Source organism: Bos mutus, chromosome 25 (assembly GCF_027580195.1).
Source record: "Bos mutus isolate GX-2022 chromosome 25, NWIPB_WYAK_1.1, whole genome shotgun sequence".
NCBI classification, from domain to species: Eukaryota; Metazoa; Chordata; class Mammalia; order Artiodactyla; family Bovidae; genus Bos; species Bos mutus.
This window is the reverse complement of record NC_091641.1, coordinates 41,320,512-41,376,648: the sequence shown is the minus strand read 5'-3', so window position 1 is coordinate 41,376,648 and position 56,137 is coordinate 41,320,512. Positions and strand designations below refer to the sequence as shown.

General features: G+C 60.0%; 5 protein-coding genes across 6 annotated transcripts; 2 read left to right on the top strand and 3 right to left on the bottom strand.

The window, feature by feature from the left end:
- The first annotated feature begins 4,067 nt into the window (after positions 1-4,067).
- MSLN (mesothelin) lies at positions 4,068-7,680 on the top strand. The gene is made up of 10 exons (XM_005886830.3): positions 4,068-4,292; positions 4,798-4,841; positions 4,949-5,048; positions 5,632-5,810; positions 5,901-6,056; positions 6,235-6,377; positions 6,472-6,599; positions 6,915-7,009; positions 7,221-7,407; positions 7,483-7,680. The coding sequence occupies exons 1-10, from the start codon at positions 4,208-4,210 to the stop codon at positions 7,575-7,577; spliced, it is 1,212 nt and encodes a 403-aa protein (XP_005886892.2). The 5' UTR covers positions 4,068-4,207; the 3' UTR covers positions 7,578-7,680.
- A 136-nt stretch (positions 7,681-7,816) lies between these two features.
- LOC102278000 (mesothelin-like protein) lies at positions 7,817-9,424 on the bottom strand. Its single transcript, XM_070362551.1, has 3 exons — positions 9,249-9,424; positions 8,790-9,045; positions 7,817-8,367 (listed from the first exon to the last, which is right to left on the bottom strand). Exons 1-3 carry the CDS (start codon positions 9,291-9,293, stop codon positions 8,123-8,125), a joined length of 546 nt encoding a protein of 181 aa, XP_070218652.1. The 5' UTR covers positions 9,294-9,424; the 3' UTR covers positions 7,817-8,122.
- Positions 9,425-20,337: 10,913 nt separating this feature from the next.
- RPUSD1 (RNA pseudouridine synthase domain containing 1) lies at positions 20,338-23,110 on the bottom strand. The gene is made up of 6 exons (XM_005886829.2): positions 22,947-23,110; positions 22,221-22,407; positions 22,022-22,145; positions 21,788-21,890; positions 21,518-21,619; positions 20,338-21,085 (listed from the first exon to the last, which is right to left on the bottom strand). Exons 2-6 carry the CDS (start codon positions 22,400-22,402, stop codon positions 20,670-20,672), a joined length of 927 nt encoding a protein of 308 aa, XP_005886891.1. The 5' UTR covers positions 22,403-22,407; positions 22,947-23,110; the 3' UTR covers positions 20,338-20,669.
- Positions 23,111-23,319: 209 nt separating this feature from the next.
- Positions 23,320-31,458, top strand: CHTF18 (chromosome transmission fidelity factor 18). Of its 2 annotated transcripts, XM_005886828.3 has the most exons (22): positions 23,320-23,467; positions 23,684-23,878; positions 23,959-24,109; positions 24,248-24,416; positions 24,774-24,866; positions 24,951-25,003; positions 25,132-25,276; positions 25,574-25,783; positions 26,290-26,387; positions 26,661-26,784; positions 26,870-27,021; positions 27,178-27,271; positions 27,509-27,607; positions 27,729-27,859; positions 28,081-28,252; positions 28,958-29,182; positions 29,264-29,413; positions 29,503-29,633; positions 30,256-30,400; positions 30,503-30,616; positions 30,938-30,995; positions 31,069-31,458. In XM_005886828.3, exons 1-22 carry the CDS (start codon positions 23,377-23,379, stop codon positions 31,203-31,205), a joined length of 2,937 nt encoding a protein of 978 aa, XP_005886890.2. In that variant the 5' UTR covers positions 23,320-23,376; the 3' UTR covers positions 31,206-31,458. The 2 variants fall into 2 exon arrangements, with proteins under 2 accessions (XP_005886890.2, XP_070219193.1); XM_070363092.1 differs by lacking the exon at positions 29,503-29,633.
- GNG13 (G protein subunit gamma 13) lies at positions 31,425-33,336 on the bottom strand. Its single transcript, XM_005886827.2, has 3 exons — positions 33,273-33,336; positions 31,791-31,922; positions 31,425-31,611 (listed from the first exon to the last, which is right to left on the bottom strand). Exons 2-3 carry the CDS (start codon positions 31,886-31,888, stop codon positions 31,506-31,508), a joined length of 204 nt encoding a protein of 67 aa, XP_005886889.1. The 5' UTR covers positions 31,889-31,922; positions 33,273-33,336; the 3' UTR covers positions 31,425-31,505.
- Between the last annotated feature and the right edge of the window lie 22,801 nt (positions 33,337-56,137).

The following is a 56,137-nucleotide window of genomic DNA, read 5'->3' as shown; positions in this document are numbered from 1 at the left end:
ACCTCTGCATGCATGAGAACCCACTTTTTCCATGACCTCATTGTCTGATAATCCTAACACTGTCTTACTGTGGCCCCAGCAGATTCTTCTCCCTGAAGACGGGTCACAGTCTCCCGGCTCTCCCTGTGCCAGCAGCTTTGGATTTTATCCTGACCGTTGTGACTGTTTTTGTTGTGTAGACACTGCATTCTGTTATATTTCTACAAAGACTGTTGCTGCCTCTGTTTTGGCAGAGAATGAACTTGGTCAGGCTTGAATTGTGACCCCTGCCATTCAGAAGGTGGGCAGAGTTTTGGCCATTTCAGCTGTCTGCCTCGCACACACAGTGGTTCAAGGGTCACTGAGGGGCTAGGTGGGGCTCATACACAGAATCTGGGAGCCCTTCCTCTGTTGTCTCCTTTTCAGAGTTCTCTAGTTACTCTCTGCTCTCTGGCTCCTTCAACCAGAAAGATGAGGAATTTCTTCTGGTGTCTGAGCACTCCACCCCACAAAGCTATACCCACAAGGGAAATCTATGCTCCCTGATACCTTCCCGTGAATATCGATTCCCATTCAAAATCTGCCTCCTTCCCTTCACTCCCCAGAGCCCTCGGAATTGTTGTGTATTTAAAAAATAAATATATTGGTTTTTGGCTGTGCCATGCAGCATGCAGAATCTTTGTTCCCCAACCAGGGATTGAACCCAAACCCCCTGCAGTGGAAGCGCCCAGTCTAAACCCACTGAAGTCCTGGGAATTGGTTTTTAAATATTTTGTCCTGAAATTTTCAGTTGTTATCTATGAACATGACTTTTTTTTTTTTTAAGACACTTCTATCTGTGAGTTAGTTCATGTCCCTGGTGTCCATGGGATTTCCCAGGCAAGAACACTGCAGTGGGTTGCCATTTCCTCCCCTAATGTACCTGGCAGCCGTCCTGAATTCTGTATGAATTGGTATTGGCCTTGACTGCACAGAATAGAAAGCCCAGCCCATGGAGAGAGGTCAGAGACGGGGTAGCTGTACACACACAGATCAACAAACAGAAACATTTGCAGGTGTGTGTTGCAGACAGACTTGACTGAAGTATCGAGGGTGCAGGGCAGGGATTGAAGGAGCTGCCAGGGACTCCGGCTCCAGGGGTGCACACGGAGGCTTCAGGGCCAAGTCAGGATCTGCATGAGTGCCTACAAGTGCCCAAGTCAGGATGCAGACACTGGTGTCCAGCCAGCACAAAGATGCATGTTGTCCACCCCTGGGGCCACAGCAGCAGGAAGGTGCCTTCCACCTCCCTTCTGGAAGATGGCCAGTGTATGGGCTGGTGAGCTTCCAAGGCCCCCTCCCTGGCCACTTCACCACCATGCCACCCCCAGCCTGGAGCTCCCTCCTGGGAGTCATGTCCTGGCCGGGCAGCAATCACCCAGAACCTGCTGACTCAGGTCGAGACCCTCATAGCACCAGCTGGGGGCCACTCCCTGGCTTTACTGTGTGATTGTGGCATCTCTGTGGCACTGAGACTCAGTTTTACCACCTGAGAAATGGGAGAGTAAAATCTGATGAGGCGAGGCCTTGACTCCCCATACATGCCTGGTACCTGATGGTCAGCCAATGTGGAGCTCCCATGCCTGCCCACAGAGGAAAAGGCAGAGGCGGCTCCCCTGCCCCCACGCCCTCCCCAGATCTCCACCCGCACATTCCTGCAGCCTGAGTCCTACTCCTCCCAGCTGCTGGCCAGCCCCTCGTTTGTTTCCCTTGACAGACCAGGAGTCTGCATCCCAGTTGAGGAAACAGGCTCAGAACTGGCTGATCACCCCAGAACATCAGAGTCACCATGGGCAGGGTACCCCCCGCTGACCCTGGGGAAGTAACCAGGATCTTCAGCACCCAGCCCAGGCTCCAGGCTCTTGACTGAGCTCGGCCTCATCTGCGTGCGGTGGGATCATGAGGGAGGGCATGCAGGGGAGGTGACAGCGGGACACTTCTGTCAGCACCTCCAGCCAAACAGCTCTGCTGGGAGCAGGGATTGGGCGGAGGCTGGTACTGGGCCAACCTGGGAGGCTGGGGGAGACAGGGCAGCCCCCCTTTCCTGCCCCCACTGGTGCTTCACCCTTGTCGCCACTGCACCTGGGGAGCGGCAGGGACCACCTCCCCTGATCTCAGAGGGCTATGCCCGCAGGGTCAACTGCATCCTAGCCCCAGCTGCCCCTGACATGCTGTGTGACCCCGGGCAAGCCACAAGGCGTCTCTGTGCTTGAGGCGGATGAAATGATCCTGTATCCAAGCCTCTAAATGTGTATTCTATGCCCCTTCCCTCTCTCACTAGAGTGGCCTGGGGCTGGCAGGGAATGTGGTCTGACTTCATTTTCCACCAGCTGAGAGCCAGACCTTGGGGGCCGAGCTTGGGCTGGGGTGGGAGGGTCTGCGGGTGGTGAGACAGGTGAGAAGGGAGAGAGCTTCCACCAGCGTCCTGCAGCTGCACACCTGCTGGAGGCCATGAGCTCAGGACTCTTGGGCTGGGCTTTGGAGCCAGCCCGACACAGACATGGCCACGGCCACCGCTACCTCGTGCACCTCTCTGATGAGCTGGTGGTCCACTCAGACCCCAGACCCCACGTGCTGCCAGGCAGGCCCACCCCAGGTCCTGGGCAAGGGCCTAAATCACCTTCCCCAGCGAGTGCAGTGTCTATGCAGGCCCACATCCAGTGGGCACTCAGGGGAGTGTGCAGGTAGTTCGTGAGTGACAGGTAGCCAGGTGGACACCGGTCTTGAAGGACTCAAGGTTGGAGAGGGGACCACCCTGGGTACCAGAAAGGGAAGCGGTCTTGTGAAGGGAGATAGCGCCGTGAGTGGCCTGTGTCCTTGTTGCACTCGTATGCGTGGCCTGGGGGGCCCCAAACAGCCATGACCCCTGTAATCACACTTGGGCCACTCTGGGAGCTGCCACCCTGACAGCTGAGGTGCCTCAGTGGCCCCGACCTAACCTGCGTGGTGGTACGGGGTGCAAAGGTTACAGGTTCCAGGGCCCACAGTGGCTGGCAAAGGTTCTGAGGGCACCCCTACCTAGGGTGTGGGGTCCCTCATTGCCTGAGGCTGGGTTTGGGGGCTCAGGGGAGACAGTGGGGGGACACAGAGCTCCTGAAAGGCCTCACCCACCCCTGGGGCAAGGCCCCACTCAACTGCCTATTTTCTGGTCTGGGGGCCTGGTGGGGGTGGGGGGCCCCCTGGGCTTTTGCTGTTCCCCAGGACATTCCCTGCAGGCTGGGCTCGTTGCCCTGCTGAAAGGGGGTGCTGAGGCACAGAAGCGTGCCCCCATTTCTGGGCCGGGGTGGGCCCGACACAGGCCTAGGCAGGGGTTTGGGGGAGGGGGGTGTTCCATTCCACCTGGCCCTGATGGCCCCCCTCCAGGCCTCTCTGGGAGATGCGTGTGGACAGCAGTTTGGTCTGCTTCTGACCCCCACCTATTCTGGGACAATATTCTCCAGAGATCCACTCCCCACCCACCTCCTGCCCACACTGGTCCAGAGGCCCCAATCCCACTCCAGAGAGCACAGGAGGGTCCCCAGAATGTCCGGCTGCCCCGACCCACGGGGCTGACTGGCAGGAAGGGCTGTCACCTTCAGTTGTGTTTTGGCTGTATCACATGGCACGTGTGACCTCAGTTCCCCGACCAGGGGCTGAAGCTGGGCCACAGCAGTGAAAGCCTGGGGTCCTGACCCCTAGGCCCCGCGGAACTCCCTTTGGCACTTCCCAGGCCTCTGCTTTCGGGGGGAGCTCAGGAGGGAACCCGGTGGGCCCTGCCAGCCTGGTGCCCCAGCAGGCCCTGGGTTTGCACAAAGCCCAGGGGAGATGACCATGTTGTGGGGCAGGGTGGGGGTCCGCTCAGCTCCCCAGTGTTGAGTGGGGAACTGAGGTCAGCCAGAGCCAGCAGCGGCCCTGCCTCCTCACAGGAGACTACTGCCCTGCCCCCGCCCTGCCCTGCGGGGGCGAGAGGCCTGTGCCAGCTGGGGCCCTCACGGCTGGGGGCCGGGCTGACTCACCCTGACCCCGAAGGAGGGGCCGGCTTCCCAGATGGGCGGGGCCAGGGCCGGCTGGGGCCGGGGGCCTGCCGCACAGACGCCCTGGAGGCTTGTGCAGGTCTGAGCCCTCCAGCCCTGGTGCCCCTTTAGCACGGGCTTGGGGCCGTGTCGCAACAGGGGCACACAGTGTGGGGGACATCAGAGCGCCGCAGACCATGGCCTTGCAGACTGCTCCGCCCCGCCTGGGGTCCTGGGGGACCCCCGCCCATGGCAGCCTCCTGCTCCTGCTTCTCTGCCTTGGTGAGCACTGAGGGTGGGTAGCCGGATGCTGGACTGTGGAGAGCTGCAGGGGTCCGCAGGGGGCCGGGGCCTCAGGAAAGGCTCTGCTGGCTCTGCGGGTGCTCCCCCACTGTGGGCGGGGCCCCCCACCCTGTCCGGTGCCCCTGAATTCGGAGCCCCGTGTCCTGAATGTCAGCAGGTGCGAGTTGCAGGCAGGCGGCTGGCCTCATCTCTGCCCCGAGAGGGACTGTGTCTGGCAGCCCTGCTGGAACCGCTGCCCTGCGGGGCTGGAGGCCGAAGCAGGGTAGTGATGGGGGCACAGGCCAAACTGAGGGTGCCCACAGCACAGGCGTCTGCCTACGCTGAGCAGAGGGGCCCCAGGAGGAGGATGGGGAGGCCTGTGCTCCTTCGTGGGGTGTCGTGGGCTGTGACACCAGGGGCTGGCCGGGAGGGACCACTGTGGCCCCCTTCCTCCCAGGGTGGAGCCCCCGGCCACCCCTCAAGCCTGGTGTCCCCTTCCCTGCAGGTTGGGTTCTACCTTCCAGGGCCCAGGCTGCAGACGTGGGACTGGTAAGGACCCTCTGGGGAGTCAGAGGAACATTTTCTGGCCCTGGTTGGGCGGGTTCCTCGGACCCCAGGACACTCCCTGCTCAGTCCCAGCCCTGCTCTGTTCTCAGGCTCTCCTGAGCTCAAGTTTGCAGCGCACATCCCGGGACCTGTCCTGGCAGCAGCCTGAGCTGACCGTCCTCCTCCCGAGGGCCCGGCGGGGCACAGAGAGTGAGCATGCAGCCCAGCCCCATCGGTGTCAGGAGGCGGGGGTTGGGGGCTAGCACCGTGAGGTCTCCTCTACCTTACCTGCGGCCCTTCCTGGCCACTGAGCTCCTTCAATCATGATAACGCGGGAGAGTGAATAGAATCACGCCATTTGATGATGAGTAAATGGAGACCCAGGCTTCCCTGATAGCGCAGTTGGTAAAGAATCCACCTGCAACTCAGGAGACCCTGGTTCTATTCCTGAGTCAGGAAGATCCACTGGAGAAGGGATAGGCTACCCACTCCAGTATTCTTGGGCTTCCCTGGTGGCTCAGCTGGTAAAGAATCTGCCTGCGATGTGGAAGACTTGGGTTCGATCCCTGGGTTGGGAAGATTCCCTAGAGAAGGGAAAGGCTACCCACTCCAGTCTTCTGGCCTGGAGAATTCCACGGACTGATGAGTTGCACACATCTAAGCGACTTTCACTTTTCAAACCGAGGCCCAGAGAGTCGTGTGTTGCTCAGGGTCTCAGCGAAGGGAGACCCTGCGGGAGGAGGAGGCTGACGGGAGAAGCCCAGCACCCTTCACCCCCTGGCTGTCCCTGCAGAGAAGGCCTGCCCCCCGGGGCGGGAGGCCCAAGTGGTGGATGAGAACCTCTTCTTCTATGAGGAGTGGGAGCTGGAGGCCTGTGTGGACGGGGCCCTGCTGGCCACGCAGATGAGACAAGTGAACCTGATTCCCTTCACCTACCAGCAGCTGCACATTTTCAAGCGCAAACTGGATGAGGTAGTTCAGGGCTCAGCCCGCCTGCCACAGCTCGGCCATCCCCGCTGCCCCAGTCATGGCGGCGGCCCTCACAGTCCCTTCCCCTGGAAGTTCTACCCGCAGGGGTACCCCCAGTCCCTGATCGAGCGCCTGAGTTACTTCTTCCTTTACGTCACCCCTGAGGACATCCACAAGTGGAATGTGACTTCCCTGGACACCGTGAAATCTCTGCTCAAAGTCAGCCAAGGGCATGGTGTGGATGCCCAGGTGAGAGCTGTGGGGGTGGGAGGGGGCAGACATTGGCTGTGAGGCTGTGCAGGCCCAGTGAGGGGGGTGCTCAGTGTGAGATGGCACAGGCCTGGGGGTGGCACAGGGCATGAGGTAGTCAAGGCCCAGGGCATACATCTCTCCCTGCCCCAAGCCACTGAGTGGCTTTCTCCCACAGGTGGCTGCCCTGATTGCCCGCTATGTAGGGGGAGGAGGCCAGCTGGATAAGGCCGCCCTGGACACCCTGGCCACCTTCCGCCCTGCCTACCTGTGCTTCCTCCGCCCTGAGCAGCTGGACTCCGTACAGCTCAGCGTGCTTTGGTGAGTCCTGGGGTCTGTCGGGGGTGGTGGGAGTGCTGTGCTCCGAGCTCGCTGTGCTCCGAGCTCGCTGCCCGGCCCCATGCCACCTCCCCAGGATGACCACACCCCAGGACCTGGACGCGTGCAGCCCACCGCAGATGGCTGTCCTCTACCACAAGGCCCACATGGCCTTCCAGAACGTCAGCGGGTCTGAATACTTCACAAGGATCAAGCCCTTCCTGGGTGAGCCCGGGAAGATACAGGGGAAATGATGCCTGAGGCTCCCCCGTCTTTGGGCAGTCCACTGGCGGCGTGACCAGTGTTCACAGTCTGTCCCTCCAAGTGTGTGTTGGCTGAGACCCTGTGAGTTCTGGGCACCTCCAACCTCTCCTTCAACCCAGAGGGTCAGGTGGTCAGCAGGCAAATCAGGGGCCCAGGAATTCCTTAGGAAAAGGGACTCTTGGTAAAAGAAGTGGCTTCTGGTAGCCTGCGGTCAGAGGGTGGGACTGGGGGCTGCTGCACGGTCTCACACTTGGGGGCTCCTCTCCCCGAGGGCAGGTGGGGCCTCCACGGAAGACCTGCGGGTTTTTACTTCGCAGAACATCAGTATAGACGCGGCGGCATTCAAGAAACTGACAACAGAGGCGGTGCTGGTAGGACGGCGGGGAAAGGCGGGGCCTCCCGTGAGCGGGGCCTCTAGGGGCGGGGTCTTGGGAGGGGCGGCCATCAAAGCCCCTTCCAGGGCCTACAGAGGCTAAGGCGGGGTCCGTGGGTGGGATGTTGGGGTGGTTTGGGCGCAGGAGAAGCCCGAAGCCTCTGGGAAAAGGCAGGATGACTCTGACCGCCACCTGCGGGCTCTGGCAGTCGCTAACCGTGGCCGAGGTGCAGAAACTTCTGGGCCCAAACCTGGTAGGCCTGAAGGCTGAGACAGGGAACATGTTCCTGCGGGACTGGATATCCCGGCAGTCGCAGGAGGACCTGGACAGGCTGGGGCTGGGGCTCGTCGGCGGCGTCCCCAACGGCTACCTGGTCCTGGACCTCCGCGGACGAGGTGGGCTGGGGTGGCTGGCTGGGCGGTGTTGGGCAGAGTGAGGGGCAGGGGCTGAGGCGCCTCTTCTCTGTGCAGAGGCCTCCTCGGGAGGCCCCCACCGCCTCGGACAAGGGCCGGGACCCGTGCTCACTGTGACCGCAAGTCTGCTCCTGGTCTCGGTCCTGAGCTGAGCCTGCTGCTGTGGCCTGGCGACCAGCGCTGCATGGAGACCCCGCCGGGCTTGGACCCCAAGGGCTCTGGAGCTCAATAAAAGAACCCCACCCCCCTCTTGTAGAGGTGCCCCGTGGTGTTCTGAGGACTGAAGGGGAGCCCTGACGGCTGTGCCCCCTGCACAGGGCCACCTGGGTTGCAGCCCCTCCCACGCGCACTTGGAAGCGCACTTCCTGGCGCTGTTTCCACGCAGGATCTCCCCCGAGTCCAGGCCAATGGTCCAGGTGGCTTCTGGTGACACAGCTGCCCCGGGAGATGGCCAGTTGGAGTGCTGATCCCAGCTGAGAGGGGCTCTGTCCCTCCTCAGGCCCAGATCAAAGGGACACAGGCAGGAAGATCACCTTGTCCTTTATTCAAGTCAGTTGGCCAAGTCAGTCCATGGAAGAAGCCTGAGCACAGGAGCAGCATCTCCCTCACTGGCTGGGGCCGTGACCCCGGGCCCAGGCCCTCGCTCTAGCTCCAGGTCCTGGAGCTGGGCGTAGGCAGGGACTGGCCCTGCAGGCCCCTAGGATGGGGGATGTGGCCAGGTCCCCTGGGACCTGCATCTTGGTCTAGGCAGGCGTCCAGCTCCACGTGCCAACCCCTGTTCTCCTGCATGTGGAGCTGGGGCAGTGCGGTCCTCCACCAAGCTGCAGATGCCCTGCAGGTGGTCCCAGCTGGGCCTTGGGGTGCCTCCATACAGCAGCCACAGGAGGCCTGCAGGCAGGGCCACAGCCAGTGGCAGGTACCCTAGAGGGGCTGGTGGGCTGCCTGCAGATAGGACACAGAGGGAGCACCTTCAGCCCAGCTGGGAGCTCCCAGGCTGCCCTGCGTCCCAGGCTCAGGGCCCACAGTTCCCGCCGCCCCTGAAGGTGGGGAAGAGTGGTGAGGACCCCAGGTCGGGCCGCTCTTCTGGGCCCCAACCGGGACCTCAGAGCTCCCCTATCCTCCACTTTCTGCTGCTCAGCAGGTTTGGGGAGGTGACTGTGTCTTCACTAACTCAGCAGGCAATGCAGAGCTAAGTCAGAGTCACCCATGTGTCACCCAAGGAGGCACATGGGAAGCGTCACCAGCAGAGAATGAGATTGGGCGAAAGAGAAGCCAGTAGTGCGTGTCAGGTTGGGGGGGCGGGGAAGGGCCCACAAAGCAGAGGGGGGATGGCCCACCCCAGGGGGAGGGTGGGTGCAGGGTACCTGAGCTGGGGGCGGTGCTCCCAGGCCCTTCTGAGGTGGGGGCTTGATGGCGCGTCCAGAGGGTGGTGCTGGGCGTCCCAGTGGTCGAGTGGGCAGAGCTGGTGGGGCTGGTAGCGTCCGTGTCCAGGCCCAGCTCGCTCAGGGCTGACCGATTGAGGCTGCGGAGCCAGGAGCTGATGATGGGGTGGCTCCGAGCCTTCTGCAGGTCCCCCACGTTCGGACCCAGCAGCGTCGTCACGTTGCCCACGGTCAGGCTCTGCGGGAGGCAGTGAAGGGTGGAGGAGGGAAGGGGCGGGGTCAGCACTTGGCCGGGGGCGGGGGTGGTAAGACCCTGCGAAACACCTTGGAGAAGTGACCTGGGGCCCACACTGTCTGCACACCTGAGACTTTGGGGTGTTGGGGCCTGCAGACCGTAACCTAAGGCTCCCCGACTCCCCCTGACGGGCAGCCCCCACCCACCTGCAGCACTCGGGGGTTCAGGTTGGTGAAGGTGTCGATGTCCATGGAGACGTTAGCCTGGGCCAGGTGCCGCAGCTCCTCCACCGGGGCACCGCCTAGGGGCGGGGCAGCGGTGAGGGGCGGGGCCTCGAGGGGCGGGGCTCCGGGAGGAGGGCCCCACGCCCGCCCGGGTCTCACCGAGGTAGGGGCGCATGAAGCGGTAGTAGGTGTCCGAGGTGCTGGCGCTGGCGAAGGCCTCCCGGGCCTTGTCAAAGAGCACGTTCTTGCGGGTCTGAGGGCAGGAGGAGATGTCCAGGGCCCCGGCCAGCCTGCGGGAGGGGGCGCGGCTCGTGGGCAGGCCAGGGGCCTTTCACCTGGGGACACCGGCCCCGCCCTCTCACCCCGAACCGCGGCTTTCCCCTTGCCCTCGGTACTGGGCTCCGTAGTGTGGACGAGGTGCACCAAGAACCTCACAGTGTGATCTGATTTGGAGATAGGGTCTTCCCTGTTTGTACACGTAATCAGATTAAGATGTGGTCACCCTGACTTAGTTCTTCAGTCTCTGAGTCGTGTCGGGCTTTTGGCGACCCCATGGACTGCAGCACGCCAGGCTCCCCTGTCCTTCACCATCTCCCAGAGTTTGCTCAGACTCATGTCCATCAAGTCGGTGATGCCATCCAACCATCCATCCTCTGTCGTTCCCTTCCCCTGCCCTCAAACTTTCCCAGCATCAGGGTTTTTTCCAGTGAGTCGGCACACACTCACTTAAGGTGGGCCCTAAATTAATGGCTGGTGTCGGAAGAAGAAGGGAGTGTATGCACAGGGAGGCAGAGATGGGTGATGGGGCCCCCGAAGCTGGGAGAGGAGGAAGGAGCCTCCCCTTCAGGTCTCAGAGGGAGCACGGCCCTGCTGATGCCTGGATTTCAGATTTCTGGTCTCCAGACTATGAGAGCACACGATTCTGTTGCTTTCAGTCACTCTGCTTGTAAACCTTTGTCACTGCGGCCATGGGAAGCTGGTGACCTCGGAAGGCCTGGCCTGGGCCCCGACCTGGGCCTGCCTTGGCTGAAGAGTGGAGCTGGCTTTGAAGTTGGGGCTGGAACTCTGATGGGGGCTCACCAGAACTCTGAGGGGGGGGGTTCACCGGAACTCAGAGCGGGGCTCACCGGAACTCTGAGGGGGGCTCACCGGAACTCTGAGGGCCGGATGTCCTGGATCTGCCGGGGGCTCATCCAGCAGAGGCGAGAGCCCCCAATGGCCACGAGCAGCGCACCAGTGACGGTGCCATTGTGGTCCAGGAACTTCTGCAGGATGGCCTGCAGGCAAGGTTGGGGTCAGCAAGGCCAGGGTCAGCGAGCGTCTCCTGCCCACCACACCCCAACCCACCCTCACCTCGGTCTGGTTCTCCAGGGCCCCGTCTGGAGCCAACAGGGTCACGACCGTGTCCTTGGACGTGATGTGCCACTGGCCGATTTCCGAGAGGGAGTAGAGGTAGAGCAGCGAGGGGATGAGCCGAAGCTGCTCCTCAGGGACTCCGCCTGGGTAGACCTGCAGGTGGGTGGCAGGTGGTGGTCAGGCCACACCGTGACCCCCTACCCCCTCCCACCACCAGGCCCTGGCACACCCTAGCTAGCTTAGCTTTCACGACTTGCTGGCACTCGGCAGGCAGCGGGTGCTGCAGCAGGGGGTCCAGGTTGGCCCTGAGCACACTGCTGCCCAGGCAGGACTCGAGCTGCCTGCAGTCGTAGCGCATCAGGAAGAGGTCATCGTGCAGGGTGGCCGCAGTGATGCTGCCATGGACGCAGGGTCTCCCTGTGGTACGGTGAGGTGCTGGTGTTTAGGACCTGGCTGGTCAGCCTCTGCCTGAGCTGACCACCACTGCTGACTTTGGGCCCCACCTCACTCCTAACCTTGACTCTTTCCAAGCTTGACTCCCAGCCAAAAACTTGGCCAAGACCAGGCTGAGTCAACCCTGACCTTGATCTCAATGCCCAAACCAGCCCCACCAGTTGGGGCTGACCACTCTGACCACTCCCCCTGGCCAGGACACAGGCCCTGGCCAAGCTCAGGAGGTCCAGGCAGAGGGTGCCATGCCTCTGGGGCCCCCACTGCAGGATGAGAAACCCAAGCGGAGGGGAATGCAGCATCCCCAGGCCATGGTGGCCACACTGACCTGTGTCCCGCTTGGACGGTGAGGACACCGCCTTGGACTTGGCCTCGAGGAAGCTGGTGACAAAGCGCCTGGCATCACGCTGCCTGAGCTGCCCTGCCCGGCACGCGGCCACTATGCTGCGGAAGAAGTCCAGGCCCACGGCCTGGCGGGCGGGCCTGGAGAGTCCACACCCTGGGGAGGGCCACTTGTTCCCTTCTCCTTCCCCTCAGACAGAAACTCCATGACGGGGAATGACTGGGGACACCACTTGGGTATCAGAGTGGCTGCAGGCCGGCCCTCAGGGCTGGACAGGCTGGTGGAAGGTCGGCTGGATCCCCCTTCCCCCCCCATCACTCCACCTGGGGCATTGACCTACCTCCTTCACTTGCATCCACAGCCCGGGGCTTATGTATGATGCCAGGCGTCCTAGAGCCCGCAGCCTCTCCAGGTTCCAGGAGCTGGGGGGCCTGGTGTGCAAAGGGGGCTCCGAGTCGGTTTCTGAGCAGCGCCGGGACCCGTCAGGCCACTTGCCCTCCCCGAGTGCTGTTCCCAGGGCCTGCCCGGTGGACGCTCCCACCCCAGGTCTCTGGGTACCCCATGGGCTGCAGGGTCAGTGTGGGGCATGAGCTGGGTCAGACTTGGAGGTCAGTGGGGCTGTGAACATCAACCCCCAGGCTGCCTCTTCTCTCATCTGCAGGAGGGGAGGCCTAGGCAGAAGGGAGGGGCCCCCACCCACCCGAGGATGGTCCTGCCACTGGCCAGCAGCCTGTTGAGGGCAGCCTGCTGGGCAGCTGTGAGCCGGGGACAATGCTGCAGATTCTGCAGCACATGGGGGTCTGCTGCCACGATGCTGGAAGCGTCCATGTCACACACCAGGACCCCGAGGAGCAGCAGGTCGGAGGCGCTGAGCCTTGGCTGGGGCCCTCCCTGTAGGATAGCAGGTCAGCATGAGCCTGGTCCCACAGCCCATCACCCGGCCAGCAAGCCCACGGCGCCTACCAAGCAGACCAGGGCCCTGTGCTGCAGGGCGGTCCTCTGGTCGGGCAGATTGGCCAGCAACTCTGTGTCTCCCTGGGCGGCGCGGCGGATGAAGGCCCGGCAGTCCGCTTCCTTCACCTGCGTCAGGCTGCGGAAAGGTTGGGGGGCCGCTGGGAGGGCCGACGGGGGGCCTCTGAGTGATGGAGGTGCCCCCGGGAGCGTGCTCAGCCCGCACGGCCAGGTGCTGGGTGGGGAAGGGCACTCACTTATAGAAGAGCAGCAGGTCGGGGGGGTGGAGCTCGAAGTCGCCCTGGAGGCCTTGTCGGGCAGCCAGGTTGGCCAGGCAGCTGAGCTGGGCAGGGCGGGCAGCACATCACTCGCTGCATGGCCTGGGCTCTCCTGGGCCCTCCGCTCTGACTGGGACCTCCCTGGAGCCCCCACCCACCTCTCAGTTCTGTCCCGTGTCCACCAACCCCTCCTGCCTGGCAGCCCTCTGTCACTTGACTTCCTGTCCGCCTCTTCCTGCATCCACATCCAGGTGAGAACAGGACAGGGAACACCAGCCCCAGAGCCCCTCCCCTCTGGTGTCGGGCCCCACCGTGGTGGCTCACTAAGGGTCCACTTACCCAATCCACCCCTGCTGAACATCTTGTCCCGTTCCCCGCAGGTCGTGTCAAATGTATTACTGATTTTACATTAATTTTATAATAAGACTGTCGGTACAGTGGCCCTTGCGCTCCAGGAGAACTACCCTGCGTCCTGACCCCAATCCTGGCCTTGTGCCGCCCGGGGCCCCCTGCTAGGGGCGCCTCCTTCCTGCCTGTCCCTGGGGCCCTTCTCCAGGGAGTCCCCCCCTGCCCTCGACCCCCAAGCAGTCTTGGTGGTGGCTGCCGCTGACCTGCCAGGCTCTGAGGAGGACGTGTTGCGTTGCCATCCTCCTGATGAGAGCTGCAAGTTGGTCGCGGGACAGCTGGCTTGCCGGCTGGCACCAGAAACCTTGCAGGAGGGAAGCGCTGGCACTGGGCAGAAAGGAGGCTGACGGTGAGGGGCAGAGGGAGTGGGGGCCCCAGACTGCAGTCTTCGGGATGGAGGTCAGACTCCTCAACTTGGGGTGAGGGTGAGAGATGCAAGAGGTGTGGACGTCCCCACTCCGAGGGCACCCTTGTGGTGCCAAGGCTCCAAGCCAAGACCAGGGCTTACAACGAGCCCCTGTCCAGAGACTTCTCCGGTGGTCCAGTGGCTAAGACTCCACACTCCCAATACAGGGGGCCTGGGTTCGATTCCTGGTGGGGCTAGGTCCCATATGCTGCAACTAAGGGTTTGTATGCCACAACTAAAGATCCCGTGTGTGCAGTGAAGACAATATTCTGCATGTTGCAAATGAAACCCGGCACAGCCAAATACATTTTTAAAAAATAATAAACATTAAAAAAAAAAGTGACCCCTGTCCAGACTCTGGGTCTGAGGCCGTGTACCAGGGGCCCAGTTCTGGGGCTTAGGGCTCCGAGGCCCCAGGATGGCTGAGGGTTTGGAGGGCACCTGCTGGGTGCCCACAGCCAGGCTGTCCTCATGGTGTGACTCTAAGAAGACCCGTGCACCAGCGAGGGTCAGATCTCACAAGACCACACCCAGGGCCCGACTGGTCCAGCTGGGCCTGCAGCCCTGCCTGGTGGTTCAGTTGATTGGTCCGTTGATGAGGCAGACCAGTGACTTCCAGCCCCCACCAGGAGACCCCCTAGATGGGTCTCAGTCTTGGGGCCTGAGAGGGCAGCCAGGTTCAGGGTGGAGAGAACGAAACTGAGAGGCCTCAGGACAGGAAGTAACTGTCTCCAGGCCGCGGAGGGGGGCCTGTCCCAGCCGTGTGGGTGTGACTCCGGTGCAGGGCCCCAGAGGCCCAGAGCCATCTCCATCGAGTGACCTGGGCCACCGGGGCCAGGACTCTGTATTGGAGCCCTGCTTGGCCATGCCCGCACGTCGTGAGCAGACCCTGGAGGTCGTCCCTCCTCACTCCCACCCAGGGACTCTGCTGCAGGAAACCTGATTGTGGACGCGGAGCCTGCACTCACCTGGCCCACAGGTCAGCCCTGCTGGCATCCAGGCCTCCCTGGGAGGCGCCCTCGGCCTGGGGGTGAGAGCAGTGGGCAGTGAGTGACACCAGGAGGGCGAGGCCCGGGCTCACCAGGGCACCTGGAACAGAACAGGCCACGCACACGTGTGTGGGAGCGTCCCGTGTGGGTCCGCCAGGGCCCTGCATCCCGGGTGGGCTTGTGACTGCCCCTGATGCTGGGGAGCGCCACCTGGGGAGCTGGGCATCTATGCGCCCGCCTGGCCCCGAGCCTGCTGGGCACCTCTGACAGGCAGGCGTGTGTGGCAGTGTGTCTTCTGTCCGGTGCTGTACGCGTGTGCACCTCGTACCCGTGTGGTGGTGTAGCCACACATGTGGTGGGGTGTACATGTCTGTGGTGGCCTTCATGCCCACACAGTATATCTGTGTGGCTGCTGGTGAGGCAGTGTACACACATGTGTGATGGTGTGTATGTGCGTGTGTGATGATGTGTACACGGTTGTGACAGTGCTCATGCTCATGTGTGGCGGTGTGCACATACACACGTGGTGGTGTGCGTGCATGTGTGTGGTGGTGTGTACGCGTATATGTGACAATGTGTACACGTGTGTGTGACAGTGTGTATGCATGTGTGGGTGGCGGCATGTGACTGTGTCAGGAAGCACGCGCACACCTATGTGATGGCCTGCACACGGGCCCAGCAGTGTCCACATAAGTGCACCTTCTCCCTCCACCCCTACGGTTCTGCCCTCTTACTCTGAGCCCCAAGACCCCGAAACAGGGGACAGGGGTCAGCACCCACCTCCTCCTGCTCCTCAAATGCTCAGTCTTTCCTGGCCATGGCCCCCTGTCCCTGCCTTGTCCCCACGGCCCAATGCCCCATCTGTGCCGCCCCTTTGCTCCCCTGACCCCCAGTGGTGGGCCCAGGCCAGGACCCCAGGTAGAGGCTCAGGAGGGGGAAGCGTGGTTCTGCCACCCCTGGGAGCCAGCCATGGGTGCTGCCCTCCAAGAGGGGGAGGGAGAGTTGTCTCACCTGCTCTGGGGCCCATGGCTGTGTGGTGCCGACAGGTCGTCCTGGCAGGAAGGCAGTAGGGTCACAGGCAGTGGGTCCAGGTCAAGCTGGACAGGAGATGGAAGGTGGTGAGGCCGGGGGAGGGAGTTGCAGAGGGGAGGTCACCACCCAGGGTCACACGGGGCAGGGGACCTCGAATCTTGGGCTGCAGCCATGTCTCAGGCACAACCCACAAACAGTGAATCTCTGGAACAAAAGGGAGCAGTGGGGCTGTGGGGGAGCCAGGCTAGATTCTAGGGCTTTTCTTATTGCAGGTCAGACTCAGGGGACCCATGGGCTCGGCTGCCGTGTCTCCCATGAGCAAATCTCTCGACAGCTTTGGGGAGCGGGATGGGTGGTGGACCTCCAGGATCCAGTGAGTGCATGCAGCAGCTGGGAGAGGCCTGGTGGCCCCGACCTCCCCTGGTGCCACCCAGCTTCACCCCACACCCGGCGCCCAGGGAGCCCCCTTCCCCTCCCAGATCTCGGATGCCCAGTGTGACCTGGCCACGGGCACAACCCATGCTGCAGCCTGCTGGGCGCCCTGGCCGTGGTAGAGGCCAAAATAGGCCTGGGGTGGGGGCAGCGGCAGGGAGCCTCGTCCTCATTGCGAGTCCCCGGGCCATGGCCATGCGCGGACTGCTGGCTTGCGGTACCTGCGGGCCTCTGGGCTCTGCACGAAGAAGATGGGGAGGTAAGCACCCCACATGGGGCTTGATGGAGGCTCATAGGGGCTCAGCTACCTGCCCGGGGCTGCAAGGAGGTCCGATTCACAGCTGGGCCCCTGTGTGTCCGTTGGGTGGTGGCTCCGGCCCCTCCCTGCCCCTCACCTGAGCACTAAGAATGCCGTCTGTCCTGGAGGGAGGCTGCTTGGGGTCCAGACGGCAGATGTTGGACGCAGGGATGCTGTAGACTCCAGACACGGGGTCCAGCCCACTCGGGGTCAGCCCCTGCAACTGAGCCTTAGAGCACAGGGGTGGTGCAAGGTGGGAGCGCCCATGTCTCCGCTCACCTCCATGACCCGCTCAGCACCCTGCCCTGCCAGCCACCCACTCTGGCAGCGACGTCCTCCAGGCAGATGTGTAGAGGAGGGGGTGGGGCTATACCAGGTGACGCTGCCTTGTCAGCCCCTGGAGGCCCCAGGCACAGCGGGCACCTGCTCCCCAGCCCCATGGGAGCAGGAGGCTTAGCTCACGGTTGGCAGCGGTCCAGCACACATCCCTCCCCACTCAGGGGGCCTGGCTCAGGCATGATCTTGCCCTGAGGGTCGCGTGTACACCTGTACGTGTGCACACCTGCACTTGACGTGTGTGCTGGCATCCATGTATGAGCACACATGCATGTCTATGCATCCCCAGGAGCACACACCCCTACATGCATACATGTGCAGGAGGTGCGTGTGTGTCCCCAGCAGGGATCTCAGGCACATGTGGCCCCACTGTGGCATCTGGGTTGAGTGACATGTGTGGTGTGTTTCTATTCTGTGGGTACTGGAGCAGAGCTTCCCATGCGTGTCCACATGTGTGTGCGCTGTGGGACAAGGAGAGTGTGCAGGCAGCCTTGATGGGAGGACCATGCCGGTCACACATGCCTCGTGCCCAGCCTCTGGCTTTCACCACATCTGCCCCCTCCTGGCAGGGCCAGCTCACCCAGGGCCACATGCCCATCAAGCCAGCCACATACAAGCCAAGGCGCTGACTCTGGGAGACTGAGGGTTGGAGGGACCAGCTGAGGGCCACTCCCTGACCCCTAGAAGGCCAGCCACAGCATCGACAGCTGGAGGGCACCCAGAGCCAGTGGAGACAGTCCCTCCCTCCTGAAAGCTGTCCAGTGAGTCCCTGTCCTGCTGGCCCAACAGTGACCCCTAGAGTCTGTAGAGGGTGGGGTTCAGGGGGTGGACCCCATGGGAGGTGGGCAGTCTCACTCTGGGCCCCAGCACTGACCCCCCGAGGCTGGCCAGTCAGTTCTCAAGCGCTCAGTCGTCACTTGGTGATGGGGTCTCCACCCACCCAAGAGCCCAGGCCGGGCGGAGGACACTCCCTACAGGTCAGTGAGTGCAGGAGGAAGACGCTCGCTACCCTATTTGGGCTCAGCCTCCAGGGCACCCCAGGCTCCGGGTGGACAGATGAACACAGCAACAAGGCAAGTGCCGAGCTGTAGAAAGGCCCTCTGTCCCCAGCTTTGCCACGTACTGCTCATGGGCTCTGCCCCCGCCAGCCCGTTTTACAGATGGGGAGACTGAGGCCTGACTGGCCAAGCAGGTAAGCGGGAGTGGGATTGGGCCCTACGGCCGGGTTGGGCTCCTGAGCTGCCAGCATCGTGCCCCTAGAGTGTGACCTCTGTGGGCTGCCCACAGTAGGCTGTGGGGGGCAGATCGGCAGGTGGACCCCATGTCTGGGCTCTGAGGCCTTAGCCCAGGCGCCAGTGGTGGGGGGCAGGCTACCCCTAGGGAGCAGGTCAAGATCTGGCCCTGGGGGCTCTCAGAGGGGATGGGGGGGCTCTCAAGGGAGAGAAGCCAGGCTATGGGGCATCCCCAGGGCAGCTGGCACCCACGGGCCCTGCCACCCTCCCACCTTGCCTTACTGCCCCTGTGGCCGCCTGTCTGTCCAGTCCAGCCCTCTTGCCATCTGTCTTGTCGCTTGCTCTGCAGGCTCAGCCCCTGGGCCCTGAGCAGGCTTGTGCTTTGCAGTGGGTCCTGTGTGCCCTTGGCTTTCCTCCAGGCCCTCCCCACCAGTAGGTCCCACCCTGCCGCCCAGCAGTCAGGGTTGGCCCCAGGCCCCAGCCTGGCTGACCTCCCAGGCCCCTTGGCACTAAGCAGGTCCTGAAATCTGGCACATGGCAGCGGTGGCTGTGTGTCCCCGTCCCTGTGGCAAGGTGGTGAGGGTGGGGTGGGGGCGGACTCCTGGCTCCGGAAGGGAGGGGGTGGGGTAGCCTTTGGCTCCCTGGCCTCACCAGCAGCTTCCTGGGACCCGAGGGTGGTGGACAGCGGTTCCGCTGGCCCGCTGGAGAAAAACGATTCTCTGTCCTGGCACGGGAAACGCCCTCATGAGTTCAGGACCTGTGCTCCAGGGAGACATAACAGGAGCCCCGCCTGCCCCACGGTGCCCAGTTGCTGGGGCACAAGGACAGAGACTTGGCCGCTCCCTGGGGTGCTCTGGGGTGGCCCGGCCTGAGCTGGGTAGGGAGGCCACCTGCAAGGGAAGCTGTCAGGATGGTCCTGCCGCAGCCGCAGCCCCTGTGGGCCCAGACCCTCTGGCAGGTGCCAGCAGCTAGGAAGCAACAGGGTGTGTCCGAGGGACTTCCAAAGTCCACTGCAGGCCCAGGACAGGTTGTGAGGGGCCGGGGGCAGCAGTGAACCCTGTGGTGGCAGCAGGCATGATGGCTGAGCGGGAGATGTATCGGGTGCGGCTGCGAGGGGGCCAGGGGAGGGGCCGGAAGCCTGCACTAGGTGGGCTCATGGCGAGTCCTTCAGGAACCACCCTTCATCCTCCATGAAGACTCTCACCAGCACGGGCTGCGGGCGGAGCCTGCACTGGGGCTGAGGGGCTCAGGGGAGCCAGGCTGACACGGCCCCTGAGGCTCCGCAGGGGCCCGAGGAGGGGAGGAAACAGGTAAGTTGCTGGGTTAGGGTGGGGGCGGCAGGTGGCAGGGAGAGGAGGGCAGAGGAGGAAGACAGTGGGAGGGAGGTGGAGGGGCCATTCTGGTGAGGACAGAGGGGCTGGGAGTGCAGGGAGGGGAGACTATCCCGCCCCACCCCAGGTTGACGGAGGCTGGCGCTGGCCCGCCGTGGTAAGCATCTGTCTGTGCGGGCTGTTGCCCTGTGGACGCCCCCAGTGCTGTTAAGGATGAGGGGATGGAAGCGCAGGGAGCAGGGGCAGGGTCTCAGAGACCCTTTGGGCAGGCAGCTGCCTCTGGCTCCACCCTGGCTGAGCTCTCGCTGTGATCACAGCTGGGTTGAGCCCAGGAGCCCCACAACAGGGCCTGTCTGCCTTAGCCAGTCAAGAGGAGGGGCCTCGCCTGGGTGGGCACAGTGATGTGGTGTGTGACTGCTGCCAGGAGGCCCATGCACGTGCCACCCCCCGCCCCTGTCCCCTGCCCTGTGGCATTCTGAGATGTTGGAATTCCCAAGGTTGGCACTTTCTGGGCAGCAGCTCTGCGGGGAGCCCTGGCGGATGCTCTGATGCTTTTGTTGGGGACCTGGGGGTCCTCCAGGGATGCAGCTGACCCAGCTTCTGTGCCCGGCCCCCACAGCAGGGCTGCAGGCTGTTCTCTGCATGTGGGGGGTAGGCAGGTCAGCAGCCAGGACCACAGGGTCCATCCAGGCTCCTGCTGGGGACCTAAGGCAAAGGTCTGCCCCATGCAGGGGTTGTGGTGGGGGACCAGCCCCCCCCGAAGCTCCCACATCAGGCACATTCACAGCCATTTGCAGGTTGTCACTGAGCATTTATTCTCCATCCTCAGAGCCCAGCTGGGCCTGCAGCTGGGCCGCGTTGTTGGGATGGACGGACTGCCTGGATCCCCTGGCTCCAGGCGGAGGTTCTGCCTGGGGACTGTCAGGCAGGCGGTAGAGGCAGCAGCTGCAACGAGGGGCCTGGAAGACCCCATGGGGCAATGCTCAGGGCAGGCCTGCAGGAATGACATGTGGTGGGGGTTGAGGGGGCTGATGGCACGTGTGTGGCCCACACCCACTTCCACGCGAGACGCTCAGCATGTGAGTGGAGGGGCCAGAATCTGGCAGAAGCAAAGGCACAAGGTAGGACCAGCCTGGCACGGGGGGCGGGGGTCAGGGTGTAGAGGTCTGCAGACGGAGGACCCAGCCAGGCTGGGGGTGGCGGGCACGGAGGTCCAGGCAGAGCAATATGCAGCAGGGTGCTCTGGGGGGTGGGGTAGGGGGCCAGAAGGAGCCCACCTGAGGCTGGCCCAGGTCCTGGCTCTGCCTCTTGCATGTTGACCCAATCACGTCTACAAGTCAGTCCCTGGAGCTGAGGCTCTAGAACCAGGGAGGCGCTGTTGAGGCCATTTGGAGAGCAGTGTTGGGACGGAGGCCAGTGTGGGTCCTGCAGCCCAAGAGTCCTGTCCTCTGTGATCGCAGCTGCCCAGCTCTAGGCCTGGCCGCTGCAGGGACTGTCCAGGGCTCTGACCAGCAGCCCGGCCCTGCAGGTCCCAGCCTGCTGTTCCCATCCTAGTATGATGCTCTCAGTTGTCTGGCTCCAGCGTCCACTCCGATAGCCACTGCAGGCAGGAGGCCCGCTGCACCTCTGTCTCGGGGGGTGGTGGGGGCCGGCCTGGCCCAGGTAGGGGCGTGCAGGGGCTGCAGGGCCCGGGGCCTCCTTCTGAGGGGTCAGGGTCTGGGGCGGCCCGCAGGACCTGGACGAGCTCGTCCAGCGGCTGCAGCAGGGTATGAGGGCTCCAGCAGGCATCGAGGGAGGGCACAAAGGGGTCGGGCGTGCAGGCCTCCACGCACTCGGCGCTCGTGGGGATGCGCAGGTAGAAGGCGTGCAGCATCATACGGAATGGTTGGTCCTCCTGGCCCAAGGCCTGGCCATAGGTCAGGTCCCCCACGATGGGGTGGCCAAGGGCGCTGCAGTGCACACGTAGCTGGTGCGTCCGGCCTTTGGGGAGGAGAGGGGGGCAGTCAGGTGGGAGCACAACCCTGTGCCCACCCCAAACCCATTCACATCATGCTCAAGTGCTGTCCTTGAAGCTTCATGCAGCCCCTGGGGACGTTAGACCTCCCTGTGCTTCGTGCCACAAAGTCAGAGCTCAAAACAGAAGCGACTTCTGGGACGCTGCTGGTGAGGGCAGGGCCAAAGCAGCGCCCAGTCAGCTGAGAACCCAGACCAGAGAGACCTTGTGTGGGGCAAGAGGCTGCAGATTCTGAGGTTGCATGGGGGGCAGGAGTGAGCCTGGTCAGCATGCTGGGGGCTCCCGGGCAGGTTCCTCCCCTGCAGGATGGGGACACTGTGGTGCCCTGTGCCGGGAGAGGCCAAGGCAGGACATCGTCAGCAGGGAGCAGGGGCCCTGGGCACACATCCGGGACACACCTGTGAGGGGCTGCAGCAGCACTTTGGAGACTGGGTCACCTGCATACAGCCCGTGTTCCAGGACCACCAGCTCTGTGAGGCTTGGTTTTGGGTTCTCACAACCTGAGGGGAGCGAGGCAAGCTCAGAGATAGCTGGGGTTAGGGTTAGGGTTAGGCCACTCCGGGGCCGAGTCCACTGCAGCCCGGTCATGTGGCCTGGTTGCCCCAGCTCATCCAGGGTCCCCTCTGGACGGCTGTGTCCCTGGTCCCTCCACCCCCTGCCCTCCGTACCCTGTGTGCCTTCAATGCACATGGTGTGGGTCCGGCCTTCTGTGCTGTTCTTGCCGATGGCGTAGCTGATGGTCATTCGGCTCTCCTGGACGTGCCCCCGCACCTGCCAGGCAGGGGGTCACATGCTGCTCATGGGGTCACCCGCCACTGCTGGGAAGCCCACCTGACATCCACAGCCTACCAAAGTGGACGGAGGGTCGGAGGCTCCTGCCCCAAGGACCAGCCCGGCCTTACCAGAGCCAGATAAGCCTTGGTGACTCGCCGGTCCTTGAAGCACCTGTATGCACTGCCTGCGGCTGCCTTGTTCAAAGCCACACAGAGTGCCCCGCTGGTGGAGAAGTCCAGTTGGTGGCAGAACCTAGTATGGGGCAGAGGCTCAGTGGTGGCTGGGTTGGGGGCTGCTTCCCCCCCCGGTGGAAGCCACTGTGGGTACCTGAACCCGTAGTAGGTGTCGGGGTCGGCCAGCTCTGGGAAGCGGTGCCGCAGCTGCTTCTGGAGGGTCAGCGTCTCCCGCCAGGCTTTGCTGTCGATGCGTACGTCCCAGTGCTTGTTCACCACCAGGAAGTCATGGCTCCGGTACACGACACACAGATTCTCCACGCTGCCTGGCTCCATGGTGGCTGCAATGCGGGGCAAGTGTGTGGAACGGGGTTATGGGCTGCCTAGCCCGCATCAGAGCCCTGCCCACCTGGCCTGAACACCCCTGCTCCCCAGGGCCGTCGGTCTGAAGCCACTGATGCTGTCAGGCAAGCTTGTAGACCGACTGTGTGCCTGCACTCCCAACCTCTGAGTGGGATGAGCAGGGCGTCTACTGGTTGGGGGCTCTGGCTAGGAGAGGGCAAGCTAGTGGTGCCCTGAGTTCTGGCTGTGGGGCGGTCCTTCCCAGACCCGGGCCTGTGGGGATAAGCAGTCCTGCCCTCCAGCCCGCTCCCACGGATTCTTCCCGAGGCGGGCCACAGACACGTGATATTGGCCTTTTCCTGAGTGGGGCGGGTACAGAGCAGGAGACGGGGCCCTTTCTCGCCCACGCAGACGCCCCCTGCTCTGGCTCCTCTCCGCGGAACTCTCGCCTCCCGCGTCTCATGGACACCGGCGGAAGGGTGCCCGGTGGACTCCCGCTGCAAATCCTTCCCGCGCCCCTGCCCACTCCGGGATCGACCTGCAGCTGGGCTGCGCCGTCCGGGCTTCCGATGCCGCGACCTGTCCCTGGTTCCCGCACTCGCGTCCCGCGCCTCGTGGCCCAGTGGTACCGGAGCAATAATTCAGGCCACAGAGGTGCGCCTGGCCGGGCCAGGCCTGCGGTCTCAGCCCCGCCCACGTCCCGCCCACGGCACGGACGGGCGGTCCTACTGACCAATGGAGAGCGCCCGAGTCCCGCGGCTCCCCCTCTGGCGTCAGGGCTCGGCCCCACCCAGCGTGCATACGCAACCCCGCCCACTCCCCGCCCTTCCTCCTGGCCAATGGAACGCGCCGCCGGGCACGCCGGCCGTTGATTGGTGGCACCGGGTCGCTGGGGGCGGGAGCGGCGCGCGGGGCGCGGGAGGTTCGGAGCCAGGTCCCCGCGGCGGGCGGCTGCGCATCCAGCAGCCATGGAGGACTACGAGCTGGAGCTGTACGGCGTCGAGGACGATTTCGACAGCCAATTCGCGGCCGAGCTCGAGGTGCTGGCCGAGCTGGAAGGTAGGCGCGAGTATCGCCGCGGCCTCGTCCCAGGTAGCTCGACGGAAGCCTGGCCCTCGCGGGGAGTCCAGGAGGGCTGCTCTGAGGGCCGCGCAGGGGAGAGGCCGCAACCCCCTTGGAGAGAGCACGGCCTTGCAGCGGCGCCGGCCGCGGGGGCTGTGGCTGTGTGTGCAGACGAGCTGCTCTGGATGACTGCTATGGGCTTTCCTTCCGCAGGGACTGCCGCCCTGTCGCCTTCCAGGGACCCCCAGCCCACTGTGGGCCGGCCCCGCCAGACGTTCGAGGAGGCAATTGTTGGAGGGGACGCTGCCATTCACTGTTCTCCAGGCGGACCTCCAAGGAACAGCAAGGGCAGTGTCAGGAAGAGGCATCTGGCTCCTGACATCCAGGGCGACAGATCCCTGCCCCCTAGTACGTTTTTGGGGCCCAGAGCATAGGGGTGGGGTGCGAGGCTGGGGAAGGCCCTCTATTCCTTCCATGTGTCTCCCCAGCTCCCCACATCAAACGGTCCAGACTGCAGGCTGTCAGGAGACTGAACTTTAGGTCGGAGGAGATGGAAGAGATGACACCTCCTGATTCCCCGACTCTGGACATCACTCCCCCACCAAGTCCCGAGATACCTGATGAGCTGTTGGGCGAAGGGTGTGTAACTTGGGGCAGAGGCGTCTCCAGGGGCATTGGAAGGATCCCATTCCTCCAACAAGGGCTTGGGGCCTGGGGCAGGGCTGGGTCCATGGCTCTTCCCTGAGTATCCCCATAACAATCGTGGTTCTCTCCCAGGCCCTTAGACTCTGGGGCTGATGCGGGTCTCACTCAGGCCTCACTAGCCACCCGCAATCCTGTTTTGCGGCGGCCCCCAGTCTTGGAAGACTACGTCAATGTGACCTCCACGGGCGGCGACCGGGCCTTTCTGGTGCTTCGGGCTGACCCAGTGGGCACTGGGGTGCAGGTGGGTGCCGTGTAGCCACGAGCCGGTACATGGACCTCATATGCTCACTCTGACTCTGGGTACCCTTCTAGAGATCACCCTGCCTCTGCTCTTGCATTCGGGAAGGCCACCTTCTTTCTCTTCCTCCTCCTCCATCTTTTCTCCCCTCTTTCTTCTCTTTTTTTCTACCTTTTCCTTCATCCTTCTCCTTAGATCTGCTGCCATTCCAGTGACCCCTTGGGGTCACTGGAGCTAGAAGGGGCTCCTTGTGGCTGTGGATGCTAGGGAATGCCACATGGATCCCTGAGCACCGTTGGGAGGGAGCTGTGGCAACCCCATAACTAGAAGGGAGTGACTGATGCCCGCTTTCCCCCACAGAGCCCTTTCCGTGACACCGGGTGGCGTGGCCGTGGCCAGTTGGACCTGCTGGGCATGCCCTTCACTTCCCTGAAGGAGAAGGTCGACAGCGAGGTGGGGGCTGCTGGGGTTTCCTGGGAGGGAAGGAGTGGCTCCTAGGTGACTGGTGGCTGAGCTGTTTTGATCTAATTTGCACAGCGGCGACGGCGACTGCTGGAAGAGGCCCAGCGGCTCTCAGACATGCTGTGCAGGTGACACGGGGGCTCTCCACCCCAGGATCCTCGCTAGTCCTTGGACTGCTGACCCCTAGTGTGCATTCCAGGGGGGTAGTCCCTGCATGGGGTTAAGGCCCAGTGGCTCAGGGTATGATGCTCTCCAGTCTCAGGTCACAGGAGATGGAGGAGGAGACCCAGCCCTCAGGGGCACCTGAGGAGGAGCCAGCTGACAGCCAAGATGCCTCCCAGCATTGCCTCTGGGTGGATGAGTTTGCACCACAGCGCTATACGGAGCTGCTCAGTGATGACGTGAGGCCTTGTTCTTGCTCAAATGTGACTGGCTTCTTTGTTGCTGAGAGAAAAGAACTCAGGGCCTAATAGGTCCTTGTGTTGCCAGCCCACAGGGGTGTCAGAATTTAGGGGAAGGATTTGATGAGCTTTGTTGGATTGTGTTGGTAGATAAAGAAACTGAGGCTAATTTGGGTCTTTCACTGGTCACTCAGCCTCAGCGTCCCTGCATGTGTCTCTGGGCTTTAAAGAGTAGAGTGACATGAGGGGCAGGCATGAGGAGACCCCCCCACCCAGGCCAGGCCTCTCTTTTTTCAGTTTACTAACCGCTGCCTTCTCAAGTGGCTGAAGCTGTGGGACCTAGTGGTGTTTGGCCGAGAGAAGCCTGTCCGGAAGCCTAGGCCCAGTGCAGAACCGGCCCGTGGTGGCAAGGAGGCCACAGCTTCCAGCAAGTGGAAGAGCCATGAACAAGTTCTCGAGGAGATGCTGGAGGCTGAGCTGGACCCAAGTGGGCGGCCCCGGCAGAAGGTGAGTGCACCTGACTGCTCTGCACACATGTCTAATGGCTTATTCTGGGTGGCTGGTGCCTTTGCAGCCTCTGGGGGCCATGAGGCACATTTACTGCCCCCGAGGCTGTGATGATGTCAATGTCTTGGTGTGGAGTGTCAGCAGTTTGAGCTAGGACGCGAGTCCTTTCTTCTAATGACTTAGACAAAGTCAGCACTACTTGAAGGGCCCTGCATCTTCCCACAGTGATTACACTGGAACGTGGGTGGGTTTCAGGCGTCAGTCATGGCAGTAACAGTTGTGTCTGTGTCCGATCTCAATGCCACTCATCTGACATGAGCCTTTATTGTTTGCGCCACGAGCAGGCGGGGGCTTGTCCTTCTTTGGTGATAGGGGCAGGGCAGGGCAACATCCCCTGGCACTGCACTTTGTGGGATGGGATTTTGTCTCTGGCATTTGGGCCAGGGACTCCCAAAGTCTATGAGGCGGGGCGGGTTGCAGCACATTTTCTCCTGTCCTGGCTGCAGGTGGCACTGCTGTGTGGGCCCCCAGGGCTGGGCAAGACCACCCTGGCCCACGTGATTGCGCGGCACGCTGGGTACTGCGTGGTGGAGATGAATGCGAGGTGAGGGGGGAAGGCTGGGCCTCCCTGTGTCCTAACGTGCCTGGCCGACTGGGACACAGCCCTGAATGCCTGGTTTGGAGCTGGGGTCTGGTGTCCCAGGTGCATGAGGCGGCATGGTCCACACACCTCAGGGCTCCTGGGACTTGGCGTGGTGTCAGGGGGTGGCCTTGTGTAGTATCTTTGAGTGGTAGGCGTGGGGGCTCTGCCCTGGGGGACCGTCTGGCTGGGGACACTGGCTACCCTGACAGCTGCTCCCGGGCCTCCTGGTTCCAGTGATGACCGCAGCCCTGAAGCCTTCCGCACACGCATCGAGGCGGCCACGCAGATGGAGTCCGTCCTGGGTGCTGGTGGGAGACCCAACTGCCTGGTCATCGACGAGATCGATGGGGCCCCCACGGTGGGCCTCCTGGGTAGGCCGGCAGGTGGGCTGGTCGTCCCGCAGTGGGGGGCTATGATTCACTGCCATCTCCGTGTCCCCCCAGGCTGCCATTAATGTTCTCCTGAGTGTCTTGGATCGCAAGGGCCCACAGCAGGCAGGGCCAGGGGGCCCATCTGTGCCCACAGGCGGGGGGCGGCGGCGCCGGGCAGAGGCAGGGCTCCTGATGAGGCCCATTATCTGCATCTGCAACGACCCGTGAGTGGAGGGGGGGCCTCGGCTGGGGAGGGGCTTCTGTCGGGTGGGCGGGGTCTCCACTGGGAGGCTTGTTCTTCACTTCCCACTTCCCTCGCTGCTGGACTCAGGTAGTGCCCTGGCCAGGGCCGGCTCACTATGCATGCCCTGCTTCTGCAGGTTCGCTCCCTCTCTCCGGCAGCTGAAGCAGCAGGCCCTCCTGCTACATTTCCCGCCCACGCTGCCCTCCAGGCTCATGCAGCGGCTCCAGGAGGTCTGTGAGGGTTGCCTTGCCTCCGCCATCCGCCTGTGGCCCCCCGGCTACCCCCAGGATGTTGGGTGGAGGTCCCGGGCCAGTTTGTTCTCTGGTTGTGGGTGGTTCCAATGCGCAACCGAGCTCCTTCTGCAGGGCTCTTCGGCCTTTGCTCCCCGTTGGATAGGAGCTGTTTCTAGGGAGGTGGTGGCTACAGGGCAGGGCTAGGGGTACACTCATCCTCCCACCCCTCTGCAGATCTCCCTGCGGCGGGGCATGCGGGCTGACCCCGGCGCTCTGGCGGCCCTCTGTGAGAAGACGGACAACGACATCCGCGCCTGCATCAACGCCCTGCAGGTGGGCAGGTGGCTCTGGGGCAGGGGACGGGGCGGCCAGCGCCCCCTCCACATCTCCCCTGTGTCCATTTCCTGCTGGAGCTGGGGTCAGCCATCCTCACCCTCCCTGACCCCATGTCCAGTTCCTACACAGGCGGGGCCAGCGGGAGCTGAGCGTTCAGGCCGTTCAGAGCACACACATTGGCCTGAAGGATCAGCGGAAGGGGCTCTTTTCCGTGTGGCAGGAGGTCTTCCAGCTGCCCCGGGCCCAGAGGTAGGCAGGCCAGCCTTGGCCTGGAATGTCCACGGTACCCTTGCCCTGGGAAGACAGCCAGCTCTGCCTTTGCTGATGGAGCCGTGGCACCTTGCCCTCCTGTGGCACCTCAGGGTGCCCTAAACATGCACAAGCCGGTGCTACCCGGAGGACGAGGGTGGGTAGGGCTGGGTCTGGGTGACGGGGCAGGGGCTCCACTCCAGCCTCAGCTCCCCCTGCAGGCGCCGTGTGGGTCAGGCCTCAACCCTGCGCACTCACATGCTCCTGCTCGGGGACCAGCTCTCGGGCTCAGGGCCCCTCGCTGCCGAGGCGCCCCTGACCACAGCCGCGCAGCGTTTCTACCACATCTTGCACGTGGCCATGTCTGCGGGCGAGCATGAGAAGGTGGTCCAGGTAACCGTGCCCCACCTCCAGCCTCGTGGGGGTTGGGGGGCAGGAGGCCCCGTTCTGGCAGCATTTTTCGACCCTGGCCAGCAACTGACTGGGACATGCACCTTCAGTGGTGCTGAGCCCAAGAAGAAACTGGTGGACCCAGTGCTTGGGAGGCTTCTGAGAGGGAGCAGGGTCAGGCAGGAGCGGGGGTGGCTGGCGGGGGTTGTCTGGTGGGATCTCTGTGTCTGCCCTTGGGGAAGTAGCTAAAGGGCCCGGCAGTGGCAGGAGGGGCTGGATTCCATATGTGCAGGTGGGGTGGAGAGCAGGTGGCAGGCCCCCCTACCCCCACCCCCGGGAAGCCTGGTGTAAGCTGCCTCCCTGGCTAAGCAGCTTTGGATTAGCAGCTGGGGATCCTTGCAAATCCGGAAAACCACTGTGTGGAGGGCAGCGTGGTGGCCGGAGGGGAGGGACTCCCACATGGAACGTGCGTAGGCTCTGTGCCCTTGACCCTGGTGGACAGAGCTTCCCTCTCCTTTAGGAGGTGACTGGGTCAGACGAGTGGGGGCAGCAGGCTAGGCCTTTCTGGCCCCCTCATGGCCCTGTGGCCACTCGCTGCGGCTTACAGGCTGGTGGGAGGGGAAGGTCCCCCCAGGGTGGCACTTGTGCTGTGGGTGGGCTCCATGAGGCTGGAGGGCCTCAGGGACTGGCCTGTCCACCTGCCTTCAGGGCCTGTTCGACAACTTCCTGCGGATGAGGCTACGGGACTCCAGCCTGGGCGCCGTGTGCACTGCCCTCGACTGGCTGGCCTTTGACGACCTGTTGGGCCGGGCCGCCCTCCACGGCCAGAGCTTCCAGCTGATGCGCTACCTGCCCTTCCTGCTCCCGGCCTTCCACCTCCTCTTCGCCTCCAGCCACGTGCCGCGGATCACCTTCCCCAGCAGCCAGCAGGAGGTACGGCCTGTGCCCTGCCCGGGGCCAGGGTCTAGCCCTGGGGTCCTGGGTGACTCAGTCCTGGTCCGCCCTCCACCCCAGGCCCAGAATCGCATGAACCAGACACAGAACCTGATCCAGACGCTGGTGTCAGGTATCACGCCAGCCACCCGCAGCTGGGCTGCACCACAGGCACTCATCCTAGACACCCTCTGTCTGCTCCTGGACATCCTCACGCCCAAGCTGCGCCCAGTGAGTGCCTGGCCTGGCAGTGCTGGGCCCGGGAGGGGCGTGCCTCCTGGGGTGGGTGGGGCCTGGCTCAGTGCCCTGCTGGCCCACAGGTGAGCACACAGCTGTACAGCGCCCGAGAGAAGCAGCAGTTGGCCAGCCTGGTAGGCACCATGCTTGCCTACAGCCTCACCTACCGCCAGGACCGCACGCCCGATGGGCAGTACATCTACAGGCTGGAGCCGTGAGTCTGTGCAGCACCTGGGCTGGGGGTGCTGGGCTCCAGGTGCCACAGCGATTGCTCGGCCAGAGTCTGAAGGCATGGTGTGAGCCTCAGGTCTCTTGTTGAAGGCTGGGGGAGTCAGGTCTAGCTCATTCCTTGCCCGAATGTGACTGTGCAGTGGAGCCCCCACTGGGGCCGACCCTGGGACGGGAGGTGTACGTGGAGTCCCTCAGTGCCCGCAGGAGCTGCCCCCAGAGGGCCCTCGAGCTCCACAGGGCTCCGCTCCTCTGTCCTGAGAGGGTCATGGGGTGGAGTGCTGGCACTAGTGGGGGCCGGATGCAGGCCTCAGGCAGTAATGATGCCCATTCCATGCGCTCAGCCCAGCCTGAGCCCAGGCCCTGCTGTGTGGTGTCAGTTCCTCCTTGGGCAGCCCTCCACTTGCCCATGTGTGGTGGGGGAAACTGAGGCTCAGGGTGGGAATGCCCCTGCTGCTGTGGAGCTGGGGCACAGCAGGGCCAGGCCTGGACCCCGTCCTGCACTCTTGAGTCTGCCAGGTGGGGCCAGAGGTGGTAAGTAGCTCGTGGCCTGTCCCTGCTGACCAGGTGTCCCGGGGCTTGCCCTGCCCCGCTTACCCCAAGAGCAGGAACGTGGAGGAGGTTTGCCACTTTCCCGAGCTGCCTGCCCGCAAGCCCCTCACCTACCAGGCCAAGCAGCTCATTGCCCGCGAGGTGGAAGTGGAGAAGATGCGGCGGGTGGAGGCCTCGGCTCGGGCCAGGGATGGCCCCCAGGTGAGCCTCCCCAGGCCCTGGGTAGAGCAGGGCCCTTGGAGAGGATACGAGCCCCGCCGTGGTCCTACCCAGTCAACTGTCACTGTCTGTGACTTCTTGCAGGTGGATGGGGGTCCCCCGGGGGGCTCGGGGGAGAAGGAGCTGCAGCCACCTGCCCCATGCAACCACAAGCAGCGGCTGGAGTGTATCCTGAAGAGAGCCGCCCTGGAGGAACAGGTAGGGGCCGACGTATGAGTGGGAGGCCGTGGGGGCGGCGCTGGGGGCCCTGGGCAGGCGACTTTGCAGTGGGCTGGTTCTAAGTCCTGGAGTCCAGCTCCCTGCTGCTCAGCATGATGGCTCTGCCTGGGCCCAGTTCCCACCTGGGCAGCGTGCTGGCACCTCCTGACCTTGGCAGGGAAGAGGTGAGTGTGAGCGTGGTGGAGGGTGCATGCAGAGAGGCTCAGCAGGAGGGGGCCATGGCCTCTGGGCCCTTTCCCCAGGTAGGGCTAGTCCGCTAGAGCTCAGTCCCCGTGAACCTGACCAGCCTGTCTCCTTCAGCCCGAGAGGGACTTCTTCGGTCGTGTGGTTGTCAAGAGAGCAGCAGCCCCGAGCACAGGTGTGTATGGAGGGGTGGGTGGTGGAGGGACTGGCCGGAGTCAGGTGGAAGAACGGTTGTGTGGCCCCCGCAGGGCACGAGGCCCCTGAGACTGACACAGCTGAGCGGCGTGTGGGCACTGCAGTGGGCAGGAGCGACGTGTGGTTCCGCTTCAAGGAGGGCGTCTCCAATGCCGTGCGGCGCAGCCTGTACATCAGAGACCTGCTCTAGGGGGCATGGCGAGCCCCTGGAGCCTGGGCGGCCACCCTGGGCTGTGCTGGACACCCCGACCCATGCTGGACGTCCCCAGAGCGTGTGCTGGACACTCTAGTCCATGTTGGACCCTCTGGGGTCACGCCAGACACCCTGGACTACACCAGATATCCCGATACACACCGGCTACCTACGTGTTGCTTTCTCTCTCCTAGAAAGTGTACGAAAGCACCAGCGTTCTCGCAAAGTCTTTATAAAACTCACACCTTTACAGAGGCGTCCACTTTACAGGGAGGCGTGAGTCTGGGCCGCGGGGGCTCACAGGATGGCGCACTTGCCCTTCTCCACCCACGGGTTGTTCTTCATCAGGTCGGGGTTCAGGAAGGGGTCCTTGGGAATCCCTTCCTCGATCCACTTGAGGAGCCTGTGGTGGGGAGGGTGGGTGAGCACGTGGGCTCCTGGCCCCAGGAGTGCTGCCTGGTGGCAGTGTGTGGGGGTGTGGTCTTGGTTCATACAAATGAGCACAGGGCAGGGAAATGAGACACAAATCTTGCCAGCCTAGGGGGTGTGGCCGCAGCTCCACAGGGTGTCCTGGGGACTCACTCAGGGATGGTCTTAGATGACATCTCCCTCTTGAAAGCCAACTGGTACTTGAGGCTCTCGACTTCCTTCTTCATCTGGGGCACGTCCCACTCCTCCATGGCGTCGGGGGCTTCGGAAGCGGCCAGCCTGGGGCTGGGGAGTATGGGGCAAGCCACAGAGCCAGGGGCTGCCAGCCTTCAGTCACCCTCCTGATGCACCCTCCCTCTGGTGAGCACCCCCCACAGAAAGGGACACCCGCTCACTGCCTGGGGAGTCCCCACGGCCTCTGCCACCCACCAGGGAACAGGGCTGGGGCTGAGGCCACAGTAATCAGGCCCCATGTGCCTGCCCCCCCACCTCCCACGGGGCTCATTAACTGCCGAGAAAACTTTCCATGCTTAGCTCTGCACCCCTACCTGCCATCGAAGCCTCACCAAGGCTGGGCCTCTGGGTTGGAGAGGGGAGGGGCAGTGTCCTGCCAACAGCAGGACAGGTCAGGTCCCTGACCCTTAAAGTGCAGGACCCATTTCCCATCGCAGAAGACCTTTGTGTCAGGGGCTGGGCACACACACACACCCCTCCCCCTGCTTTGCATGGGCAAAGCCCACCCGGAGGGCAGGTTAATCCAGGGGCCAGGAGGGTGGGGCTGCTATTTGCATCTCTGCCCAGGGGGCGGGCTGGGGCACGTGCCGGGGTCTTGGAGTCGCGGGCTGCCCAGCTGGTCCAGGACTTGGGCCCCTGCAGCCTCCTGCACCTTCTCCAACTTGCCTGACTGCCGGGCCACCCGGCAGAGCACAGGTTCAGACTCCAGACCCGGCCAGCAAGTGAAGGGAGGCAAGGCCGCTCCTTGCCTCCCCCTGCTCCAGCCCACTCGGGGGCCCAGGGAGCCCCTGGCTGTCCCCCAACCCCTGCCCCCGTCACCGAAGCTGGGAACCAAGGGACTGGCTTCCTTGACCTGGGAAGTGTGCACAGGGGCTGCCAGGAATGTGACACTGCCTACTTCAGGGTGCGGAAAGGGCTCCTGGGAGGGTCTACCAGGAGGGAGTGAGACTGGGGAAGTAGCGAGGCTCTGGGGGGTAGCCAGTGGGGGCGAGCAGGAGCTTCCTCCCAGAGACCCTGAGTTCCAGCACCCCACCCGGTAGCGCAGGTTCTCACATTCACGTGGGTGCGTCCCCCCACCCCCCAGCTAGGGGGGCAGCAGCCGGGTCCGCAGCCCCCAAGCCCCGCTGCCTAGCCCGCCGCGCGGCCCGGCCTCGGCGCACAGCGCTCGCTCACTCGGTAGGCACTGCGGGCGGGCGGCGCGCGCGGATGCCGTTCCCCCTCGCAGCCAGCCGGCGGATGGAGGGTTCTCCCGCTGTCTGGCCGGCCCCTTGGGACAGGAGGACGACCGAAGACAGATAGGCAAGGGCGCCTCAGGGGTTGGGGGGGCGTCCAGGTCAGCCCAGTGGGACCTGGGCAGGCCCCAAAGTCTGCTCAGCACAGGGGCGAGCTCCCGAGACCTACCTTGGACGGCGACCGCGAGGACAGAGATGACGAGGGCCACGGGATGGCGAGGACGAGTGATGGGCGAGCGAGCCGGGCAGAGCCTGGGCAGGTGCCCCGCCCACCCCGCCACCTGGGCCAGGCCCAGGCACCGCCCCCACCCTCTGCCCGCCCTCCTGGGGGGCTGGGCTGACCATGGGGAGCTGGCTTCACCAGGCACACTCTGCCAGCCTTTGGGGGGTGGGAGGTGCAGCTGGGAGCAGTGTAGGCTCGGCTCTGGCCCTGGGTGAGGTGTCCTCCCACTGGGCTGGGTGGGCTTGCAGGCTGCCATGTGGTGCAGAACCGAAGACCGTCAGCCGGTAGATCGTACCCCAGCCCCTGGTGCTCCTCATGGGCTGGAGTCTCCAGGCCGGGATACTGCCCCCCACCCCCACTCCCAGCCTCCGCAGTGTCCACTGACAGGCCCAGGGCTGACCCACCACGGGCGTGAGCCTACTCTGACCAGGACACCTGGGTCTGTGTGGAGTTGCTTCCTGCCCTGCATTCCCAGGCCAGCAGTGGGCAGCTGGGCAGCTGTGGTGGGTGGCAGGGTCCAGTTCACCAACCAGTCCCCTTGGAGGCCAGACCCCATGGCTCCCCACGGCAGCCTGGGCCAGGCCTTCAGTAGGTGCTCCCACTCGGGAGTGGGACAGGCCTGGGGTGCTCCTCGCCCGCCTCGGGCCCTGGGCTCCCTGCTGTGATCACAGAAAACAAGGTCAGCGGCACCTGCCCGGCCCTCTCCCACACCAATGTGACAACGGAACAGGAGGCGCTTCTGGAACTGGGGCATGTTAGGAAAACTAGGGATTATTTCTTATTATGGATTTATGGGGGGTGGGGGGACTTAGAGCCAAGGCTGCCAGCATCCTCCTCAGGGCAGATGGCCAGCAGTTTTGACCTCACTCCCTGCCCCCACCCCTGGCCTCTTCCTCTGGTGCCCTGTGACTGGGCAGGCACCCTGTTACTCGGGGTGCCTGGGGCTCTCCCGTGGCTGGGACCCTGCTCACAAGAGGTGGGTGCTCAGGCACAGTGTTGAGTCAGCCCCCAGAACCGGCTCAAGATTTAGACTGAAACCAAGCCAGCCAGTCCCTGCCCCCAGCCATGCCTTCCCCATGGAGGGTACAGGCAGAATGGGGAACCCAGGACTGTGTTCTGGCCCTGGGAGGAGCCTTGGTGTGACCTGGCGGGGCACAGCCCCTGTGCTCTGCTCTGAGGCCTGCGTCGTGTGATCTCTCCTCCATGGTTCGGAGTGCTCCACTGAGACCACTGCACACAGGCCTTCATGATGTCACTTGAAAACGCCTGGGTGTCATCACCTCACCAGCATGGCGGGAGCTGTGTGGGGCGTGGGGTCCTGCATTCCCGCTCTGCGTGCTGCTTCCTGGCTGTGAGCACCGGCCACACCTGCTGCTCTGTGGACCCTCAGGGTTCAGAAGTGGTCTCTGTGCTGACCCTGGTGACTCCATGGGACAGAGGCGGTGACTACACGGCAGTCAAGCTGATGTGTGCATGCTTGTGTGAGCCTGTGAAGCCGCTGTCTTTGGTGAAAACTGGGGGACCGGTGTCTCCTATTTCAGCTTCCTGGGAGTTTGAACTTGTCAACCCCAGATCCGCAGAGGGACTGGGTGGGTCCAGAATGAGCAGAGGCCCAGTGGTTTGCGGTGTGGGGAGGATGCTCCAGAAGCAGTGACAGCTGGTGCTCCAGCTGATGCCACCTTGCAGTCACCCAGAGCAGACCCAGGGAGACCAACCGCCTTTCTGAAATTAGCTCCCCTAACTGGGCTGCTGTTGAGAATCAACAGGGCTCCTCACTGGCCTAGAAACGGCTGTTGCAGGTCCCACGCCCGTAGGGCTCCTGACTGGAGCAGGGACCTGGCTGGGCTCCCAGGGATGTGATGGGTGTGGGGGCAGATGCAGCGAGGCAGGGTCCCTTTGTGCTGGCTCTAGTGCTCAGGACGAGTCAGTGGTGTGTGGGGTGCTCTGACCCACTTTGAATAGGGTCCCCAAGGAGGACTTGGGGGGCAGGGGCAGGAAACGCCCCAACCCGATAGGACCTGCAGCCTGATTTGGTCCCAGTGCTACTCAGACCTGTGGCCTCGCTAGGCAGGGGCCAGAGATGAGGCCAACCTCTCACCTGGTCTGTTCTGAGTATGCAGAGCATGCTGGTGACACAGAGCCACCTGGTGCTGTCAGCTCCCCGCTTGGTCCTCCTGAAACCAGGCTCTCTTCCACATGGTGCCCCAGCAATGAAATGTGCAGCTGGGGCAGATCTGGCCCCATGTGCTGGCGTGATAAGGTCCGGTGAGAACACCTCCCCTGTGTCTGCAGCTTCGCTTCGGACCTTAGGGGTGGGGTCAGACCCTACACACAACCCTCCCATGGCAACAGGCCTGGTCTCTGGTGAGAAAATCTAAGTAGTCCATGCTGTAGAACCTAGGCCTGGCAGGAGACGGTGGGGGCCCAGCCTGCCAGCACCCATCCCAGGGTAGGTGTGGGACCCTCTCGACTACAACAGGCTGACTCCCCTCCTGAGGCCTCAGGGGATGTGCCTGCTTGTCTCCCATCCCTGGAAACAGCTGTCTGAGGTGAACATGGGGATAGGAAGATAAAAAAGAAACTATTTCACCCAGTTAAACAGAGCTCACAAGAAACTAGGTAGTTCTTGGATAATCTTTGGGTGTTTGAAAATGACTTTCAAAAGTAATTTAAGCTCTTAGACTCATGTTTGCAAAATACACAGTGAATGATTCCAGGGAATCACAGGTTGTAAGCATAAGCTGTGAGTCATAAAGTCTCAGGGCATTCACTCTGGTTAAGCAGTTTATTCTAATGGCTCTGCGGTCCACAGGTACTCTCCTTCCCCGCCTGCTCCAGTCCTCCCATGACACTGGCTCCTGCCAGCATGTGGGTCAGAAAGACGCACGTGGTCTATACCTTGGTGCTGCTGAGGTTCAGGAAGAGGCCCAGGGCCTGCACCTGCCTAAGCACCAAACACTCCAGTGCCCACAGGCCATGGGGGTCCCCTCCTGATGAGGCTAGTGTCACTCAGGGGTCCTGAGCATTGCTGGCAAGTCTACTGGTCTGCACCCACAAAGGGCCTTTCGCCAAGAAGGTGGGTGAGTGGGACGAATGCACAGGTCGGGCCACCAGTGCATTGTCACCCAGGCCTGGGCATGGCTCTAGGTTTTCTCTCTCGACCTGCAGCTGCACCCCCAGGTCTGTGCAGCACTGCAGAAAGTTCTACCTGATCATGGGGCAGCTATGTGAGTGGAGCTGGGGGTGTGTGGCGGGCCCCCCAATTCTGTCTCATAGCTGCCACAGCCACCTCCGTCCCCTGCCCAGTGGCCAAGTGTGGTGGGCCTTGCGCCTTCAGCAGGTACGTTTCTGGTCCCAAGTGATATGCCCACCATGTAGGGGTGGATGGAAGAGGCTCCTAGAAACAGTTTCAGTGCCCAGAGGTTTTCCACAAAAGCAGAGGAGACACTTTAGGGGACGTTGCTGTCAGCTGGGGCTGCCTTCCACAGTAGGGATGATGCCCAGCAGTGCTCACCGCCCAGAGTAGGTCTGATGAACTGGCTGAACAGGAAACTGAGGCCCTGGGGCTCTGGGCTTGCCCAGGTCTCACCCTCGGTTTTGTGTCCTTCATCTAGTGACTTCCCTCAAACACCTGGAATCCCTGCCATCTGCTCATTTCATCTGAAGCTGCAGAAGCTCTGGTGACTGCAGAGTGCAAGTAACTGAATGGGGACCCTCTACTATCACAAAGATCTCTCCCCAGAAAGGACCCCCGTCCTGTGCCAGGGGGCGAGGTCTCCCATGGGGACCGCGGACATCCTTCACCCCTCCCAGGTTCAGCGCAGGGCTCCCTCGCCTGGGCCACGTCTGCCACTTCTGGATGCAGTCTATGCAGACTGCTCTGCAGAACTTGACACCAGAGTTACAAGGAATCTAGAATGCAACCTCCCGGGGAAAGGTCTGTCATGTGAAACGGTGAAGGACCAAGCTAACAGGAGTCCACGCAAGGAGCAAACGCGGGAGCGCGTCCTGGACTGCGGAGCTCTCGGGGCGGAACCGGCGGGACGGCTCCGAGGTGTGCGCGGCTCGCTGCTCGGTTTCACAGGACGAATCTGCTCCGGGCTTGGCTTCCGGAGGACCCGGGCGGCGCGGAGCTGCAAGAGGAGCCCACGCACCGCGGGGCCCTGGCTGCTCGGCCGCTGGCAACGCAGGGCAGACTCGGGGGGCTTCCCCTCACGGCCAGGATTAGGACAGGGAACTCGCGACAGACACCGTTATCAGAAGACGAGGACTCCTAGGACGGAGGCTGACGGCCAGTTTAGCTAAAGAACTTAAGCGAAACAAGTTTCCGGCGTTCTTACTAGTGTTAACGTGCGATGTTTATCGTGAAGACAATACCGAGCGGCACCGCGAGGGAAGGCCCGGCAGCAGGCTCCAGGCACCTCCGCTGCTCCGCGATCCCCGCCGTCAACGCTCTTCCACAGCCCGCGGCGCTCGAAGCCCACTGCCGCCTTGGGAGATCCCTTCCGGGTCTAAGCGTGGGGGGGGCGGGGCACGCAGGGGGCCTGCCCCCCGGTCGAGGGGCGGGACTTCTGCGGGACGCCGTTCTGCGTGACGCAGCCATCTTGGAACCGGGCGGCGGCTGCGTCCTCTGTGGAGGCGTGGCCGGAACGGATGTGGTGTTGTCACCTGTCAAGCTCAGGTGTTCCCTTGGCCTGGCTTCTCGGGTTCCTGTTAAGTTATGGCAGGTGACCTTTGAGGTGGCCGGGCATCCCCCCTCCCCCCACGGCGGCACTGGTGAGCGAGACCGTCCGCCCGAATCTGTGAAAAAAGGGGAGATGAGCTGTCAGGGTGCCTCTGCCCAACCCATATCCTCCCTCTGAGGTCCCCCACCTCAGGTCCCACCTTTCAGGTCCCCTCCTCAAGTCCCTCCTTAGATCCCGCCACCTCAGGTCACCCCCTCAGATCCTCCCAAGTCCTCACCCCAGGTCCCCCGTCTCAGGTCTCCCCCTCAGGTACCACCCCTCAGGTCTCCCCCTCAGGTCCCCCCATCAGGTCCCCTCACTCAGGTTTCCCTCTCAGGTTCCCCCCCTCAGGTCTCCCCCCAGGTCCTCCCTCTCAGGTCCCCCCACTCAGGTCTCCTTCTCAGGTCCCCCCTCTCAGGTCTCCCCCTCACGTCCCCCCACTCAGGTCTCCCCTCAGATCCCCCCCTTTAGGTCTCCCCCTCAGGTCCCCCTCTCAGATCCCCCATTCAGGTCTCCCCTCAGGTCCCCCCAGGTCTCCCCATCAGGTCCCCTCTCAGATCCCCCTTCAGGTCTCCCCCTCAGGTCTCCCCCCGCCAGGTCTCCCCCTCTGGTCCCCCCACTCAGATCCCCTTCAGATCTCCCACTCAGGTCCCCTCCTCAGGTCTCCCCCTCAGGTCCCCCTCTCAGATCCCCCCTTCAGGTCTCCCCCTCAGGTCCCCCACCTCAGGTCTCCCCCTCAGGTCCCCTCTCAGATTCCCCCTTCAGGTCTCCCCTCAGGTCCCCCTCAGGTCTCTCCTCACTCAGGTCTCCCCGTCATGTCCCCCCACTCAGGTCTCCCCTCTCAGATCCCCCTTCAGGTCTCCCCCTCAGGTCCCCCTCAGGTCTCCCCCTCTGGTCCCCCCTCTCAGATCCCTCCCTTCAGGTCCCCTCTCAGATCCTCCTTCAGGTCTCCCCTCAGGTCCCCCACCTCAGGTCTCCCCTCAGGTCCCCCTCTCAGATCCCCCCTTCAGGTTTCCCCCTCAGGTCCCCCCGCTCAGGTCTCCCCCTCTGGTCCCCCCACTCAGATCCCCTTCAGATCTCCCACTCAGGTCCCCCTCCTCAGGTCTCCCCCTCAGGTCCCCCTCTCAGATCCCCCCTTCAGGTCTCCCCTCAGGTCCCCACCTCAGGTCTCCCCTCAGGTCCCCCTCTCAGATCCCCCTTCAGGTCTCCCCCTCAGGTCCCCCCATCAGGTCTCCTCCTCAGGTCTCCCCTTTGGTTCCCCCTCAGGTCTCCTCACTCAGGTCTCCCCGTCACGTCCCCACTCAGGTCTCCCCTCTCAGATCCCCCTTCAGGTCTCCCCCTCAGGTCCCCTGACTCAGGTCTCCCCCTCTGGTCCCCCTCTCAGATCCCCCTTCAGGTCCCCCTCTCAGATCCCCCCTTCAGGTCTCCCCCTCAGGTCCCCCTCTCAGATCCCCCCTTTAGGTCTCCCCCTCTGGTCCCCCTCTCAGATCCCCCTTCAGGTCTCCCCTTCAGGTCCCCCCTCAAGTCCCCTCCCCTCAGGTCTCCCTCTCAGGTCCCCCCCGTCAGGTCTCACCCTGTGGTCTCCCCCTCAGGTCCCCCTGTCAGGTCTCGCCTCTGGTCCCCCCCCTCTGGTCCCCGCCTCAGGTCCCCCCCTCAGATCCCCCCTTCAGGTCTCCCCCTCAGATCTCCCCTGCCAGGTCTCCCCCTCAGAACCCCTCTCAGATCCCCCTTCAGGTCTCCTCACTCAGATCCCCCCCTCAGGTCTCCCCCTCAGGTCCTCCCTCTCAGGTCCCCACCCCTCAGGTCCCCCTATCTCAGGTCCCCCCCTCAGGTCTCCCTCGTCAGGTGCCCCCTCCCAGGTCGCCTCCTCAGATTCCCCTCTCAGGTCCTCCCCCTAGGGTCCACCTCTCTCAGGTGCCCCAACTCAGATCCCCTTTCAGGTACCCCCTCAGGTCCACCCCTCTTAGATTCCCCCTCTAAGGTCTCCCCCTCAGATATCCCAACTCAGTTACCCCAACTCAGGTCTCTCCTCTCAGGTCTCCCCTCAGGTATCCCCTTCAGGTCCCCTCTGTCAAGTTCACCCTCTCAAGACCCACCACCTCAGATCCCCCCTCCGTCAGGCCCTCCCCCTCAAGTCCACCCCTCTCAGGTCTCCCCCTGCAGGTACCCCCTCTTAGGTCCTCCCTCAGGTCTCTCGCCTCATGTCTCCGCCCATCAGGTCCCCCCTTCTCAGATCAGCCCCTCCTGTCAGCTACTCCCCCTCAGGTGCCCCCTCTCAGTTCCGCTCTCAAACCTCCTCACCTAGGTCCCCTCTCAAGGGACACCCTCCCTCCTAAAGGGCTGTTCTGGACATCTGAGTGAGCCATGTGATTATTGTTCCAGGTGAGTTTTGAGGTGTGCCATGGAACTGGACACCAGGCAGTTTTTGTAAAACTAACAGGCTGAGCAGACAGTCGACAGGGGACAAAGCTTGTCTTCCATCGTGACTCAGTAAGGACTTTGGGCACTGTCCTGATGGCCTGTGGCTTGGATAGCAAGTAAGCCAGGATTGTAGGGAGGGGGAGGGGTGTGTTGGAGACAAAATTCAGTGAATCAAGGCACAGCAGCTGTAAAGCCTGGTCTCCTGGGATCTACATCCAGTCTTGCCCCACCACCATCTCCATTGGGAAAGGTTGTGGGGTCTGGGGGTGGAGGCCAGGGGTGCTGCTCAACACCCATGGGGGTGGGGGTCCACCACCGCCCTATCTTGGTGAGTCCTTGAGGCCCCCCTCTCCTTGTTTCTCCACAGCCTCTCCCTCCTCGAGCCCCCTGGCCTGGTCCTGGGCAGGGCCTGGGTTGTGCAGATGGCCAAGTTCCACTTTTGTCCATCTCTAATGGGCAAATGCACCAATGGCAGCACACGGCAAGAGGTGCTCCCCGTGGTATGTGGAGGTCCTGAGCAGTTCTTGGGCTGAGGTCTGTGGAGCTAGGTCTTTGGAGCTGCATCTCAGAGGAAGATCCCAGAAGCCCTGCCAAGACACAGTTTCATGTTGCATTTCACCTGAATCCCAAAAAGGCAGCTCCTGAAGTCCCATTACTGTGTGGTGGTGTCAGGCCATTCCATCTTCAGCTGGCTGGCTCACCCATGGCCCCTGCCTGGCCTTTGCCACTAGGTGGAGCCACAGGCCTACCCAATTGCTTCCCCACGTTGCAAACACCAGACCTGCCTTTCAAATTTAGCGTCAGGACTCTTCTTCAACTCTCCTAAATTTTTCAAGTTTCTGTTACATGGTGACATCTAGAGGTATTTAGAGACAAAAACAGAGCAGCTGTTACACTTAGGACTTTCACTTAAAACCAGTGATGATAAATCCAGTGCATGTAAACATCACAGTTTAAAGAAAAACAGCTTTATTTTCCCATCATTGGTGCAGATCCCTTAGAAGAGCTAGGTTATAACTACATGGCCAACTCAAGTTCTTTCTGCTGTTCTGTCCACATTGATTTGCTGCTTTTTGGTTCTTTTTGTTGAAAGATAAGGAAGGTTAAACATAAAATATTTAATTTTATGAGGATAAACAATCTTGCAGAAACCTGGTTTGTAATCACAGTTACTCTGCCCCATGAGTCTTGCTGAGGCTCAGATATTCGGGATTCTCAGAGGGCAGTGTCTGTGTTAGAGACTGTGGGTGACTGCGAGGGTCCCAGTCCTTTCAACTTTTGGGGTCTGAGGAGAGACTGGGCTGCTGTGATTACGGGGGCATCTTGCTACTTAAAAAAAGGTAATTAATAGACTGTAACTTTTTTAGAGCACTTTTAGGCTTACAGAAAAACGAAGTAGAAAGCATGGTGTCCCTGTGTGCCCCCTGCCCTTCGCATCCCTTGTAGCTAGCCTCTACTCGTTACAGTTATGAACCAACGCCAGCACAGTGTCAGGTGGCATCCTCTTCCTGCAGCAGGTCCCCTGTCATGTGTGGTCCTTGCATCTCCCAGGCTCCTCTGGAATAGGGTCTCTGACTTAGTTTTGACTGCCTTGGCCATTCCGAGGTGTGCTGGTCAGGGATTTTGCAGGATGCCCCTCACCTGGGGTTTGTTGGATGTTTTTCTCTTGGTTGGGCAAGGAGATGGTGACTGCTGCTTGGATCATGACCTTTCTGTACATCCTGCTTCCTTCTCCTGAGATTAAGAGGGCCTGGAGGCACAGAACAGGGTCCTTCCTGTCCTCAAAGGGAGAAGGAGGGGGAAAGGGGCGAGTGCTTGAGGGGATGGCAGCGGGGGCCAGGAGAGCACGCGGTGTTGGAGAGGCAGCAACAACAAAGCAGGGCTGAGGGAACTGGCCTGACACCCTTGAGCACCTAGTGGAGCACCTGGTGAGGAGCCCTGCAGCCGCTCCCGCCTGAGGCCTCATTTCAGAGAGAGCCAAGACTCTGCTTGGTGAGGGGCTCCTTGGTCACAGTGGTTGGGCTCTGTCTGGGCAGCACATGTTCTCCCAGCTCGGTTCCCTGGATCCAGTGGGCAAACAGCCTGCTCTCTCCCTGCCGGGCTTGGCCTCAGGTGAGCTAGTAGGATTGTGAGTTCAGGCTGCTGTCTCTTCAGAACACCCCCTTTAGCTTTTCTGGGAGTTCTCGCTCTGGCCTCAGGGCCTTGAGCTACTGCTTTCATCTGCTTTGCCCTTTAGGGTTCACGTGTGGATTTGTGTTAGTTGTGGGTGACCAGCTCCTGCTGAGGGGCTGGAGGCTCCATGGGGAGCAGGCAGGAGAGGGTGGGGAGCGTGGGTGTGCGCACAGACGAGGCAGTGACTGCAGGGCTGGCAGACACTCTGGGCTGAGTGGGTTGGGCTGGATTGGGGGGTGGGGGCGCCCCTGAAGGTCATCCCTGTCGCCTCCCCAGTGCTTGGGGTGGAAGTGGCTTGGAATCACATGGCCATCTGGTCCTTACCCCTCACTGTGCTGGTGACAACTGGTTTGTAGAAAAGCCTGTTTCCTAGAAAAAGTGCCTTTGGTTCCATTCTTCACTGACACATCCTTACTGAGTGAGGATGCTGAGTGAGGATCAAGGCTCCTGTCTTTTCATAAATGTTTTTAGTGAGTCTCTGTTTCCCATTGTCCCTCAGACACAGCTGATGGGAAGTCTTCCCATTTGTAGGACCCGCTTAGGCAGCCCCCTGCCCTGGACATCAGGATGTGGTCGAAGAGGTTCCTGCTGCCTTTGACAGACAGTCTCTTGACTGACCGCTTTTTTTTAGTTGACTCACAGCTTCTTCCAGCCCCTCCACCTGTGTGCACCCCCTTGCCCCATGGCCTCCCCATCTGAGGAATCTGATAGCATTTAAAGCAGAAACACAACCAGCCCTACCCCCAGAAATTGAACTCTTTGTCATTTATCTTCAGAAAAGCACACCAAATGTTGAGTGTGGGTCACCTGGATTGCTTCAATTGTGGGTGAACAGCCAGAAGTTCCCATTTTAATATCCACACGCCACCTTTCTCCCTTCCTAATGGGGATCAGAGGCGCTTTGTGCATGACAGAGACCACCCCATTTCACTGCTTGAGAGCTCAGAGCTCTGTGTGTCAGAAACAGAGGGAGGGGGGCTTCCCTCCTGGTCCAGTGGTTAAAAATATGCCTTGCACGCAGAGGACGCCTCGGGAATATCCCACATGCCACAGGGCAACTAAACCTGTGGGCCACAGCTATTGAGCCCTTGCTCTAGGGCCTGAGCTCTGCAACAAGAGAAGCCACTGCGATGAGAAGCCTGTGCAGCACAATGGGAGAGTAGCCCCTGCCCGCTGCAACTAAAGAAAGCCTGTGCAAAGTGATGAAGACCCAGTACAACCAAAAAAAAGAAAAAAAGAAACAGTTAAGAGAAAGGAAAGCAGCATGGCCCTCTGCTGACTTTCTCCCATGAGTCTGGGAGTTGGACTGACATTTGGTCTAACTGACGTTTCGGGAATGGGTCTTATTTTGGAGCCAGACTGCTGGGATTGACACTCTGCTGTTGTCCCCTCCCATTTTGTGTGGCTTCAGCTTTTCTGTGCCATGGTCTCTTTCCTTGTGAACTGAGGTTAACCCCACAGGGTGTGAGGATTAGATAAATTGGTACATTAAAAGGGCTAGTGGTCAGTGCTTTGTAAATGTGAGCCCAAGGTGATTTTGATGGTGCTGGTTTTGGTTATGATAATGGTGAGGATGATGGTGGGGATGATGGTGGTGATGGTGATGGTAGTTTTGGTGAGGATGGTGGTGGTGATGATGATGGTGGTATTTGTGATGATGGTCATGGTGATGATGGTAGTGATTTTGTTAATGGACCTCGCAGCTTTGACTGGGTCTACTGCTAACTGCTGGGACCCAGCTCGAGGATGCCAGACCCCCATCCCATAGAACCAGTTCTAGCTCCACTCTTTCCAGCCACTTGACTTTGACTGTGGAGACATGTGGGACTGTAGTGTGGGACTTTGACTGTGGAGACGTGTGGGACATTCTGTTTCATCTCCTTAGAGTAATTTTTCTCATATTAGAAAAGAAACACGTATATAGGAATACAGTGGGTCCCATGTAAAAACAAACAAGATTTGTGTAAACTCAAATGTCAAAACATAATTCAGAGGATTATGAAAGGACTCACTGCTTAGTCTTTTTTGGGTCTCTTTTGGTGCCCCAGTACATACTGAATTGACAAAATATTTGGGTCATAGACATTTCCAAGCACAGGTCTTATGTAGGAACTTAAGCATGCTTGTGTCTATATTTTTTTGGAAAAGGAGGGGAATTTATTCATTTTATTCCCAGTGGAAAAAACTCTGATACATCAGGACAGAATTCTTGCCTTTGCTATTGTTGCAAAACTTTATCAGGTGCTCTGAACACAACCATGGTTTCACTGGAAGAATAAACCCTGGAGAGATGGGGTGCTGGAGGTGAGTGGGGGTGGGGGTGGTACATGTGAGCCACTCAGCACCATCGGTGTAGCCAGGGTTCCAGGAAGCAGCCCGCTGAAGGGTTTCTGTCAGAGGGTGTTCTTGTGACCTGTACTTGAGCATCGTGGACCAGGGGCCACTGGCCCGGCCTGGAGGGGAGGCTTTGGTATGTCCGGCCGCCCCCTTCCTTGGCTCTGTCGGTGGCTTCCTGGAGTGAGGACCCAACACCATTCATCTCCTCTGCTCCCCAGTGGGCTCCCAGGTTGCCAGGCAGGGGGGCCACACTCCCCTCTTGACTCCTTCATTCAGTATATGTTCTAATCAGCCTCATGTGGGAGATCAAGCAGCCCTTAAAGGATCTGCTGTACCTGGCTTTGGAGGGAAAAGCAGATGGCCCACACAGCAGCAACTCTTGCTGACCCAGGGGACTTGGTTGGTGCTGGGTGACAGGGTGAACATGTGTAGTTATGGGTCCTGAAGGGGATCAGGCTGTGCCATGCCAAAAATACAGCGCCTTGGGGACTTTCCTGGTGGTCCAGTGGTTAAGACTCTGCGCTCCCAATGCAGGGCGCTGGGGTTCGATCCCTGGTCAGGGAACTAGATCCTACATGGCAGCTAAAGATCCTGCATGCAGCAACTAGCACCCAGTGAAGCCAAAAAATCTTTAAAATTTCAAATAAAGATTTTATAAAACTTAAAAAAAATAGGATTAACACAACAAAACAGTACAAAATACAGCATCTTGATGTGAAGTTTATTTTGAGCTGAAGGCATGCAAGAATCAACAGATGCATAAAGAGGGCTTTTTGGAGCGTCCCTCATCTGACTAAGAGCAGCTTCTGGGAAGTCAGGCAGTGGTAAATTCCTTCTGTGGGGGGTCTGCTCCCAGGGGACACTGGGAATAAGTTCTATCCCAAGTCCCTTCTAGGGGACATTATCACATACATTGTTACGTTTCGATTATTCTCTTAAAACCCATTTGTCTTTCCTGAAGAGATTTGCTTTTCCTGTAAGAAGGCTTTTCTCCTGGCTCCCTTTTCCCTATTAAGTTAGGTATATAAGCATCTAATTGAAACCATTTATAGAGCCAGCTACTTTTCTGGGCTCCCATGTGCATACAAATGAACTTGTTCTTCTGTTAATCTGTTGTCAGTTCAGTCCACACACCTTGGTTACTACCCTACTGCCTCCTTCACCACAGAGGCTCCCTGACTTGGCCAGACTTGGGGATGGGGTGAGGCGATGGGGGTGGAGGGGGCCGGGGCCAGGACTGAGGAGCCCCACGCCCTCCCTCTTCCCCCGCTCCGCTCCCCTTGTGTGTGATATGCACAGAAACTCAGCAGTGAGTGGGAAGGTCAGACAGGTGATGGCTTTTCATCAGAAACAAAAACACTGTCAGGTGGGAAGGTGAGTGAGAGGAGAGGTCCAAGGGAAGGCAGATGGGGGGTTACAGAGAAGGGAGAGATACTCTTTCTACAGGGCAGGTGATTTGTTGTGGTCTGGGGGACTTCACATATCGGAAAATTGAAAAAAAAATGTTAGTTTTTCCCTCTAATTTTGGTTCGAAGTGGGTTCACAATGTCCCACGTAAGAAAAGGCAGTTTGCCGTGTCCCACCCCCACACCTCGAACCTGTCTCCCTGGCCTCAGAGAGAACCGCCAATCCATCAGCTCCATTGCCTGGGCCACGGGGAGCCAAGGGGCTTCAGGCAGCTCTGGTGACCCCTGCCCTCAGGAGGGGCAGGCAGCCACCCTTGCGCAGGACGCCTGCACCTCGTCTTGGAGGCCACATCTTAACCAGGCGCAGATGCACTGGGCTGAGGTTTGCTGAGATGACTTAGAATGTTTCTTTTTTTTAACTTTGTTAATTATTTTTGACTGTTCTGGGTCTTTGTTCTGCAAGCAGGCTTTCTCTAGTTGTGGAGAGTGGGGACTTCCCATTGCAGTGGCTTCTCTTGTAGGGGAGCACAAGCTCAGTAGCTGTGGCTTGCGGGCTCTATAGCTTGGCCCCACAATTGTGGTGCATGGGCTTAGTTGCCTCTTGGCTGGTGGGATCTTCCAGGACCAGGGCTCAAACCTGAATCCCCTACTTCGGCAGATGGATTCTTAACCCCTGGACCACCAGGGGAGTCTTTGTTCAGGTTGCAAGTGTGAGAGGTCATACCCGTGTTTTCATGTAGGTACAGGATAACGTAGTTTCTGAATTTCAGGGAGCTCCTTTAAATCAAGCTGGTTTTCCAGGGTGAGACACTATAGAATGAAAGAGAGTTAAGATGAAAAGGGCTTTAGCACAACTCTCTAGCATTGCGTGTGCTTGGAGCACATCTGTTGAGAATTGTGTGGGCCCTGCTTTTGTGGAAACGAATCTGAATTGCCTGTTTATCAAAGGAGGAAAATAAGGGGATACTGAGCCCGTGGCACAGGGAATGGACGTGGTGCTGCAGCTTTGAAGTGGCAGAAGAATATTTGTCAGTACTGTAAGCTTAGTGGTGGCATCTGCTATCGCCATGTGTTTTCTGGCTTTTTCTGATGAATTTTGGTTCTTCGGGCCCTCTCTGGGATTGAAGGTGGCGGTGGGCTCGGGTTTCAGTGATGTGGAAGCCCTGATCGCTGTCTTGTGTTATGTGGCTTGAGGTGTTAACCTGGCCTCTGGGTCATTCCTTCTGCCCTGGGATAACTGGGATCCATCTCTTCCCAGGAGAAAACAAAATATTAAATATATTGGATGATGATGTCCTTTGATCAAAGATCCTTAAGAAGGGAACACCCAGGAAGGAGATCATTAACAGGCTGAGATCATTCCCTCTGTTTCCAAACACTGACCAAAGACCATAGCCTGTGCACTGGAGGGCCCTGTGAGCCTCACGGAGTAGTAGGACCCCACATGCCCCAGACTCCTACATGCAGGGTTACAGAAAGATGAGTGGAAACGGGAGAAAGACAAACAACCCAGTTCAAAAATGCACCAATAGGGGCTTCCCTGGTGGTCCAGTGGTTGGAACTCTGTACTCCCAATGCGAAGGGCATGGGTTCAGTCCCTAGTCAGGGAACAAAGATCTTGCATGCTGCACATTGTGGCCTAAGTAAAGTTTTTTTTGGGGGGGGCATGCCTTGTGGCATGTGGGATCTTAGTTCCCCAACCAGGTATTGAACTCGCATCCTTCTGCAGTGGAAGTGCAGATTCACAAATACTTCCCCAGAGAAGATAAGGCCAACAAGGACATGAACAAATGCTTGACAGAATGCAAATCTGAGCCACCATGAGATTCCACTCACCCCCTCTCTGGTGGTTATAATAAAAATGCAAAATGACAAGTGCTGGCAAGGATGTGGAGAAATTGGTACCCTTGTGCATGGCTGATGGGGATGTAAAACGGTGTAGCAGCTGTGGGAAACAGAGTTTCCACGGAAGGTTAAGCACAGTCACCAGGTGACCCAGCAACTCCACTCCTGGGTACATACCCAAGAGAATTGAAAATGGGCACCTGAACAGATATCTGCCTGCCCACGGTTTTTCCTGCAGTTACAGCAGCTGTGAGGTAGAAACAGCCTGGGTCCATTGATGGATGGTGGATAATTGGAGTGAAGTTGTCCATACAAGGGGTGTCATCCAGCTGTGAAAAGGAGCGAAGCGCCCACACACTACATTGTGGACGGACTTCAAAACCACTGTTCGAAGTGAATGAAACAGACAGAAAGGGCCACATACCTGACATGTGTTCACTTGTGTGAAACATTCAGAACAGGCAAACTGAGAGACAGAAAACAGATTAGGACTTCCCTGGTGGTACAGTGGATAGGAATCTGCCAGCCAGTGCAGGGGACACAGGTTTGATCTCTGATCTGGGAAGATCCCACATATCTCAGGGTGGCTGAGCATGCACGCCACAACTGCTGAACCCGCTCGCCACCACTAGAGAAAGCTGTGCGCAGCAACGAAGACCCAGCGCAACCAAAAGTAAATAAGTAAAACTATAAAAAAAGAAACCGGATTAGGGGCTGGGGTGGGGTGGGGAGTGAGTGCTAATGGGTGCAGAGTTTCCTTTTGGGGTGATAGAAATGTCTGGAACTAGCCAGGTGTGATGTTTGTACGAGGGAGACTAGTGAGACTCCTTTCCCGTCTGTCTGAGTGAGGACGGCGTGCAGGGGATGTTGTCAGAGAGCAAGTGTGTTGTGCTGAAAGGCTGCATCTCCATCAGCCCTCCCCACAGGGTGTCCCTGAGCGGAAAGCAGTAAACTGGGCTCCCTAGCTGGAGGAGGAGGTTTCCCTTGGTGGCAGCGAGGGGCACGGAGGTCCAGGAGCCGCGCTACAGCCCCATGGCCTCCCACGTGGCCAGTTCTCTCGGCAGAGTCAGCTGCGGCAAGTTTTGTGTGGCGGTTAGACATCTTCCCGGCAGAATCCCCGGAGAATTCTAAATTTCAGTTGCACTCTCTAAATTTTCATTAAGAGCTTTCACCCAGAGAAAATGATGGATTAGATTTTATCACTGGAAAGAAGCCAGATAAAATTAGCTGCCTTTTAGTCCCCACGGCACCCCCCTCACTCCCTGCTTTTCTTTAAAGTCTCTGCTTTTCTCTCTTGGTTCCCAGGAAACAGGTGCCTGCGGATGTTTATTCGTTGAAAATACTGATGTTGGAGGCTGCCTTTGAGCCTCTCTGCTTTTGTTCCTTCAGTGATTTTGCTTTTACTCCAATCTCCTCAAGTCTGGACAGCTTTGGGCCTTGGGCTCTGCATTGGAGAGTGTGTGGTTTCTTTCTTCTCCTCAGTAAAGCTTGTTTGTTGTTAGAACTTTATAGCCGAAAGCTGTAGAATATTTTTGCTGCACGAAAGAAATTCCTTGTCTGTCTTTTCTTTTCTCTCCCAAATTCTCCTTCTTGGCAAAGTTAACCTGTGTCTCATCCATCAAAGTGCAGTTAGGAGTTTGCCTCCCAACAGCCACTTTTAGCAAAGCTAGCTTTGAGAGGTGACTGTCTTTTGTTACCATGTGTGGATGGTGAATTGTGAAAACAGCTGTTATTTCTTCCCACATCAGTACAAGGAAGTCAGATTATTCTGCACAAAAACTCAGGCTTAGATCAGTCTGGAGGAGCTGAAACCATCGGGGAAGCCGGGGGCGAGGACATTGGAGTTATTCATGCGGGTGTGGGTTCCTTTAAATTCCACGTGCTTTTGGCTTCTTTAGCACAGGCACTAAAACTGAAACAATAATGAGCATGGCCCCTGCCCAAGGATGGGGATTCCTAGGTGGCTCAGTGGTAAAGAATCTGTCTGCCAATACAAGAGACGCAGGAGACAGAGGTTTGATCCTTGGGTTGGGAAGATCACTGGAGAAGGAAATGGCAGCCGGCTCCAGTATTCTTGCCGGGAAAATTCTGTAGACTGTGGAGCCTGGTGGGCTACATTCTGTGGGGTTACAAAGAGTCAGACACAACTGAGCACATAGTGTGTTTGTGTGTGTGTCCGCGTGTGCACATGCTCAAGGATGACATGCAAATAAACGCATGAAGCATCTGTATCTTTTCATGATTGTTAAGTCAGTTTTTCCAGAAGAGTGATTTTTCAGATGGGTACCCTGCCCCCATTTTTAGGAGACTCTGTCAGGACTTTGAGACAATATGGCTTGAAAGAAAAGTCACATTAAATTTTATGTTATGGTTTGCATTTGGAAAATTTTCTAAGAATAAAACTTATTTTTATTTCACACTATTAACTCTGGATCAGAAAGTATGACAGCGTCTTCCTGGCTATTAAGGCTGTGTGGAATATACTAAGAGGGTGAGCTTCGGGGCAGGGAGAGGCAAGTACGGATGGGACTTTCTCTGATGAGCACCAGGACCCTTTAGCGTTGCAGTGGCTCCCTTTCACTGTCTGCCTGCAGTTCTGTTACTTGCCACTAGATGCATGTGAGTGCCCTTCATGACTGCAGTCATTTGGCTGATGCATCTATTCCTGGCAGTCAGTACATAGGTATAAATTCCACGTAGAGTTCAGCAGAGATGTTGAGCAGGTTTCAGATGCCTTGCCCCACGTGTCCCAGCATCTTAAATTAATTGTCTGGGAAAAGGAGATTTTTGTGCTGTGTTGCGATGCAGGCGGATCCCAGTGTGTGTTCCCTGGAGCCTGGGAGGAACCTGGAGTCGGGGGCTGAGGTGAGAAGGACCCATTCATACACGAAGGGCTTTCCCGGTGAAAACCTTTGATCCTCCTCCTGTGGTGCCAGTCCCGGCAGACTCTCAACACCCACCAAAGCATTCCTTCTGCCTCCCACCCCTAAATTTAAATGTCATCCCAAAGGTGTTCTCCTGGCAGCTGAAAGGAAGATTTCACAGTCAATTTTATTGGTTTCTCGACTCTGTTTCACGATGATGCCGAAACCCCTAGGAACGTTTTTGAGACCGTGGTTTCAGGCCTCGATAAATCACTAAAACTGGGGGCCTAAGACAGCACTGGTTCTCTCGCAGGCTGGAGCTGGAATCAGAGATGGCGCTGTCTCGGGGCCATGCCCCCTCTGGAGGCTGACAAGGCTGCAGCAGAGATCCAGGCTTGCCCAGCTCCTGGGGCACCAGGTGTCCCTGACCCGAGGCCATGTCACTCCAGCCTCTGCCCCCATCTTCATGTGGCTTCTCCTCTGTGGGGATGCCAGTCATTGGATTTAGAGCCACCCTGATCCAGGATGATCTCGTCTTAAAGCTTCTTTACTTCATTCCATCTGCGAGGACCCCGTTGCCACGTAATGTCATGATCTGATGTTCAGCTTATGTTGGTTGTGTTTTACAGTTTTCTGTATCTGTGATGTTTTGGCATCTTAAGGAACCTAGCTTCTAGACCCCACCCACCTCCTTATCCAGCCCACACACTATGCCAGCGTTCCCCCTGCCCTTGGTCACCCAGGACCAGGGCCCAGACAACTGGGGACAGCCCCAGAGCCCTTGGCCCCCAGGACGGAGAAAGGCTCTTCTAGGCCTCCCCCGGCTCCGGCTTCCACTCTTGTGCTTCCCTGTGGCCCTGCACATGTGGCTCCATCTCTGGGGTCTGTGAATTTGATAAACTTGGCTTTCTCCAGATGTTCTTCTGTGGCCACACCTGACCGACTGTCTCATGAGAGAGTACACAACAGCCTGGGCATGAATCATGGTGAATGTGGGTATTTGGGGACACTCTTAAGCCCCCCGTTTGGACTGCACATGTGTACATCGGTGTTGGATCAGCAGGTCTGGCCACTGTCCCCCTCCCTTGATGTACCCTGGACTTGGGGGCTGGTCACCTGCCGGGCTGACTCTGTCCCAAGGCTGAGGCCCCAGGAACCTCCATCTGGGCTCTGAGGTGCTGCTGACTCAGTGCATTTCAGATAAGCAGGAAGTTCCTGGGAGGAAAACCACAAGCTTTATTTTTATTTAATTCCAGCTATTCTGTGGTTTTTGGAGATGGCCTTTAAAGATTTGTGTTTGATTTTTATCTCAAAGAGAATGCAGAAGAGCCCATGGGTTGGGGTCCAGAGAAAATACACACTGAGAAGAGAAGCAGCGAGCTTGCACCATGCAGCTGTGGGCAGGATGGGCCTGGGGGACAACCCCCCGGAGGTGGAGCGGCGACTAGGCTGGTGCTGCTGCCAGAGGCCCTGCCTGGCTGCGCAGGTCGGTCCCACAGGCCGGTGGGCTCAGTGGGCTGTTGGATTTTAGGCGAGGTCTCTTTCATTGTCCCTAGCCCAGAAAGCACACCAGGCTTTCCCCCTGTCTGGCCATTGTGAAGGTGACTGTGCCTCAGGGGTCCTGTTCAGTGTCGTGGGGGACCAACTGGAGGATGGAGACTTCCCAGAAAACACTGTAGGGGCGTCCCTTTGGGGCAGGTCAGAGGGCCGGGGAGAGAAGGAGGGCCTTCAACCCAGGCCGGCCAAGCGCCACTGCTCTGGCTACAGCCCTGCCAGGGAGCAGCTTGCCGGATAGCAGGCCTCCCAAACCACCCTGAGAGCAGCGCTCTCGCCTGGGCTCCGAGTCCCTGAGGCCTTCCCGCTGTGGCCGCCCTCCCCGACTCTGGATCCTGGGAGAGTCTCTGTGTCTAGGGAGGGTCACCAAGTTCTTAGGGAAAAATCAAAGCAAATTCACGATAAAAGCTCATCTGTGCTTTAGGGAATTTGGGCGGGGAGACACTTTGACAGATTGGTGCACCCCAAGCCCACCGCAGTGGACCCCGTGCTGGCTGGGGAGGCTTGTGGCCCTGGAGCACAGGCCAGTGTGCAAACGTGTTCATCTCCTCTGGATTTGGTGACTTTCAGCTTTTGGAGGATGGGAGCCCTAGCCTTGTGGGGACCCAAACTTCAGTCTGTCTGATGTTGCCTCAGGACAGGGGGTTCACGCGTGTGCCTCTGTGAAGGATCGTTGCCTGGCACTGCTTGTCAGGAGGCTGTAGTTGCCACGTGGCTTGTTTCTGGCTGTGTGGACTCCAAAGGTCTTACTCCTTGCTGGAGTCTCCATTCGTTCATTCATTCAATGTCCTATTTCCTGCTCCTGCCCCAGCATCTGGGCCTTGGCCAGTGGGAGCCCCCCTCCTTTCTGGATGACAGGTGTCCGAGCTCTGCTGTCCCCGTGCCACTCTGAGGAGCCTCGGGCCCTCCAGTGGGAGGGGACTCTGGACGAGCTCAGGGACATGGGAGGGCGCACACACACGTTTGTCCATGCACCTCTGTCTGTAGCCACTTGGATTGAAACTGAGTTCATGCCCGTGTGCCTCTGATGCCCCCAGTTCCACAGCCTCGCTGCCTCTGTGTGGGATGCATGTCCTCAACACGGAATCCCAGTCCCGCCACTCAGAGCACTTGTCTCTGTTCCTCCGCTCTGTGGCATCCATCCCTCGTGAGGACCTGCCTTGATGCCTTGCCTGGAGAGGACAGAACTGCTCTGGAATAAGTGAATAAGGAGGCGGGAAGGACCTGCACAGTGAGGGTGTACCCCTGCCCCCACCATGGGAACTTTGGCTCCACCGCCATCTGCTGTGGATAGAGTCACATCACCTGCTGAAGAAGGAATTCATAGGGCCAGGACTCCATCTTAGGCCTGTTCATGCTGATCATGCTCGGCCACCTTTCCAATGGACTCTGAACTCTGTGTGAAAACAACAACAGAAGGATAAGACCCCCTCCAGACAGGAGAACCTTGAAGATCGTATCTAGGTTACTCATCACCTAAGAGAAAACACACCAATCACCCCTTCCTTCAGACAGGCCGTAAGTTTTTCTGTATCTTTTCTGTGTCTATTGGAGTGTAACCTTGGGTTTATTGATTATTGGCTAATTGTTTGACTGTTTGAGCACATAGCTCATGAATGATGGGATTATTGGGATTGTATTTTCCTTGGTTTATGTAAGGAATTTGGAGTGGTGGGTTCAGACACGTACACATGGGGTATAAAAGATTTTCACAAATGCTGGTCGGGGTCCTTGGCTAAGAGGAGACTGCCTTGGGCCCGCCGGTGTAATAAACTGCATTCCACTATCTGCATTGTCCTTCTGAGTGAGTTTGTTTCCCGGAACGCGTGGCTACAACACTGCCTCAGTTTCCTTCTCTTGAGAATTGGGGTAACAGTGATGCCTGGTTGTTGGAAGAAGGTCATTTATGTAACGATGGACGCAGGCCTGGTGAGCCCTTGAAGCTGGGGTGTGTGCTTGTGCACATGTGTGTACATGCGTCTGTGTGTACGTGCGTCTGTGTGGGCACGTTGGCGTGGCTCGGGCAGTGATGTGCAGAAGCAGGGTCAGGCGAGTCAGCTCAGCAGCTGTTTCTGCACTTGTGCCTGAGGTGGGGCCCTGCCTGGCTCCTTGGGCCAGTGGCTGCCCTGCTGACCACCAGCCTCTCTCAGCAGACACAGCTCTGCTTAGGAGCGCTGGTCACCTGGGGTGGCTCTGCAGGTGGACACTGTGGTCACTGGGCTTTCTGCCGGGCGCTTTGTCACTGTCCCCTCAGCTCTCTGGTCTGGACCCTAGCCCCTCTGGCGGCACTGAGCGCACAGACCCTGTCCATCTGTCTGCCGAGCCGCACTTCCTGTCTGCCGCTGCCTGTCCCTGCTCACCCCTCCTAACTGCCCCAGGCCCTGCTGGGCCCATTTCTTGGTTTCCTTTTGGGGGCCCCCTGCGCATCCTGATTAGCATTTGAAAGAGCCCACATTTGCACTTAACAAGCCCGAGGTGGTTTCTGGCTGCAGTGCAGCCGAGTCTGCATCCTGTGACAGGGACAGACTCGGGAGGGGCAGTCTCAGCCCCTGGGCTCCCTGTCTGGCTGATGGGTCCCTCGGATGTTTGCACCTTGGACTCAGGCCTGTTTGCTTTCAGGGTCTGTTCCTTTCCCAGGGCTGCCTAAAAACGCCACAGGCTTGGGGGCTCGAGTCCCTTCACAGTCTGGAGGTCGGAGGTCAGATCAGGCCACTCTGTGGCTCTGGGGAGGCTCTTGCTGCCTCATCCACCTTCTAGGGCTGTCCACGGCCCTTGGTGTTGGTCTTGTCTTCACACCGGTCTGGCTGTGTCTCTCGTCTTCCTGTTGCAGGAAGGGGGACCCCTTCCAGAGCCTGAGAGTGGGCGCTTGTCTAACCTTTGGTGAATGAACTGTCCGAGGAGACCGCGTGCTGGCAAAGCCAGAGACTATTGGGGGGGCGCCTGGGCCCAGGAGCACTGCTCAGAAGCGTGGCGCCTGGTCCCTCCGGGTTGTCTGTCCAGTCATCCTGACTCGGGGCGCTTCCTGGCGGTGCACATGTTGCTCAGCCAAGGTGGACTCCAGCGAGGAGGACTCTGGGAGGTTGTAGGACCTGTGGGCTGGTGTCGTCTCTCTCCTTCTGACCTTTCCCAAATTATTTCATTTGGTGGTAACTCGTTAGTTCCATATTCCTTACCAGGACTTGCTGCTGTAAGAGCACTCTCACAGGTGGTTTCTATCTTGCCTGGCCAGGGTGGGTGGTTTCAGTCTCTGTTTTCCCTAACACTCCTCCTGTAAGTCCTCCAGTCTTAGGGGATCAGGGCTGCCTTCCTCCAGGGGGGCCTCATCTTCTGCATCATTGGCAGATGGATTCTTTACCACTGCACCACCTGGGAGGCCCCAGGAGGCGGGAGCCTTATCTTAAGGCCCCGGTTCCAGACAAGGTCACCTTCTGAGATGCTGGGGTCAGGATGTCAGCATCTACTTTTGGGGGACACAGTTTAGCCCATAG

Excerpts from the sequence above, each read along its gene's own strand:
- LOC102278000 (XM_070362551.1), bottom strand. The coding sequence starts at position 9,293 with ATGGACATCGACACCTTCACCAACCTGAACCCCCGAGTGCTGCAG. Across the intron at positions 9,046-9,248 it reads TGAACCCCCGAGTGCTGCAG|AGCCTGACCGTGGGCAACGT; the intron begins GTGGGTGGGGGC and ends TGCCTCCCGCAG. Across the intron at positions 8,368-8,789 it reads GAGCACCGCCCCCAGCTCAG|GCAGCCCACCAGCCCCTCTA; the intron begins GTACCCTGCACC and ends TCCTATCTGCAG.
- RPUSD1 (XM_005886829.2), bottom strand. The coding sequence starts at position 22,402 with ATGGAGCCAGGCAGCGTGGAGAATCTGTGTGTCGTGTACCGGAGCCAT. Across the intron at positions 22,146-22,220 it reads GACACCTACTACGGGTTCAG|GTTCTGCCACCAACTGGACT; the intron begins GTACCCACAGTG and ends GCCCCATACTAG. Across the intron at positions 21,620-21,787 it reads GTGCATTGAAGGCACACAGG|GTTGTGAGAACCCAAAACCA; the intron begins GTACGGAGGGCA and ends CGCTCCCCTCAG.
- MSLN (XM_005886830.3), top strand. The coding sequence starts at position 4,208 with ATGGCCTTGCAGACTGCTCCGCCCCGCCTGGGGTCCTGGGGGACCCCC. Across the intron at positions 4,842-4,948 it reads AGGCTGCAGACGTGGGACTG|GCTCTCCTGAGCTCAAGTTT; the intron begins GTAAGGACCCTC and ends CTCTGTTCTCAG. Across the intron at positions 6,057-6,234 it reads GGCATGGTGTGGATGCCCAG|GTGGCTGCCCTGATTGCCCG; the intron begins GTGAGAGCTGTG and ends TTTCTCCCACAG.
- GNG13 (XM_005886827.2), bottom strand. The coding sequence starts at position 31,888 with ATGGAGGAGTGGGACGTGCCCCAGATGAAGAAGGAAGTCGAGAGCCTC. Across the intron at positions 31,612-31,790 it reads TCATCTAAGACCATCCCTGA|GCTCCTCAAGTGGATCGAGG; the intron begins GTGAGTCCCCAG and ends TCCCCACCACAG.
- CHTF18 (XM_005886828.3), top strand. The coding sequence starts at position 23,377 with ATGGAGGACTACGAGCTGGAGCTGTACGGCGTCGAGGACGATTTCGAC. Across the intron at positions 26,388-26,660 it reads GTGGTGGAGATGAATGCGAG|TGATGACCGCAGCCCTGAAG; the intron begins GTGAGGGGGGAA and ends TCCTGGTTCCAG. Across the intron at positions 27,022-27,177 it reads ATCTGCATCTGCAACGACCC|GTTCGCTCCCTCTCTCCGGC; the intron begins GTGAGTGGAGGG and ends CTGCTTCTGCAG.